Below are 72089 nucleotides of genomic sequence, written 5' to 3' on the forward strand. Positions count from 1 at the left end.
AGGGGGGCGGCGGCCAGCAGGCTTGTGGCCTCCCTAGCGCCCCCTGACCTAGCTCCTTCGCCTATATATTCCATAAAATACAGAAAAAAATAAAGGGATCCATGAAAATACTTTTCTGCCGCCTCAAGCTTCCGTTTCCGCGAAATCTCATCTGGAGACCCTTCCCGGTGCCCTGTCGGAGGGGAGTTTGGAGTTGGAGGGTTCTACATCAATATCATCGCCCCTCCAATGACTCGTGAGTAGTTCACTTCAGACCTACGGGCCCGTAGTTAGTAGCTAGATGGCTTCTTCTCTCTCTTGGATCTTCAATACAAAGATCTCCATGATCTTCATGGAGATCTATCCGATATAATCCTCTTTGGCGGTGTGTTTGTCGAGATCCAATGAATTGTGGATTTGTGATCAGATTATCTATGATATATTCGATTATTTGCTGATTTCTTTTATGCATGATTTGATATCCTTGTAAGTCTCTCTGAGTCTTGGGTTTTGTTTGGCCAACTAGATCTATGATTCTTGCAATGGGAGAAGTGCTTGGTTGTGGGTTCTTAACATGTGGTGAACTTTCCCAGTGACAGTAGGGGCAGCAAGGCACACATCGTGTTGTTGCCATCAAGGGTAACAAGGTGGGCTTTGTCGTAGATATGAGATTGTCCATCTACATCATGTCATCTTGCTTATAGCATTACTCTGTTGTTTTGGACTTAATACACTAGATGCATGCTGGATAGTGGTCGACGTGTGGAGTAATAGTAGTAGATGCAGAAAGTATCGGTCTACTTGTTTTGGACGTGATGCCTATAGATATAATCATTTCCATAGATGACGTCACGACTTCGCGCGGTTCTATCATTTGCTCGGCAGTAATTCATTCACCCACCGTCTACTTGCTTTCATGAGAGAAGCCACTAGTGAACACTACGGCCCCCGGGTTTATTCACATCTATCGTTTCCACTTTCGCTTTTACTTTGCTTTGTTACTTTGTTGCTTTCAATTCTCACTTGGCGAACAATCTATAAGGGATTGACAACCCCGTCATAGCGTTAGGAGCAAGCTTTTGTGTTTGTGCAGGCACTTGTGATACTCCTTCACTGGATCGATACCTTGGTTCTCAAACTGAGGGAAATACTTACCACCGCTACGCTACATCACCCTTTCCGCTTCGATGGAACACCAACGCAAGGCTCCAAGGCCACGGGGGAAATCCTTTGCATATTTGCCTAGGAAGTCCCTGAAGGCGTAGCCGTACCAAAAGGATTCCTGGTGCCATAGCACGTTTCTCGCGCCGTTGGAAGGTCTTTTGTTGCAGTAGCACGGTTCACGTGCACGCACTATGCAGAATTAGCAGTAGCGCTTTCTTTTAACACGCGCTACTCGTAAGATTCTATGTATAAGCTTTTCCCTATTAGTGGTGGTATATTTTCTTTTATAAATATTGTTTGAATTTAGCGTTTATGACAGTTGTGCCCATCAAGTTGACATCGATATTTCTATCTAGGAGTTATGTGAACCGGAAATTGCAACCGACCTTCTTGCCAAGAAGTTAAATTTAGTTGAAAAACAAAACGAGTATTGGAAAGAAAATTTGAAAAGAATTGAAGAATAGAAGATGAAATTGGAGTTGTATGTTGTCGATGTCGTCGATGATCACAAGATCAAGACGGATACAATGCGCTTGAAGAATATAAAGATTAGAAAATATGCTGTTAATAGAGAGGCTTGGTATCACTATGTTGTTGGATCAATTGTTACCTTAGTTGCGATCTTGATCGCATTTGTTGTTGCCTTTAAATGCTTTAGCTAGGTACTCTTGTATGTTGTTCTATGAGAATAAGTGTGTATTAACTTGTTCTAATTTGCTCTTTTCTGTCTTGTGTAATGAAGATGAACCGCCAATGGATGTACGAAGACCGACGCACTCCCCAGTTCATTAATGACGTGCAGCGTTTTGTGCGTCTGCACTACTGGAATCAGAGAATTTTCCATCTGCTGCTTCTTTGCCGTCTCCTGCCTGATGGCAAAGACACTCTTTGCCATCAGCTACCCAAAACCTGACGGCAAAGAGTGTCTTTGCCATCTGCTGCCTCTTTTCCGTCTGCCAGCTCACGGCAAAGCACATGCAGGCAGACGACAAAGAATCCACTCCACACCGCCCTCTAACCCATAACGGTCCACCTCTTTGCCGTCAGCCTGTTACCCCTTTGCCATCGGGGGCAGACGGCAAAGCGCCCACTAGACCTAACGTCGTCAACCCCCACCCCACCCCCTCTCTCCCCCCGTAACGGCTCACCACAGCCCCTGACTCTCTCCCTGCACTGCCGCCGGAGCTCATCCTCCCTCCTCCCTCCTCCCCGCGACCCGCCGCCGGAGCTCGCCCCTCCTCCTCCCTGCGACCCCCTCCTCCACTAGCGTGCCCTTGCTCCACCACCGCCCCCTCCTCTCCGTTCCCCTGCTCCACCACCGCCCCGACTCTCTCCCTGCACCGCTGCCGGAGCTCGTCCTCCCTCCTCCCTCCGCCCCCGCGACCCGCCGCCGGAGCTCGCCCCTCCTCCTCCCTGCGACCCCCTCCTCCACCATCATGCCCCTGCTCCACCACCCCCCCTCCTCTCCGTTCCCCTGCTCCACCAGCGCCCCCTCTTCCCTGCGACCCCTTGCTCCACCACCGCCCCCTCCTCTCCGTGCCCCTGGTCCACCTTGCCGCCGACATTTCCCCCAAGCTCCACCTCGTCGCTGACGTCTCCCCTAGCCCCTTGTAAGTCCTCCGACCCTACTTTCCTCTCTTTGCCTCTTTGCTAAGGGTAATTTAGTTAAGTTAAGTTACTTAGGTTAATTTAGTTAGGTTATTTTTATTAGGTTCTTGATGCTATTAGGTTCTTACTTTAAATTGTTTAGGTTAATTTAGTTAAGTTACTTAGGTTAATTTACTTAGGTTAATTTTTATTAGGTTCTTATATTAAGTTACTTAGGTTAATTTTTATTAGGTTGCAAATTTTTCTTCAAGTTTCATATAGGCTATTTAAAGAAAAAATAGAATTGATTAACACTAGTTCCAAATATTGCGAAGAAAAAAGACTCTTGCATTTTGCTTCAAGTTCTATATTGTTCTTCCTATTATATGAGAATTTGAAGTGGACATGTGATTTGGACACGTGATATTTGGAATTGGGACATGTCATGCCGAAATTTCCCGTGAAAGAAGAAGAAGAGGAGAGGAGGAGGAGAAAAGGAGATGAGGAGGAGGAGGAGAAGAGGAGAGGAGGAGGAGGAGGATGAGAAGAAGAAGAAGAAGAAGAAGAAGAAGAAGAAGAAAAATACCTTCTCCTTCTTCTCCTCCTTCTTCTCCTCCTCCTCCTTCTCCTTCTTCTTGATTTCTTGTTCTTCTTCCCCTCCTCCTCTTTCTTCTCCTCTTTCTTCTCCTCTTTATTATTCTCCTTACCTTATTTTCCCCAAGAATGAGATACTTATCCCATTTAGTTATGAAATGACATAATTAGAATATTTGTGTTGATCGGCTGGATTTACATGTAATAGTTGTCTCGTCGCTGTGAGGTCTGGTGTGCGAAGACCTGCCCGTGCGTTGTACGAGCTTCGCCCCTGCATTCGCGGGTCAGTACAAATTTCATCTCCTCCTCGCCCCTTCATTTACTATGGCTCGGTTTCCGGATGAAACTTTCTAGATTTAGGTAATTCAATTAATTTATCAGTATGCGTGACCAGTATGCATCTCCCGTTCAAAAGGGCGACATCTATAAATATGCATGTCTTTGCATATTTATAACCGCCATCCTTTCGAATTTTCCAACATTATCCATGGACAGCCCGAGTATGTGTAGATTGGGTTCGTTTTCCCGTATGCTGTGCTCTGGATCCGATGCGGAATTTCGTCAGTGCCTCCCTGTTGTTCTCCGGATGCACATCTTCTCTGTTTATTGCGGAGATGTGTATCGGGAGAACAGCGGGGAGGTGCTGCCGAAATTTTGTGTTGGATCCGGAGCAGAGCATGGGAAAACGAACCCAATCTACACATACTCGGGTGGGATTAGGACCTATCTTTACCTATTAGCGTGTAGGTTGCCTCGACGTAATAAAAATGGCGAACCTGATTAACCGATGAATATAAATGCTAAATTATATATAAATATATTTCTTCTGTCTTTAGTAGCTACGCAAGATGAGTGATCGTGCGTGGATGTATACCGGTCGCCCTAGTTAGAAAGAGATGACGAAATAATGGTTTGTAAAAACAAAGGAATTTGTGAAAGCCGCATTCACAAATGGCCAGGAAAGAAACTATTGCCCCTGTCCTGGATGCGCAACTATAAAAAGACGACAGAGGCTGTAATGATTAAACACCTGTAGAGGAGGGGTTTTAAGCCTAATTATACGGTGTGGACATTTCATGGTGAGTCTATACAACGCACAAGAGCTGAGGTGGTCCGTCGTCGCACGGACGAGCATGGTACCGGGATCGAAGACATGGTGCAAGACTTTGATGATGCTCGGGATTTGGAAGATGAGATGTAGGAATCTGCAAAGACCTTTTATGAAATGTTGGAGTCTTAAAAATGTCCTCTCCATGAGCACACTGAGCTCTGTCAGCTGGATGCAATTGCACAAGTAATGGCTCTGAAGGCCCAGTTCAACTCGGGAAGAGAATACTACGACGCGATGATGACACTATTTGGACGTTTCCTACCCAAAGGCCATGTCATGCCTGCAAACCTGTACCAGTCAGACAAAATACTTCGTGTACTTAAGATGCCCTATGAGAAGATAGATGCATGTGAGAAAGGATGTGTCTTATTTAGGAAGGAGTATGCACACTTGGACTATTGTCCCAATTGCGAGTCTTGCTGGTATCTTGTGGTATACAACGGTATGGGTGAGAAGAGGCAGACCAAGATCGCAGTTAGTGTTCTTCGGTATATGCCAATCATACCAAGACTTCAACGTCTTTTCATGGTCGAAGAGACAGCCAGACAGATGACATGCACAAATTGGGCAAAAGAACCGAACTAGATGCAGATGGGAATAAGATGATGGTACACTCATCGGATGGGGAAGCGTGGAAACATTTCGATGGATTGCATCAGGATAAAGCGACACATCCGAGGAATCCTCGAGTCTGCGCCGCAAGGGATGGTTTTAATCCCTTCGGCATAACAGCAACCCAATACAGTTGTTGGCCTGTATTTGTCATTCCACTCAATCTCCCCCCCGGGCAGATTATGCAAAGAAAGAACATATTTATGACGTTGATAATTCCAGGGCCCAATTATCTGGGGAATAATATGAATGTGTACCTGCAACTGCTTAAGGATGAATTGGAAGAAGCTTGGGATAATGGGGTCAAGACATACGATGCCGCTAGAAAAGTAAACTTCAAAATGCATGCGTGGTACATGTACTCTATGCATGACTTGCCAGCGTATGCGCTATTCGCTGGATGGTGTGTGCATGGAAGGTTCTCGTGCCCCCAATGCAAGGCAGCTCTTCAATTTCATTGGTTGCACGAGGGTCGGAAGTATTCTTGCTTTGACTTGCATAGACAGTTCCTGGATCTTGACCATCAGTTCAGAAAAGACAAGAAGAACTTTACGAAAGGTAAAGTTGTCAAAAACTTGGCACCACCTGCGTTCACAGGCCAACAGATCCTGGATCAGTTAAACGCCCTCGAGCCTGATCCAGAGCGTCCAGGGTATTTTAAGGGGTATAATTCAAAACACGCCTGGACTCACAAGCCATGCTTCTGGGATCTGCCATACTTCAAAGACCTCCTTCTTCCACACAATATCGACATGATGCACACTGAAAAGAATATCGGAGAGGCTATTTTTGGTACATTGTTCGACATAGATGGGAAGACAAAGGATAATATTAAGGCTAGAGTCGATCAAGAGACACTATGTCATAGACCGTTACAAAACATGCGAGAAGGCACAGGAAAGCAGAAGTGGTCGAAGCCAAAGGCCTGGTTCAATCTTGGAAGGCCACCTATGAGGGAAATTATCTTGTGGTTCAAAATGCACTTGATGTTCCTCAATGGGTATGCATTGAATCTAAAGAGGGGAGCGAGTCTTAAAAAATTAAAAATCTTTGGTCTCAAGAGTCATGATTGGCACATATGGCTAGAGCGGGTAATGCCGGTGATGTTACGTGGCTTTATTCCTGAGGATGAATGGCTAGTACTGGCGGAGCTGAGCTATTTCTTCCGTGTTCTTTGTGCGAAAGAATTGTCGCCTGGCGTGGTAAAAGACATGGAGGAGTTCGCACCGGAGTTGTTGTGCAAGTTAGAGAAGATCTTTCCACTGGGCTTCTTTAATCCATTGCAACATTTGATTTTACATCTACCGACCGAGGCAAGATTGGGTGGGCCCGTGCAAGATCGTTGCTGCTATGCAACTGAGAGGATGCAGAAGACCCTTCAAGCTAAATGTAAAAATAAGCGTAGAATTGAAGCATCGATGGCCGAGGCATTCATTACTGAGGAGGTGGCAAACTTTGTGAGAACACACTACGAAGCCAAAAATCATCATTTGCATAATCCGAAGCCTCGACACAATGATGCAGACCCTAAAAATGGTGGGTCCAACGTCAGCCTATTCAAAGGGAAGCTTGCACCAGCCGGTGCTTCGAAACCAATAACGTTGGATGTCGAAGAATGGCGGAACATTTCGTTGTATATCTTCAACAACCAAAAAGAAGTGCGGCCGTACATCCAGTGAGTTCTCGACACATTTTCCCGTAAATTCTAATTCATTTCAACTGCTCTTATTCCCGGATATTTCAAACAACCGTTACGTCGTCAAATTCTCAGATGGAGCGGTGATCGAAAATGATTCCGTCAAAGAGTATGAGCTTCTGTCAAAGACAGGAGGCGGCTATCCCGGTTACAACTCTTGGTTCAAACAAACGGTAATTATCAATAATGGACCATTTCATTCTTGGTCTAACTTGCGGTAATGCAACAACCGTTTCGTATTAAACTTGTAGGCTAATTCAGAGTCTATGGACGCTGAATTCAGACAAGTCTCTAATGGTTTTGACTATAAGGTCCGTTCATTTGAGAAATACAACATCAATGGGTATCTCTTTCGTACCTTTGGCAAAGAGCTATCTATGCCCGACCGGAAATCTTCAAATTGTGGTGTCTCTGCTATGGGCAAAGGTGTTATCGAGTATTATGGAAGAGTTGAAGCAATGTATGAACTTCAATTCTATGGTTAAAACCCACCGAACGTTGTAGTCTTCAAATGTTATTGGTTCCAGCCGAAAAATACTAGAAAGACTCATGAACACATAGGACTAGTCGAAATCAATCCAAACACCCATTTAGATGTTCCCGATGTCTATATTACGGCTCAACAGGCGACCCAAGTTTTCTATCTACCGTGGGCATGCCAAACGGATAAGAATCTGGAAGGTTGGTATTTTGTTTATGAAGTGCCGCCACATGTCAGACCACCAGTCCCAAATGAACAGGATTATGAACCTCAGATTAACCCAGACACATATGATGGAGAATTCTTCCAAGAAACACGTCTTTCCAAGAAACGTTTCAAGAACCGCCGTGCTTCACCCAAGAACATGGAAGTAGACAGCGACAATGATTCCGACTCCAGCCCTGAGCCGGAACCAGAAGACCTGGAACTCGTAGAGGTTACTGATGCGGATGACCTGTCAATGCTTCAACGATTAAAGGAAGGCCTTTCACAACTTCACGCCGTTGAACCCGACGAGCACGTCATTCATGAAGACATACGTGATAGTGATGATGATGAAACATTTATTGATGATGATTATTAGTTTGTAAGATTCACAACTTAAAATATATATATTTTAATCTTTATTATTCATGTACATATTATTATTCATGTCAGTTATTCATTTTTTTTATGTTGTACTAATTTCTTTTAATCTTTATCATGGCAGGTCACCAGGTGTGGAAAGATGGTGGGCGCTGGTCCAGATCGCTCGACGGGTTCTTCCCAGGCGCCCCGCACGAGGGGTGGTACTTCCCTTCCACCCCTATCTCTTCGTAGAGCATTGGCAGACAGTCTGTCGACACCACCCGTGGGTTCTTCTTCGTCGGCGGCATTGCCCACTTGGAGTGGTGCTGGTCAAGTAGGGAAGAAGGGGAAGGGTACAGGGAGAGGTGGTGGCCGCAGAAGATCCAGGAGGACTGTTGAGCCGTCCTCGCCACCACCACCAGCTCATTCACCCGAGCATAGGACTAGTATGGTCGACCCGTTTGCGGAGGAGGCTACGGGGACTCCGTTCCAGGAGCCTGTTGTTGACGGGCATTCGTCCCATGAGACTCCAGTCCAGGAGTAGCCTCGGGTCGAGGTACACTCGGCCCAGGAGCAGCCGGAGGAGACTACGGTTCCGGAGGCTTCACCCTACGTGGAGAGGCCCGGATGGGAGACCTGACCGGATCGTACCGAGTTGCCGGATTGGACCGAGGGTCCGGGTGGCTCAGGGGGTGGGGATGGCGGGGATGAGCTTACGGATAGTGAGGGCGATGTGCAGGTGGACGAGGCCACCGTGTACAAGCATGGTAGTACATGTCTCCCGGTCGCGTCGGCTACCCGCGAGCAGAGGCTCGTGATTAAACCTGAAGGAGATAGGTAAGTACATTTACTCGGTTTTTAGCTTTTACCTTCAAGTTTGTTCAAATATCTAATGCGTTGATGTTATCATACTGCAGGGGATGGGTACACCCTCTTGGAGTCCGCAGGCCGAACACCTTCCTTGGTGTGCTTTGCCGGACAAATTTCCCGGGGTTTGTTACGTTGCCTGGTGAGGGTCAGGTTCCTACACTAGGATTTTCCTGGGAGCACTACGAGGCTGCGCAGGCCCCGCCGGAGGAGATTATAGATGGTTTCTTGTGCCACACGAGGGCCGAGATGGTGATCAAGAGCTTTTGAGTAAATTATCCTTTTAGAGAATCTAAAATTAACAATATAGCTAATTATTGTACCAATCGGTGTTTTAACGTTTGATTGCAGACCTTCTATAGGTGTGAGAATGGATATGAGGAGGAGGCGGCCAGGGTTCTCGAGGCCGAGTGTAGGCGGTTACTACAGAACTTGCGCCACGAGGCTCGGCCTCAGGCTATTCGAGATTACTCCGCCACGCGTGGTATTAAGAAGCAGAAGAAGGATTGCCGCGGAAAGTTTCTGAAGAAGGAGCAATACATGAAGGTAATTACCTATTCTTAAGTTCTTCTACGTAGTTTTCTTGATTTCATTCATAGGCGTAGCACTGAAAATTCTTTCTAATAACTTATAGGTGCCCCTGAGATGGTGTGCGGATAAGATGGATTGTTGGGAGGCGTTGGTTGATGAGTGTTGCACACGCAGCTGGCGAGCTGTCCACGAGAATGCGAAGGATCGGCGTAGCCAAATGGTTGGTGTGCGACATCATCAAGGCAACGGCAACTTACTTCAGTTTGGACGAAATTGGGCATGTGATTTGCTTCATGATTCATGCAATTCATTCTTGATGCTAATATTTTGTTCCTCTCTTTTAGGCGCATCACAATAAGACGGAGATGCCACACTTGTACGACCTTTATGGCATGGCCCATACTGCCTCGTACAAGAAGGCGAAGGGATTCTCTGAGTCTGACCTGGATGATCCCAATAACTTCTCCAACATATCATCCCACCAGAAGCTTGTGGCATACAGGGACGCGGGGAAGGCTATGAAAGGGGATGACTTTAACCCTAGCCAGGAACCTTTGGATCCAGAGCTGGTGATGATATCTGGTGGCGGGAGGCCCCATGGCTCGATAGCCATTGGAGATGGGATAATACGTTGTCCACTCACTCTTCCGGAGATCAAGGCGTGCCAGTCGAGCAGCTGTCCTGAGATAACGCGTCGTCCACGGCCAGTCGAACTTGCCATTGAGGTTAGTTGTACGGACTAAGAACACTTTCATCCATTTCATTATGTGTGTCACCATAGATCATTACTGTGGTAACGAGGAATGGTGTTTCAGGCTGCTGTTCAGAAAGAGAGAGCGGCAAACCAGGCTGCTCTTGAGAAAGAGAGATTGGCAAGCCAAGCTGCTCTTCAGGCTGCTCTTGATGAGAGGGACCAGACCACGGCACGATTGATTGATGAGGAGAGGGCCCGGAATGAGGCGGGTCAACGGGCCCTGTACGAGCTTTTTGTGGTATGTTTTTTTTTCACATTAGCCAAATCATGTGTGTAATGTTCGTTTCATTACTAACTAATACGACCCACTCTTCAGGGTCTGTGCGAGAAGAGCGGTCAAGTCCCTCCGCCGATGCCCGTCTTCTCTTCGATTGGCACAGTGGGTTTCATTATAAACTAGTATTAATAATTAAGTGTCATCATGCTAACTGAGACATTGCAAAATATCTTTTGTGCAGAATAACTCCCGAGCGGCATCGCACAACCCTTCTCCAGGGCAACCGTCTCCAAACGAAGCCGCCGCGAGCAACCGTGGTGTTTCTCCTCCTTGATGACCACAACGGTAAGTTTCTCTTCTCCTCTTTCATATTATCCTTGCTTTAATTTCCCCAAAAAGACATAATTCGCCCATTTAGCTCCAAAATGCCATAATAACCTCACAATGGCATAAGAACCTTGGTTAGCTCATGAATATTATATACTTAGCTTGTTTTCCTCTAAAATGAGATAATTAGCCCATTTAGCTACAAAAAGACATAATTAGGTAATTTAGCTCCAAGAAGAGGAGAAGAGGAGAAGAGGAGAATAAATAGGAAAAATGAAAAGAAAGAAGAAGAAGAAGAAGAAGAGAAGAAGGAGAAGGAGGAGGAGGAGGAGGAGGAGGAGGAGAAGGAGGAGAAGGCCAAGGACCTTCTAGTCCTTCTCTTCCTCCTCCTTCTCCTCCTTCTCCTCCTACTTCTTGATTTCTTCTTCTTCTCCTCCTCCTCTTTCTTCTCCTCTTTCATATTATACTTGCTTTAATTTCCCCAAAAAGACATAATTAGCCCATTTAGCTCCAAAATGCCATAATAACCTCAAAATGGCATAAGAACCTTGGTTAGCTCATGAATATTATGTACTTAGCTTGTTTTCCTATAAAATGAGATAATTAGCCCATTTAGCTCCAAAAAGACATAATTAGGTAATTTAGCTCCAAGAAGAGGAGAAGAAATAGGAAAAATGAAAAGAAAGAAGAGTAAGAAGAAGAGAAGAAGGAGAAGGAGGAGAAGGAGGAGGAGGAGGAGGGGGGGGGAAGGAGGAGAAGGCCAAGGACCTTCTAGTCCTTCTCCTCCTCCTCCTTCTCCTCCTTCTCCTCCTTCTTCTTGATTTCTTCTTCTTCTCCTCCTCCTCCTCCTCTTTCTTCTCCTCTTTCATATTATACTTGCTTTAATTTCCCCAAAAATGACATAATTAGCCCTAGCTCCAAAATGCCATAATAAGCTCAAAATGGCATAAGAACCTTGGTTAGCTCATGAATATTATATACTTAGCTTGTTTTCCTCTAAAATGGGATAATTAGCCCATTTAGCTCCAAAAAGACATAGTTCGGTAATTTAGATCCAACAAGAGGAGAAGAGGAGAATAAATAGGAAAAATGAAAAGAAAGAAGAAGAAGAAGAAGAAGAAGAAGAAGAAGAGAAGAAGGAGAAGGAGGAGGAGGAGAAGGCCAAGGACCTTCTAGTCCTTCTCCTCCTCCTCCTTCTCCTCCTTCTCGATTTCTTCTTCTTCTCCTCTTCCTCCTCTTTCTTCTCCTCTTTCATATTATCCTTGCTTTAATTTCCCCAACAATGACATAATTAGCCCATTTAGCTCCAAAATACCATAATAAGCTCAAAATGGCATAAGAACCTTGGTTAGCTCATGAATATTATATACTTAGCTTGTTTACCTCTAAAATGGGATAATTAGCCCATTTAGCTCCAAAAAGACATAATTAGGTAATTTAGCTCCTACAAGAGGAGAAGAAATAGTAAAAATGAAAAGAAAGAAGAAGAAGAAGAAGAAGAAGAAGAGAAGGAGAAGGAGGAGGAGGAGGAGAAGGAGAAGGCCAAGGACCTTCAAGTCCTTGTCCTCCTCCTCCTTCTCCTCCTTCTTCTTGATTTCTTCTTCTTCTCCTCCTCCTCCTCTTTCTTCTCCTCTTTCATATTATCCTTGCTTTAATTTCCCCAACAATGACATAATTAGCCCATTTAGCTCCAAAATACCATAATAAGCTCAAAATGGCATAAGAACCTTGGTTAGCTCATGAATATTATATACTTAGCTTGTTTTCCTCTAAAATGGGATAATTAGCCCATTTAGCTCCAAAAAGACATAATTAGGTAATTTAGCTCCAACAAGAGGAGAGAGGATAATAAATAGGAAAAATGAAAAGAAAGAAGAAGAAGAAGAAGAGAAGAAGTAGAAGGAGGAGGAGGAGGAGAAGGAGAAGGCCAAGGACCTTCTGGTCCTTCTCCTCCTCCTCCTTCTCCTCCTTCTCCTCCTTCTTCTTGATGTCTTCTTCTTTTCCTCCTCCTCCTCTTTCATATTATCCTTTCTTTAATTTCCCCAACAATGACATAATTAGCCAATTTAGCTCCAAAATACCATAATAAGCTCCAAATGGCATAAGAACCTTGGTTAGCTCATGAATATTATATACATAGCTTGTTTTCCTCTAAAATGGGATAATTAACCCATTTAGCTCCAAAAAGACATAATTAGGTAATTTAGCTCCAACAAGAGGAGAAGAGGAGAAGGCATAGGAAAAATGAAAAGAAAGAAGAAGAAGAAGAAGAGGAAGAACAGAAGGAAGAGAAGGAGGAGGAGGAGGAGGAGAAGGAGAAGGCCAAGGACCTTCTAGTCCTTCTCCTCCTCCTCCTTCTCCTCCTTCTCCTTCTTCTTGATTTCTTCTTCTTCTCCTCCTCCTCCTCTTTCTTCTCCTATTTAATATTATCCTTGCTTTAATTTCCCCAACAATGACATAATTAACCCATTTAGCTCCAAAATACCATAATAAGCTCAAAATGGCACAAGAACCTTGGTTAGCTCATGATTTTTATATACTTAGCTTGTTTTCCTCTAAAATGGGACAATTAACCCATTTAGCTCGAAAAAGACATAATTAGGTAATTTAGATCCAACAAGAGGAGAAGAGGAGAATAAATAGGAAAAATGAAAAGAAAGAAGAAGAAGAAGAAGAAGAAGAAGAGAAGAAGGAGAAGGAGGAGGAGGAGGAGGAGGAGAAGGAGAAGGCCAAGGATCTTCTAATCCTTCTCCTCCTCCTCTTCCTCCTCCTTCTTCTTGATTTCTACTTCTTCTCCTCATACTCCTCTTTCTTCTCCTCTTTAATATTATCCTTGCTTTAATTTCTCCAACAATGGCATAATTAGCCCATTTAGCTCCAAAATACCATAATAAGCTCAAAATGGCATAAGAACCTTGATTAGCTCATGAATATTATATACTTAGCTTGTTTTCCTCTGAAATGGGATAATTAAGACTTTTATCTCCTAAAAGACATAATTTGGTAATTTAGCTCCAACAATAGGAGAAGAGGAGAAGAAATAGGCAAATTGAAAGAAGAAGAAGAAGAAGAAGAAGAAGAAGAGAAGGAGGAGGAGGAGGAGGAGGAGAAGGAGAAGGCCAAGGACCTTCTAGTCCTTCTCCTCCTCCTCCTTCTCCTCCTTCTCCTCCTTCTTCTTGATTTCTTCTTCTTCTCCTCCTCCTCCTCCTCTTTCTTCTCCTCTTTCATATTATCCTTGCTTTAATTTCCCCAACAATGACATAATTAGCCCATTTAGCTCCAAAATGCCATCATAAGCTCAAAATGGCATAAGAACCTTGGTTAGCTCATGAATATTATATAGATAGCTTGTTTTCCTCTAAAATGGGATAATTAACCCATTTAGCTCCAAAAAGACATAGTTAGGTAATTTAGCTCCAACAAGAGGAGAAGAGGAGAAGGAATAGGCAAAATGAAAAGAAAGAAGAAGAAGAAGAAGAGGAAGAACAGAAGGAAGAGAAGGAGGAGGAGGAGGAGGAGAAGGAGAAGGCCAAGGACCTTCTAGTCCTTCTCCTCCTCCTCCTTCTCCTCCTTCTCCTTCTTCTTGATTTCTTCTTCTTCTCCTCCTCCTCCTCTTTCTTCTCCTATTTCATATTATCCTTGCTTTAATTTCCCCAACAATGACATAATTAACCCATTTAGCTCCAAATTAACATAATAAGCTCAAAATGGCACAAGAACCTTGGTTAGCTCATGATTATTATATACTTAGCTTGTTTTCCTCTAAAATGGGACAATTAACCCATTTAGCTCGAAAAAGACATAATTAGGTAATTCAGATCCAACAAGAGGAGAAGAGGAGAATAAATAGGAAAAATGAAAAGAAAGAAGAAGAAGAAGAAGAAGAAGAGAAGAAGGAGAAGGAGGAGGAGGAGGAGGAGAAGGAGAAGGCCAAGGATCTTCTAGTCCTTCTCTTCCTCCTCTTCCTCCTCCTTCTTCTTGATTTCTACTTCTTCTCCTCATACTCCTCTTTCTTCTCCTCTTTAATATTATCCTTGCTTTAATTTCTCCAACAATGACATAATTAGCCCATTTAGCTCCAAAATACCATAATAAGCTCAAAATGGCATAAGAACCTTGATTAGCTCATGAATATTATATACTTAGCTTGTTTTCCTCTAAAATGGGATAATTAAGCCTTTATCTCCAAGAAGACATAATTAGGTAATTTAGCTCCAACAATAGGAGAAGAGGAGAAGAAATAGGCAAAATGAAAGAAGAAGAAGAAGAAGAAGAAGAAGAAGAGAAGGAGGAGGAGGAGGAGGAGGAGAAGGAGAAGGCCAAGGACCTTCTAGTCCTTCTCCTCCTCCTCCTTCTCCTCCTTCTCCTCCTTCTTCTTGATTTCTTCTTCTTCTCCTCCTCCTCCTCCTCTTTCTTCTCCTCTTTCATATTATCATTGCTTTAATTTCCCCAACAATGACATAATTAGCCCATTTAGCTCCAAAATGCCATCATAAGCTCAAAATGGCATAAGAACCTTGGTTAGCTCATGAATATTATATACTTAGCTTGTTTTCCTCTAAAATGGGATAATTAGCCCATTTAGCTGCAAAAAGACATAGTTAGGTAATTTAGATCCAACAAGAGGAGAAGAGGAGAATAAATAGGAAAAATGAAAAGAAAGAAGAAGAAGAAGAAGAAGAAGAAGAAGAGAAGAAGGAGAAGGAGGAGGAGGAGAAGGCCAAGGACCTTCTAGTCCTTCTCCTCCTCCTCCTTCTCCTCCTTCTCGATTTCTTCTTCTTCTCCTCCTCCTCCTCTTTCTTCTCCTATTTCATATTATCCTTGCTTTAATTTCCCCAACAATGACATAATTAGCCCATTTAGCTCCAAAATACCATAATAAGCTCAAAATGGCATAAGAACCTTCGTTAGCTCATGAATATTATATACTTAGCTTGTTTACCTCTAAAATGGGATAATTAGCCCATTTAGCTCCAAAAAGACATAATTAGGTAATTTAGCTCCTACAAGAGGAGAAGAAATAGTAAAAATGAAAAGAAAGAAGAAGAAGAAGAAGAAGAGAAGGAGAAGGAGGAGGAGGAGGAGGAGAAGGAGAAGGCCAAGGACCTTCAAGTCCTTCTCCTCCTCCTCCTTCTCTTCCTTCTTCTTGATTTCTTCTTCTTCTCCTCCTCCTCCTCTTTCTTCTCCTCTTTCATAATATCCTTGCTTTAATTTCCCCAACAATGACATAATTAGCCCATTTAGCTCCAAAACACCATAATAAGCTCAAAATGGCATAAGAACCTTGGTTAGCTCATGAATATTATATACTTAGCTTGTTTTCCTCTAAAATGGGATAATTAGCCCATTTAACTCCAAAAAGACATAATTAGGTAATTTAGCTCCAACAAGAGGAGAGAGGAGAATAAATAGGAAAAATGAAAAGAAAGAAGAAGAAGAAGAAGAGAAGAAGGAGAAGGAGGAGGAGGAGGAGAAGGAGAAGGCCAAGGACCTTCTGGTCCTTCTCCTCCTCCTCCTTCTCCTCCTTCTCCTCCTTCTTCTTGATGTCTTCTTCTTCTCCTCCTCCTCCTCTTTCATATTATCTTTGCTTTAATTTCCCCAACAATGACATAATTAGCCCATTTAGCTCCAAAATACCATAATAAGCTCAAAATGGCATAAGAACCTTGGTTAGCTCATGAATATTATATGCATAGCTTGTTTTCCTCTAAAATGGGATAATTGACCCATTTAGCTCCAAAAAGACATAATTAGGTAATTTAGCTCCAACAAGAGGAGAAGAAATAGGCAAAATGAAAAGAAAGAAGAAGAAGAAGAAGAGGAAGAACAGAAGATGGAGAAGGAGGAGGAGGAGGAGGAGGAGGAGGAGGAGAAGGAGAAGGCCAAGGACCTTCTAGTCCTTCTCCTCCTCCTCCTTCTCCTCCTTCTCCTTCTTCTTGATTTATTCTTCTTCTCCTCCTCCTCCTCTTCTTCTCCTCTTTCATATTATCCTTGCTTTAATTTCCCCAACAATGACATAATTAGCCCATTTAGCTCCAAAATACCATAATAAGCTCAAAATGGCATAAGAACCTTGGTTAGCTCATGATTATTATATACTTAGCTTGTTTTCCTCTAAAATGGGATAATTAACCCATTTAGGTCCAAAAAGACATAATTAGGTAATTTAGCTCCAACAAGAGGAGAAGATGAGACGAAATAGGCAAAATGAAAAGAAACAAGAAGAAGAAGAAGAAGGAGAAGAGAAGAAGGAGAAGGAGGAGGAGGAGGAGAAGGAGAAGGCCAAGGACCTTCTAGTCCTTCTCCTCCTCCTCCTTCTCCTCCTTCTCCTTCTTCTTGATTTCTTCTTCTTCTTCTCCTCCTCCTCTTTCTTCTCCTCTTTCATATTATCCTTGCTTTAATTTCCCCAACAATGACATAATTAGCCCATTTAGCTCCAAAATACCATAATAAGCTCAAAATGGCATAAGAACCTTGGTTAGCTCATGAATATTATATACTTAGCTTGTTTTCCTATAAAATGGGATAATTATCCCATTTAGCTCCAAAAAGACATAATTAGGTAATTTAGCTCCAACAAGAGGAAAAGAGGAGAAGAAATAGGCAAAATGAAAAGAAAGAACAAGAAGAAGAAGAAGAGAAGAAGGAGAAGGAGGAGGAGGAGGAGGAGGAGGAGAAGGCCAAGGACCTTCTAGTCCTTCTCCTCCTTCTCCTCCTTCTTTTGATTTCTTATTCTTCTCCTCCTCCTCCTCTTTCATATTATCCTTGCTTTAATTAACCCATTTAGCTGCAAAATGCCATAATAAGCTAAAAATGGCATAAGAACCTTGGTTAGCTCATGAATATTATATTCTTAGCTTGTTTTCCGCTAAAAATGAGATAATTAGCTGAAAAACATCATATTTTGTTCTTCTTCTGACTTTCTTATTCACATTTTTGCAGATTGGATATACTACATGCATGGAAGCTCGCATTCATGGAGTTGAACAATGTCGATGGATGAACTTTATATGTATATCATCTTGTTTTCATTTGAGTTGATGAACAATGTCGAACTATATGTATATGTATATATGGATAAACAGTGCAATACTGTGTATGTTGGTTCTTTCGATATATGGGGATGTACATTGATTTATATGTATATCATATATGTGTCGTGAATTATATATATGTGTTGGCAAGTATATGTGTGGTGAACTATATATCATATATGTGTGGTGAATGTGATGTCAAATATATATATATATATATATATACATATATATGCTGTGAAATAATATAAAACAAAAAAAACAGGTACTATATGGGCTCTTTGCCGTCTGCCAGCTGATGGCAAAGACCTGTGCCATTAGCTGGCAGATGGCAAAGGTGACACATGGCACCCAGCTGTGCATCCTGGGGTCTCTATATAGGCTCTTTGCCGTCTGCCTCCAGGGTGGGCAGACAGCAAAGAAGAGGGCACAAAGGAGGGGGGGAGGAGGAGGCAGACGGCAAAGAGTGGAGGTGGGGGGAGGAGGAGGCAGACGACAAAGAATAAGGGGGAGGCAGACGGCAAAGAGTGGAGGGGGGCGGGAGGAGGAAGCAGACGGCAAAGAATAAGGGGGAGGCAGACGACAAAGCCTCCGTTAACCCCTAACGGAGGCAACGCCTGTCGGCTGCCGACTCGAGCACTTTGCCGACTGCTCCTAAGGAAAGCTGACGGCAAAGAGCTTTGCCGTCCGCTTTGGGGGGACAGACGGCAAACAAGGTCCTATGCCGTCGTAGGCTGACGCAGAAATTTTGCCGGCCGTGAGATTCTTTGCCGTATGTTGTTTTGTCTTTGTCGTCCGGGATTTAGTCTTTGCCGTCTGTGATGGCAGACGGCAAAGAAGCTGATTCCTGTAGTGGCTGAGGCAAACCAGCGGGTGGTTTGATGTGTTGTCCATCTACTATTTCTAAGAATGATAACAGTTATTGTAAGTCAAGATTCATTCACGTCCACCTGTTTATGTCCTGTTTCATGTCCGACTATAACTGTTGGACCAAGCACGGAGAAAGTGGGGTTATAATGGAGGAGAATAAAGAAGAAGAGGATGATGATAGCTATCATGTGTTCCTTGAATACGATGGTACTACAATGGGGGAAGAAGCTGAAAAATAGGCACCAGATGAGCCTGCTGATGATCTTGGTCCGGCCATTGCTGATGCAAAGAGAAACTGCGCAAGTGAAAAGGAGAAGTTGAAGTTGGAGCGCATGTTAGAGGATCACAAGAAATTGTTGTACCCAAATTATAAAGATGACAAGAAGAAGCTGGGTACCACACTGGAATTGCTGCAATGGAAGGCACAAAATGGTGTATTTGACAAGGGGTTTTAAAAGTTTTTGAAACTGTTAAAGAAGATGCTTCCAAAGGACAATGAATTGCCCGACAGTATGTACGAAGCAAAGAAGGCTATCTGCCCTATAGGATTAGAGGTGTAGAAGATACATGCATGTTCCAATGACTGCGCCCTCTACCGCGGTGAGGAGTACGAGAATTTGAATGGATGCCCGGTATGCGGTGCGTTGTGCTATAAGATAATTCGTGATGACCATGGTGATGATGTTGAGGGCCAACGCGCCAGGAAGAGGATTCCCGCGAATGTGATGTAGTATGCTCCTATAATACTACGGTTGAAATGTTTGTTCCAAAACAAAGAGCATGTCAAGTTGATGTGATGGCACAAAGAAGACCGTAAGAAAGACGGGAAGTTGAGAGTACCCGCTGATGGGTCGAAGTGGAGGAAAATCGAGAGAAAGTGGGGGAATTTGTAGATGATGCAAGGAACGTTTGGTTTAAATGCGGATGGCATTAATACTTTTGGGGAGCAGAGCACCAATCATAACACCTGGCATCTGATTCTATGCATCTATAACCTTCATACTTCTGGGGAACTTTGCATGGGAAACAAAAAATTTCGTATGCACAGGAAAGACCTGTCATGGTGATGATCATCTACGAGAGGGGAGATCGGATCCACATACCCTTGTAGATTGCTAAGCAGGAAGCGTTAAGAAACGCGATTGATGTAGTGGAACGTCTTCACCATCCAAATCGTAGCCGTCCCACGATTCGTCCTGATCTAGCGCCAAACGGATGGCACCTCCACGTTCAGAACACGTACAGCTCGATGATTATCTCCGCCTTCTCGATCTAGAAAGAGGTGGCGGAGAGGTAGATGAGTTATCCAGCAGCGCAATGGCGTGACAGCGATGGTGGTGGAGCTATTCCAGTAGGGCTTCATCCAAGAACTGTTGAAACTAGACTAGAGGCGAAACAGACCTAGAGAGAGGGCATCACATGGCTGATTGTTGTGTCTCAAAAACCCTCAAAACCTCTAGTATATATAGGACGGGAGAAGAGGAGGCAGCCTTGGCCCCTACTCCAAGGAGAAGGAGTCGGCCGAACAAAGGAAGAGTCCACCTTTCCACAAGGGAGGTGGACTACTTTGGGAGGACTCGTCCTTCCCTTCCTTGTAAAGGACTTATGCCTTTTATCTCCTCCCCTAGCCACATGGCCATTTGGGAGAGGGTCCGGATAGCCCACCAGGGGATGGTCTACCTCTTCTCAAATCCCACAAGGCTCTTGGGTTGTCAGACCCCTCCCGGTGGTCCCCTGGCACCCTCCCGGCACTCCTGGTATACTACTGATGAGCCCAAAACTTTTCCGGTCACCAAAACAGGACTTTATATTATCAATCTTTACCTCCGTACTATTTCGGAGCTCCTCGTGTCATATAGGAACTCATCCGGGACTACTAACAACCTTCGGTCACACACCTATAACTCAACTATACCGAAGTCACCGGACCTTAAGTGTGCACACCCTGCGGGTTCGAGAACTATGTAGACATGTCTGAGACACTCTCTGGTCAATATCCAATAGCGGGACCTGGACGTCCATATTGGATCCTACATATTCTACGATGATCTTATCGGCTGAACCTCTATGTCAAGGATTCACACAATCCCGTATGTCATTTCCTTTGTCATTCGGTATGTTACTTCCCCAAGATTCGATCGTCGGTATCGCCATACATATTTGAATCTCGTTATCGGCAAGTCTCTTTACTTGTTCCGTAACACAAGATCCCGTGGCTAACCTTTTAGTCACATTGCTTTCAAGGCTTGCTTGTGATGTTGTATTACCGAGTGGGCCCCGAGATACCTCTCCGTCACACGGAGTGACAAATCCTAGTCTTGATCCATGCTCAGTCAACGGACACCTTCGGAGATACCTGTAGAGCACCTTTATAGTCACCCAGTAACGTTGCGATGTTTCATACACACAAGGCATTCCTCCGATGTCAGTGAGTTACATGATCTCATGGTCATAGGAATGTATACTTGACATGCAGAAAACAATAGCAACAAAATAACACGATCACATGCTACATTTATAGTTTGGGTCTTGTCCATCACATCATTCTCCTAATGATGTGATCCCGTCATGAAGTGACAACACTTGTCTATGGCTAGAAAACCTTAACCATCTTTGATCAACGAGCCAGTCAACTAGAGTCTTACTGCGGACAGTATTTTGTATATGTATCCACACATGTGTTTATGTTTGCATTAAATACAATTATAAAACGGATAATAAAATATTATCTTGAAATAAGCAATATAGTAATAACTATTTTATTATTACCCCTAGGGCATATTTCCAACAATCTCCCACTTGCACTAGAGTCAATAATCTAGTATCACATCTCTGCGATTTACAATGTAACAAATTTAACACCCATACAGTTCTAGTGTTGGTCATGTTTAGCTCGTGGAAGACGCTTAGTGAGCGGGTCTACCACATTCAGATCCGTGTGCACTTTGCAAATATTCATGTCTTCCTCCTTGATGTAATCGCAGATGGCATTGAAGCATTGTTTTATATGTCTGGTCCTCTTGTGAAACCTTGGTTCCTTCGCTAGAGCAATGGCATCATTGTTCTGACAAAACATATTTATTGGATCCAGTGCGCTCGGCATAACTCCAAGATCTGTCATGAACTGCTTCATCCAAACACGCTCCGTAGTCGTCTCTGAGGAACCTATGTACTCCGCTTCGCATGTAGAATCATCTACGACAATTTTCTTGGAACTCCACCAGCTTACCGCACCCCCATTAAGAATAAACACGTATCCGGTTTGTGACTTAGAGTCAGCCGGCTCAGTGTCGAAGCTTGCATCGACGTAGACCTTTACGACGAGATCTTCGTCACCTCTGTAAAGTAGAAACATTTCCTTAGTCCTTTTCACGTACTTTAGAATATTCTTGACCGCTGCCCAGTGCTCCACTCCTGGATCACTTTGAAACCTGCCTGCCATACTTATGGAAAGGCTAACATCCGATCTTGTGCCTAGCATTGGATACATGATAGACCCTATGGCTGAAGCATAGGGGACGACACTCATCTTTTCTCTATCTTCTGCAGTTACTGGGCATTGAGTCTTACTCAACTTTATACCTTGTAACACAGGCAAGAACCCATTCTTGGATTGTTCAATTTTGAACTCCTTCAACACTTTGTGAAGGTATGTTCTTTGTGAAAGTCCTATTAGGTGCCTTGATTTATCTCTTTAGATCTTTATGCCCAATATGTAAGCAGCTTCTCTGAGGTCCTTGATTGAATTTTTTTTATTCAAGTAATCCTTCGTGCTCCCCAAAAATTCTATAGTGTTTCCAGTTAGCAATATGTCATCCATATATAATATTAGAAACGCTATAGAGCTCCCACTCACTTTCTTGTAAATACAAGCTTCTCCAAAAACTTGTATAAACCCGAATGCTCGGATCACCTCATCAAAACGCTGATTCCAACTCCGAGATGCTTGCACCACTCCATAAATGGATCGATGGAGCTTGCATACTTTGTTAGCATTCTCTAGATGGACAAAACCTTCAGGTTGCATCATATACAACTCTTCCTTAAGAAACCCGTTAAGTAACGCCGTTTTGACATCCATCTACCAGATTTCATAATCGAAAAATGCACCTATTGCTAATATGATTCGGACGAACTTAAGCATCGCTACGGGTGATAATGTCTCATCGTAGTCAACTCCTTGAACTTGTGAAAAACCCTTTGCTGCAAGTCGAGCTTTATAGATGGTCACATTACCATCCGCGTTCGTCTTCTTCTTAAAGATCCATTTGTTCTAAATAGCCTTTCGTCCTTCAGGTAATACTTCCAAAGTCCATACTTTGTTTTCATACACAGATCCTATCTTAGATTTCATGGCTTCTAACCATCTATTGGAATCCGGGCCCACCATTGCTTCTACATAATTTGCAGGCTTATTGTTGTGTAACAACATGATTGACAAGACAGGATTCTCGTACCACCTAGGAGCGGTACGTGCCCTTCTCGACATGCAAGGTACGATAGCAACTTGATCTGAAACTTCATGATCACCATCATTAGCTTCCACTTCAACTAGTATTGCCTCGGTAGAAATTTCTTTCTACCCTGCGCCACCATCTTGTTGAAGTAGAGGTTGTACAATCTCATCAAGTTCTATCTTCCTCCCACTCAATTCATTCGAGAGAAACTCTTTCTCAAGAAAAGCTCCGTTCTTAGTGACAAACACTATGCCCTCGGATTTGAGATAGAAGGTATACCCAACTATCTCTTTTGGGTAACATATGAAGAAGCACATTTCCCTTTTGGGTTCCAGCTTTTCAGGCTGAAGCTTTTTGACATAAGCATCACATGCCCAAACTTTAAGAAACGACAACTTTGGCTTCTTGCCATACCACTGCTCATATGGTTACATCTCAACGGATTTCGATGGTGCCCAATTTAAAGTGAATGCAGCTGCCTCCAATGCATAACCCCAAAATGATAATGACAAATCGGTAAGAGACATCACAGAATGCACCATATCCAATAAAGTACGATTAGGACGTTCAGACACACCATTTCTCTCTGGTGTTCCACGCGGTGTCAAGTGTGAAACAATTCCACATTGTCTTAAGTGATCACCAAACTCGTAACTCAGATACTCACCTCCTCGATCAGATCGTAGGAACTTGATCTTCTTATTACGGTATTTTTCAACTCCACTCTGAAATTGCTTCAACTTTTCAAACATTTCAGACTTGTGCTTCGTCAAATAGATATAACTATACCTACTCAAATCGTGAGTGAAGGTGAGAAAATAATGATATCCACCGCGTGCCTCTATGCTCATCGGTCATCACACATTAGTATGTATGACCTCCAACAAGTCACTTGCATGCTCCACTGTTACGAAGAACGGAGTCTTAGTCATCTTGCCCATAAGACATGGTTCGCATGTGTCAAGTGATTTAAAATCAAGTGGCTCGAAAAGTCCATCAACATGGAGTTTATTCATGCGCTTTACACGAATATGACCTAAGCGGTAGTGCCACAAGAAAGTGGGGCTATCATTATTAACTCTACATCTTTTGGTCTCAACGTGATGGACATGAGTGTCATCACAATCGAGATTCAATATGAACAAATCCCTCACATTGGGTGCATGACCATAAAAGATATTACTCATATAAATAGAATAACCATTAGTCTTTGACTTAAATGAGTAACCGTCTCGCAATAAACAGGATCCAGATATAATATTCATGCTCAATGCAGGCACTAAATAACAATTATTTTAGATCATCACTAATCCCGATGGTAACTGAAGTGAGAGTGTGCCGACGGCGATCCCATCAACCTTGGAACCATTTCCCACGCGCATCATCACTTCATCCTTTGCCAGCCTTCATTTATTTCGCAGTTCCTATTTCAAGTTGCAAATGTGAGCAAGAGAACCGGTATCAAATACCCAGAGACTACTACAAGAGCTGCTGAGGTACACATCAATAGCATGTATATCAAATATACCTTGTTTGGCGTTGGCCGCCTTCTTATCGACCAAATACTTGGGGCGGTTCCACTTCCAGTGACCAGTCCCCTTTTAGTGGTAGCACTCAGTTTCCGGCTTGGGCCCAGACTTGGGTTTCTTCTTCCTAGGGCTGATACTTCTCCAACCTATCTATAATTTTTTATGGTTCCAGTCAACTCTGGATGTTTTCTATGCATGAATATGCTATTTTATATCTTTTTTGGGACTAACCTATTAACTCAGTGCCAAATGCCAGTTCCTGTTTTTTCCGTGTTTTTGACCTTTTTCAGTGGAGAATATTAAACAGAGTCCAAACGGAATAAAACCCGCGGAATGATTTTTTCCATAACAGAAGACACGCAGGAAACTTGAGAACCAAGGCAGGGGACCTCGGAGAAGGTCACAAGCCACCCAGGCCCGGCCTAGGGGGGGCGGCAAGCAGTCTTGTGGGCCCCCTGTGGCTCCCCTGCCCTACTTCTTCTGCCTATAAATTCTCCAAAAATCTGAAACCACCGAAGAGAGCCACGAAAATACTTTTCCGCCGCCGCAAGCTTCTGTCTCTGTAAGATCCCATCTGGGGCACATTCTGGTGCCCTGCCGGAGGGGGGATTCTGACACGGAGGGATTCTTCATCAACACCATTGCATCTCCGATGATGCGTGAGTAGTTCACCACAGACCTTCGGGTCCATAGCTAGTAGCTAGATGGCTTCTTCTCTCTCTTGGATCTTCAATACAAAGTTCTCCATGATCTTCATGGAGATCTATCTGATGTAATCTTCTTTTGCGGTGTGTTTGTCGAGATCCGATGAATTTTGGATTTATGATCAGATTATCTATGAATGTTATTTGAGTTTCCTCTGATCTCTTCTTTGCATGATTTCATATCCTTGTAATTCTCTTCGAGTTGTGGGTTTCGTTTGGCCAACTAGATCTATAATTCTTGCAATGGGAGAAGTTCTTGGTTTTGGGTTCATACCGTGCGGTGTCCTCACCCAGTGACAGAAGGGGTAGCGAGGCACGCATTGTGTTGTTGCCATCAAGGGTAAAAAGATGGGGTTTATATCTATTGCATGAATTTATCCCTCTACATCATGTCATCTTTCTTAAGGTGTTACTCCGTTTGTTATGAACTTAATACACTAGATGCATGCTGGATAGCGGTCGATGTGTGGAGTGAAAGGACGTGGATGTCGCCTAGAGGGGGGGGGTGAATAGGTGCTTTAAAATAATTATGGTTTAGGCTTGAACCAATGCGGAATAAAACTAAAGTTTAATTTGTCAAGCACAAAACCTACAACAACTAGGCTCACCTATGTGCACCAACAACTTATTCTAAGCAAAATAAAAAACTAAGTGATAGCAAGATATATGACAATAAACAATATGGTTATCACAAAGTAAAGTGCATAAGTAAAGGGTTCGAGTAAGAGATAACGGAGGCACGCGGAGACGATGATGTATCCCGAAGTTCACACCCTTGCGGATGCTAATCTCCGTTGGAGCGATGTGGAGGCACAATGCTCCCCAAGATGCCACTAAGGCCACCGTAATCTCCTCACGCCCTCGCACAATGCAAGATGCCGTGATTCCACTAAGGGACCCTTGAGGGCGGTCACCGAACCCATACAAATGGCAAACCTTGGGGGCGGTCACCGGTACCCGTACAAATTGCTCGGGGCCATCTCCACAACCTAATTGGTGACCCCGACGCTTTCTCTGAGATTTACACCACAATGACTGAGCTTAGAGACACCACCAAGCATCTAGGATGCCAAAGCATCCACGAAGAACAATATCTAGGGTACTAAGTACCAAAGGTAATAAGCATCTCAAACTTCATTTCCACGTATCACCGTGGAGAACTCAAACCGATGCAACTAATGCAATGGCAAGGGCACACAGAGTTCCCAAGTCCTTCTCTCCCAAATCCCACCAAAGCAACTAATGCTAGGGAGAAAAATGAGAGAAAGAACGAAGAAGAACACGAAGAACTCCAAGATCTAGACCCAAGGGGTTCCCCTCACTTAGAGGAGAAAGTGATTGGTGGAAATGTGGATCTAGATCTCCTCTCTCTTTTCCCTCAAGAACTAGCAAGAATCATTGGAGGGATTGAGAGTTAGAAAGCTCGAAGAAGGTCAACAATGGGGGAAGAACACGAGCTAAAGAGATAAGGTTCAATGGGGAAGAAGACCCCCTTTTATAGGTGGGGAAAAATACAACCGTTAAGCCTCACAGCCCGCACAGAGCGGTACTACCGCTCGGTAGGTTCACCTACCATGCCGAGGATGCCAAAAACAGCCCGACAAAGCGGTACAACCGCTAGGGAGCGGTAGTAAAAAATTACTACCGCTCCGGGGGCAGTACTACCGCTACAGGAGCGGTACTACCGCTCGCACCAGGAGCGGTACTACTGCTGGATACTGAAGCTGCTCTAACTTTCGCATACGGACTCTGAATTCAACGAAACCAAGTTTGTTGGAAAGCTAACGACATGGGCTAACAAAATATTGATAGAAATATAAATAATAATAAAGTGAGAAAATTCACATAAGAAAATGGTGAGAACCTTTGTTCGAATAAGACCGGTAAAAACTCCCAACATCGTAAACATCATAGAAGATGCATATGGACTCCGTTTTTGATGAACTCAAGCTTGTCCTGAAGATGACCATAAGCTCTAAAACTCACAAAGAGAAACACCAAACAAGAACCAAGAAGTATGATGCAAGGATGCAAATGGTTTGAGCTCTCAACGAACGATACGATCAAGCTACTCACTTGAGAGCCCCCCTTGACAGTACGACAATCTATCCTAAAGCAGAAAACCTATCAAGGGCAAACCAATACCTTGCACCTCGTCCTCTTGAGCTAGATGACAATGATCTTGGCTTCCTCAAGATGGACCACCTTTCTTGATTGCGTTAGCTTGATTAAGACTAGTTTATTCCTCCCCCATACACACTATGGGTGAGCCGCTCTTCAACATCCCTTCACAAGTCCATTGCCACCATCCTCAACCACTTGACGTCATCCTCCATGGGTTGTATGAGATCTTCCTCTTGACACAAGCCCATGGAAACACACCTAACCCCACATAGAACTCTCACGAAGACCATGGGTTAGTACACAAATACGTAATGGACAATGCTTACCATACCATGGGATCACTAGATCCCTCTCGGTACATGTTGTACGCTTTGTGTGTTGATAATCTTGATTTACTCTTTGTCTGACGATCTTGATCAACCTTGTGTCTCTATGACCATTCTTTGGATAATACCTTGAATACCACCTTGGTCATCATATAAACTCCTTGAACCCAACAGATGGACTTCAAGAAGTGCCTATGGACAAATCCTACAAATATAACTTAAGGCAACCATTAGTCCATAGGAATTGTCATCAATTACCAAAACCACATATGGAGATATATGCTCTAACAATCTCCCCCATTTTGGTAATTGATGACAACCACTTCAAGAGAGTTTATATAAGGAAATAAGCATAACCCAGCGCACACATACAAAGCAATAATGCATGCGTGCAAGATGTAAATGCTTACGCAATAAAACCAAAACCCTCTAAACATATCCAAAGTAAACTCTCTAAACTTCTCTCCCATTGGCATCGAATGCCAAAATGGACGAAAAGTTTAGAAAGCCAATATAGTAGGTGGTCCTCCAAAAAGCGTGTACTTCTCAGCAAATGAGTGCAAAGAAATACACAAATACAATGATAAGTAGTTGGAGGAAAACAAACTATATTGAGGACCCAATGTTTGCAAATAAAAGGATCGTATGCCACAAAGACATACAAAAATAGATGCAAGCAATCAAAAGATACCAGATGGAACAAACAACCATATGGTCCTTCGAACCACATGAATAAAAGATATTATGATAAAGGCAACAGAGTGTTTTATCAAAACTAGAGAAGCTCCCCATGATTTGTGCACTAATAAGAGATTTTTCTATTTGATACAAGTGCACAAAATAGGATCGTTGCTCCCCCAAAATTAATAAAAACACACAACGAGTGCAAGAAGATAAATGAGACAATAAGCATATCACTTGCACAAAACAAATGGTTGAGCAACATGTAAAAGACGCAACTTAAGAATAGGCTCAACCAAAATAATGGGTGTGAGTCATGGCAAAGCACTTGAGAAGACTAAGATAAGGATGAGCATTACTCATCAACATAGTCTTGATGAAATGAGACACAAAGTGCAAGACATATCATTCCCACACACACATACTAGAAAATGGGTTCACAAGCTTACTAATAAACTAAATAAGAACCAACGCTTGTGACAACCCATGGTGAAGATAGGAAATAAGAACCTTGTCAAGAGGAGGGATACCAATCGAAATGGCAAAACCCTCATCATGACAAGCATGAGGAAAAATAATCTTCACGGCCAAAGAGTGTATCAAGATGTAGGAAAATAAGATACACACTCAAGACAAATCCTTTCACGAACCAAAAACTGAAAAAGGAAATGCAACACTGGACGTGAAAGAAAAGGCGATTTGAATTAGAGATGTAACCTCTCTCATGTGCAAAAGATTCTAAGTAGAAGACAATCATGATGATATATATCCACAAAGAAGGATGTACATACGAAATGGTTACAAGAAGGAACAAACAAGATATCCAAAAGGAAGTCATAAATATATCAATAAGATCTTTGCTTGGAAGCATAGCAAATGGCCTAATATATTCTTATTGTACAATATGAACTTCCAACTTACGAGCATCAAATACATCCCAACTAGTAATAAGACATCATCGTTCGGATGCTTTGAGAAAGGAAACAAGTACTACAAGAATGAATCAAGAGATTCATGCCATGATGCAACCTGGAAAAGAAAAGACAAGTTTGGGCCTTTGCAAGAAATGAATGCATGAAGTAGATACTTGTTACCGAGACAACATTGGATTGATATAGTAGATAGTTCTTCGTTGATCATCCTAACTTGGCTCCAATAACCACATGGTCTCAACACCTTCCTTATAGGTGAGCCGAGCATCCAACGCATCTCCAATTGTTCCTAGAACAACAAAACACACAAAATGGTGCCCAAGCTCATTGGGACCAAAGAGTTAGAAAACCAACAATACATAGGACAAAATCCACATACATATGTACACATATATATGAATTTGAATTTCATGCACACTTTAGACAATTTATGACAAGGTGGAGTTTCCCCTATATATTGGGTCAAAGAAAGAAAGCAAGCAAAAGAAGCTATATATAGTAAATATGCATGCTCAAGGCTTTCAAGAATCAACTCAACACAAAGTTGATAATACACCAAAGGACAAGGTATCAAGTGATAATAAGATACCAAACGAAAAAATATCACTTGAAGGATATGAATTAAAAGATACCTCAAGGAATGAGATATCCATTTACACATGCCAAATAAAAGGAAACAAGATACCAATTGAAGGAAAACAAACACGAGGTATCTAGTTTCCAAAAGAGAGCTAGGTTCCAACAAAACAAACCCTCGACAAATTTTCATGATGGCACAAAGCATCATAAAGAGCAAGACTTGCCTCCCATCAACACATACTTGATGGGGATCAAAAGATTTTATGATGGGCGAATAAAGAGAGTGTTCTAAAGAAAATAGGATAGCTCCCCCAAGGGATGTGCATTATATAGAATTTGCATTTAAATACAAAATGCACAAGATGGGATCATCACTTTATATATATCTATAAAAACACTAGACATGTTAAAATAGATCCAAAAGAGGCAAGGAAGACAAACGAAACACAAAATCCAATGTAAAGACGATTAGCGATTCCTACCACATGATGGGAATACCGATTGTCAAGGACAAGAAGTATTTTGGAAATGATACTCATTGGTAGATCGCAAATATATACAAGATCATATTTACCCATAAAACGCAAGCAAATGACACTTGTAGAGCAAACATGCCACCTAGGAACAAGATAATTTACAATATCAACACTAAGTGGCAATACCTCAAATGTACACATTCTCTAGGCTTGTAATATGCACATAGCATATTACTCCCCCATAATGTGATAACCCAACAATATTAACAAGTGGAAAATTAAAACCAACAAGAGATAATTAATGGACCATATAGAATTTGAATTTCTCATGAGTAAGACATACCACATAGAAACTAGATAATCTTGAAATATCAATCCTAAGAGGTATTCCCCATGTATACACATTTATAGGATTGTGAGGTGTGCAAAGAACATCACTCACCCACAATGGGATAATCCATTAATCTCTCACAAGAGCCAACAAAGATACAAAAAAGATGCAAAAAGGCTCAATACAAGACTCACATGTACATGATATGCAAACCAACATACACATACTCGATTACTCAACATAAGCAAGTTGGAAGCACAACATGTACAAACACATGCAAGGCACAAAACCACAACATGCAAAGGGGCAAGCAACTAACAATGTAAACAATTTAAGTACAAGTTACCATAAGGAGGCACATTGGATATAAGATAGAAACTCGGTAATCCAAATGACTTGGCTTGAGAAAATATGAATGATGAAGACCCCTTAATTCTTCATATGTATCCAAGTCTAAAATGTCCTCCACAAATACCTATTGATCAAGTTTGAGCTTGTTGGTCCCCAACCACGTTAGGTCCTAAGAGGTTAGTCACAATAGGCTTGTCAACCCAAATGGTACTTTTCTTGACACCACTTTGAATACCAACAAACTTGGCAAACACATTGCCAACCTTATCCTTCTCATTTGAATAGATATCATCAATAATGATTGGGTTGGATAAATTACCTCTCGTGCAAGAAGAAGTGAAGTGACCCTTCTCACGGCATAAGTAGAAACATCTACCCTTTAATTTCTTCACTATTGATTTATCAACATGAGGAGTGTTGGCTTGGGTCTTCTTGGGAAGGGGCCTTTCTTCAACTTGTAGTTGAGTATGTGAGTGCACTTGTGGCTTCTTCCCTTGTTGCTTGTGACTTTGGGGCTTCTTCTTTAGTGGGCAAGATCTAACATGGTGCCCTTCAATTTTGCACTTGAAGCAAATAATCTTGGACGAATTCTTGACTTGTTCTTGGCCCTTCTTCTTGAAGCTTTTGGACTTATTATTCTTGTTGGAGTTGAATCCAAGTCCATATTTGTCATTTGGGGATTTTTGCCCACACAAGACATTGTTGAGTGTGGACATTCCTTCATGACTCTTTTCCAAGTATTTCTTCAAGGAAGTGACTTGGGCCTTGAGCTCTTTGATTTCCTCTACATGGTTAGTATCAACACAAGTACTAGAGGAAGTATAAGCTTCATCGTTAGAGCAACAAGGCATGGAAAGTAATTCATCACAAGATGTAGCAACATTGTGAGTAGATGAATTACGAGGACTAGCACATGGCAATATAGCTTTTTGACTAGAAGTAGTGGTAATGTCCACATGAGGCTCACTCGATGTTACCTTGGTAGTAATAGCCTCATGAGATAATTTTAGCACATTATGGGATACTAGAAGATCATCATGAGAGCTTGTGAGCATTACATGTCTTTCTTCCAATTTCCCATAATTGCTAGATAGCAACTCGAGTTGAGCCGTTAGCTCAACATTCTCCTTTAAAATGGATGCTTCACAAGAAGTAGAATTAGTAGCACAAGCATCATTATTAACAATAAGAGGAGAAGGCAACTTGGCAAGCTCTTTAGCATATGAAGCTTCAAGTTGAGCATGAGACTCGGTGAGTTCGATAAGGGAACTCTTAATAGCATTTGAGCCATTTTCGAGGTGCTCATAGTCCTCAATGAGTTTAGCATGTGCAACTTCAAGCTTATCGTTTTTAGTTCTAAAATCATTAGCCACCTCAAGAGCTCTATCATGGGATTCCTTTAATCTAGATAATTCTATAGCAAGGGTTTCCTCAAGAGATTCCTTGGTGGTTTGTTCATTTTCAAGAGCTTGAGATAGCTCTGCAATCTCGTCAGCGTATTCACGCTCATGACCTTATATTGTATCAATGGTGGCCTCATGCTCCTCGAGATGAGCTTCCAACTCCTCAATGTATTTCTTGCCCTCAGTGGCAATAGACATGATTTCCAAGAAGTTGGAACAAGCAAGTTTATTCTTATAAAGAGATTTAAAAATCATTTCACCCTTAATTTTTAAGGATGCAATATTATGACTCTCTTCATCATTATTCTCATCCCCATTATCATCAACATCATCATCATGAGACATATTTGGATTCAAAGTAGGAGATACCTTTGAAGCCTTAGCCCTAAGGAAAAAGTGAGTCAAAATAGATGATGATGTAGGATCCCTTGAAGCATCATTCAAGTCCACATATTGTTCCATGGAGTGCTGAATTTCCTCTACATTGTTAGCACAACAACTCGAGGAAATATATACATTTTTATCATGGCAACAAGATATAGGAAGCATATCATCATGAGATTTAGTCAAGCATTTTTTACATGATATGCAAGGACTATCAACACAAGCATGTAAAACGTTTAGAGTGCTCAAAGTGTTAATGCCCAAATATGAAGCATTGCAATAATATAGGGATGAAGGATCATCAACAATAAACCCACTATCATCGTTGCAATGATCACCACTACTCACCATATCATTACCTTGTGGCAATCCACATGTAGGTGAAGTAGATGAAGTTGAGAAGACCACACGACCGGAGGTGGAGGGAGAACAATCATTCCCACAAATCTTGGACATTCCATACTTATCTTGAAGCTTTGTCCACAACTCATGAGCATCCCAGAATGGCATGAGTTGAAATATAACTACATTTCTCAAAGCATCAAAAAGCACATTAGATGCTTGAGCATTGAGATAAGAGTTTTTCTCATCCTCTAAAGATATATTTTGATAATCCTTTGGAGGAGAAAAACCCATATCTACAATTCGCTCTAAATTTGGGTCCAAGACCCAAAAGTGATTAAGCATGCGAATTACCCAAACATCAAATTTTGTGCCATCGAAACTAAGAGTATCAGTGAATCCTAAACCCCTAGTCGACATCCTTACCCTCTCGGTGGTTAAACCTAATAAAGAGAGACCTAGCTGTGATACCAATTAAAAGGACGTGGATGTTGCCTAGAGGGGGGGTGAATAGGCGCTTTAAAATAATTACGGTTTAGGCTTGAACAAATGCGGAATAAAACTAAAGTTTAATTTTTCAAGCACAAAACCTACAACAACTAGGCTCACCTATGTGCACCAACAACTTATGCTAAGCAACATAAACAACTAAGTGATAGCAAGAGATATAACAATTAACAATATGGATATCACAAAGTAAAGTGCATAAGTAAAGGGTTCGAGGAAGAGATAACCGAGCCATGCGGAGACGATGATGTATCCCGAAGTTCACACCCTTGCAGATGCTAATCTTCGTTGGAGCGGTGTGGAGGCACAATGCTCCCCAAGATACCACTAAGGCCACCGTAATCTCCTCACGCCCTCGCACAATGCAAGATGCCGTGATTCCACTAAGGGACCCTTGAGGGCAGTCACCGAACCCGTACAAATGGAAAACCTTGGGGGCGGTCACCGGCACCCGCACAAATTGCTCGGGCAATCTCCACAACCTAATTGGAGACCCCGACGCTTGCTCGGAGCTTTACACCACAATGATTGAGCTTCGAGACACCACCAAGCTTCTAGGACGCCAAAGCATCCACGAAGAACAATATCTAGGGTAATAAGTACCAAAGGTAATAATCTTATCAAACTTCACTTCCACGTATCACCGTGGAGAACTCAAGCAGATGCAACTAATGCAATGGCAAGGGCACACGGAGTGCCCAATTCCTTTTCTCCCAAATCCCACCAAAGCAACTAATGCTAGGGAGAAAAATGAGAGGAAGAACGAAGAAGAACACGAAGAACTCCAAGATCTAGACCCAAGGGGTTCCCTTCACTTAGAGGAGAAAGTCATTGGTGGAAATGTGGATCTAGATCTCCTCTCTCTTTTCCCTCAAGAACTAGCAAGAATCATTGGAGGGATTGAGAGTTAACAAGCTCGAAGATGGTCAACAATGGGGGAAGAACACGAGCTAAAGATATAAGGTTCAATGGTGAAGAAGACCCCCTTTTATAGGTGGGAAAAAATCCAACTGTTAAGCCTCACAACCCACACACAGCGGTACTACCACTTATGGGAGCGGTACTACCGCTCGGTAGGTTCACCTACCATGCTGAGGATGCGAAAAACAGTCCGACAGAGCAGTACTACCGCTCCTGGAGCGGTACTACCGCTAGGGAGCGGTAGTAAAAAATTAGTACCGCTCCGGGGGTGGTACTACCGCTATAGGAGCGGTACTACCGCTACACGAGCGGTACTACCGCTGGCACGAGGAGCGGTATTACCGCTGGATACTGAAACTGCTCTAACTTTCGCATACGGACTTCGAATTCAACGAAACAAAGTTTGTTGGAAAGCTAACGACATGGGCTAACATAATATTGATAGAAATATCAATAAGATGCAAGTGAGAAAAGTCCCATAAGATAATGGTGTGAATCCTTCTTCGAATAAGACGTGTAAAAACTCCCAACATCGAAAACATCATAGAAGATGCATATGGACTCCGTTTTTGATGAACTTGACCTTGTCATGAAGATGAACATAAGATCTAAAACTCACAAAGTGAAACACCAAACAAGAACCAATAAGTATGATGCAAGTATGCAAATGGTTTGAGCTCTCAACGAACGATACGATCAAGCTACTCACTTGAGAGCCCCCCTTGACAGTACGTCAATCTATCCTAAAGCAGAAAAACTATCAAGGGAAACCCTATACCTTGCACCTCGTCCTCTTGAGCTAGATGACGATGATCTTGGCTTCCTCAAGATGGACCACCTTTCTTTATTGCGTTGGCTTGATGAAGACTAGTTGATTGCTCCCCATACACACTATGGGTGAGCCGCTCTTCAGCATATCTTCACAAGTCCATTGCCACCATCCTCCACCACTTGACGTCATCCTCCATGGATTGTATGAGATCTTCCTTTTGATGAAAGCCCATGGAAACACACCTAACCCCACATAGAACTCTCACTAAGACCATGGGTTAGTACACAAATACGTAATGGACAATGCTTACCATACCATGGGATCACTTGATCCCTCTCGGTACATCTTGTACGCTTTGTGTGTTGATCATCTTGATTTACTCTTTGTCTGACGATCTTGATCAACCTTGTGTCTCTATGACCATTCTTTGGATAATACCTTGAATACCACCTTGGTCATCATATAAACTCCTTGAACCCAACAGATGGACTTCAAGAAGTGCCTATGGACAAATCCTATAAATATAACTTAAGGCAACCATTAGTCCATACGAATTGTCATCAATTACCAAAACCACATATGGAGATATATGCTCTAACAATCTCCCCCATTTTGGTAATTGATGACAACCACTTCAAGAGAGTTTATATAAGGAAATAAGCATAACCCAGCGCACACATACAAAGCAATAATGCATGCGTGCAAGATGTAAATGCTTCCGCAATAAAACCAAAACCCTCTAAATATATCCAAAGTAAACTCTCTAAACTTCTCCCCCATTGGCATCGATTACCAAAATGGACGAAAAGTTTAGAAAGCCAATATAGTAGGTGGTCCTCCAAAATTCGTGTACTTCTCAGCAAATGGGTGCAAAGAAATACACAAATACAATGATAAGTAGTTGGAGGAAAACAAACTATATTGAGGACCCAATGTTTTCAAATAAAAGGATCGTATGCCACAAAGACATACAAAAATAGATGCAAGCAATCAAAAGATACCAGATGGAACAAACAACCATATGGTCCTTCGAACCACATGAATAAAAGATATTATGATAAAGGCAATAGAGTGTTTTATCAAAACTAGAGAAGCTCCCCATGATTTGTGCACTAATATCAAGTCAAGAATAGTCTTCCTCCAACGTGTCAATTTCTGGCACCGGGGACTATTCTAATTGAAGCTTATCCAAGTAACCGTCGCAAACTCATCTCTTACAATTACCTTTTTGCCTCTCGTTTTCCTCTCCCCCACTTCTGAAAAACAAAAAAATTACAAAACTATTTTCCTTTTTCGTTCGCCCTTTTCTTTCGCTTGCTTTCTGTTCGCTTGTGTGCTTGTGTGCTTGCTGAAGTCACCATGAGTGAAAACACCAAACTTTGTGACTTCTCGAATATTACTAATAATGATTTTATTAGTACTCCGATTGCTCCCGCCACTAGTGCGGAATCATATGAAATCAATGCTGCTTTGCTGAATCTTGTTATGAAAGAGCAATTTTCCGGCCTTCCTAGTGAAGATGGCGCATCCCATCTTAATACCTTCATTGAGTTACGCGATATGCAAAATAAGAAAGATGTGGATAATGATGTGATTAGATTGAAGCTATTTCCTATCTCATTGCGAGATCGAGCAAAAACTTGGTTTTCATCTTTACCCAAAAATAGCATTGGTTCTTGGAACAAGTGTAAAGATATTTATATATCCAAGTATTTTCCACCGGCTAAGATTATCTCTCTTCGTAATGATATCATGAATTTTAAGCAACTAGATCATGAACATGTTGCACAATCTTGGGAGAGAATGAAATCGATGATTAGAAATTGTCCCGCTCATGGCTTGAGTCTGTGGATGATTATACAAATCTTCTATGCTGGTTTGAATTTTGCTTCTAGAAATATCCTGGATTCCGCCTCCGATGGAACCTTCATGGAAATCACACTAGGAGAAGCCACAAAACTCCTAGACAATATCATGACAAACTATTCCCAGTGGCACACTGAAAGGTAACCTACTAGTAAAAAAGTGCATGCTATAGAAGAAATTAACTCTTTGAGTGTTAAGATGGTTGAGTTAATGGAATTGTTTGCTAGTAAAGGTGCTCCTTTAGATCCAATTGATATTCCATTGTCTTCCTTGATTGAGAGTAGCTATGAGAGCTTGGATGTTAAATTTTTTGGTAGGAATAATTTTGGCAATAACAATGCTTATAGAGGAAACTTTATTCCTAGGCCTTTTCCTAGTAATCCCTCTAATAACTTTGGCAATTCCTACAACAATGCTCATGGAAATTACAATACATTACCCTCTGATCTTGAGAGTAATATTAAGGAGTTTATCAACTCGCAAAAGATTTTCAATGCGTCCATAGAAGAAAAACTGCTCAAAATTGATGACATGGCTAGGACCGTTGATAGAATGTCTCTTGATGTTGATGCTTTGAAATTTATATGTGCTCCTCCCAAGATTAATATGGATGAAACTTTGAAATCTATGCGTGTTTCCATGAATGAGAGTAAAGAAAGAACCGCCCAAATTGATGCTAGACATGAATGGCTTAAAAAGGCGTTTTCTCGTGATGAGAATCACGAAGATCTCAAAGTGCTTGGTGTGACTCCTATTGAATCCTTGTTTTCTAATGTCAAACCTAATGATGATGGGGCTGGATATGAATCCACTTTGGTTGAGAAACGCCCCAATGATTCGGAGTCTATCTATCTTGATGCTAAAAGCATTGAAAGTGGAGTAGAGGATATCAAAACTTTGACTAGTAATGAAATTACTACCGTGGATTTCCAGGAATTCAATTATGATAACTGCTCTTCGATTGAATGTATTTCCTTGATGCAATCCATGCTAAACTCTCCACACGCTTATAGCCAAAACAAGGCCTTTACCGATCATATCGTCGATGCTATGATGGAATCTCTTGAAGAGAAACTTGAGTTGGAAGTTTCTGTTCCTAGAAAACTTCATGATGAGTGGGAACCTACTATCAAAATCAAGATAAAAAACTATGAATGCAATGCTTTGTGTGATTTGAGTGCTAGTGTTTCCGCTATTCCAAAGTCATTATGCGTTGTTCTAGGCTTCAATGAGATGGATGAGTGCTCTCTTAATTTGCATATTGCAGATTCTACTGTTAAGAAACCCATGGGAAGGATGAATGATGCTCTTATTATTGCAAATAGGAACTATGTACCCGTGGATTTCATTGTGCTTGATATTGATTGCCATCCGACATGTCCCATCATTCTTGGTAGACCTTTCCTAAGGACTATTGGTGCTGTCATCGATATGAAGGAAGGGAATATTAGATTTCAATTTCCATTAATGAAGGGCATGAAACATTTTCCTAGAAAGAAAATAAGATTGCCTTATAATTCCATGATGAGGGCTACTTATGGTTTGAGCACCAAAGACGACGATACGTGATTCTATCGCCTTATACCTAGCTAAGGGCGTTAAACAGTAGCGCTTGTTGGGAGGCAACCCAATGAATTTATCTTTGATTTTTTGCTTTATGTTTTGTTGTGTCCACATCATCATAATTCTTTTATGATTGTGTTATTTGTGTTTCATTTTGTGTTTGTGCCAAGCAAAACCTTTATGATCAGATTTGGTGATGGTTGACTGATCGTGCTGAAAAAAACAGAAACTTTGCGCTCACGAAATTATTTTAATTCCTATCCAGAAAGATATTTGGAGTTGATTCTTTTTTCTGCTGGTTTATATGCCAATTTCCCTAATGATCGTAAATTTCCGGAATTTTTAAGATAACAAAAGTATACTAAGTATACAGATTGCTATATAGACTGGTCTGTTTTTGACAGATTCTGTTTTTGTTGTGTTGATTGCTTATTTTGATGAAACTATGGATAGTATCGAGGGGTACTAGCAATGGAAAAGTGAGAATAAAGTAATCTAACATCAATCTAAATAGAAATCAAGTTTACTACAGTACCTAAAGAGGTGGTGGTTTGTTTTCTTGTGCTAATGATATCACGAGTTTCTGTTTAAGTTTTGTGTTGTGAAGTTTTCAAGTTTTGGGTGATGTTCTCATGGACAATGGGATAAAGTGTGGAAAGAGCTCAAGCTTGGGGATGCCCAAGGCATACCAAGCCAAATTCAAGGACACCAAAAAGCCTAAGCTTGGGGATGCCCCGGGAAGGTATCCCCTCTTTCGTCTTCAATCCATGGGTAACGTTACTTGGAGCTATATTTTTATTCACCACATGATATGTGTTTTGCTTGGAGGTCGTGTATTATAGGAGTATTTTCTTTTTTTTGTGTCACAATCATCCTTGCTGCAAACCTTTTTGAGAGAGACACGTACTCATCGTGATTTTTCTAGAATACTCATTGAGGTTCGCTTATATCTTTTGAGTTTGGCAATTTAACTCGCATGTGCTTCACTTATATCTTTTGAGCTAGATAACTCTGCTCTTGTGCTTCATTTAAATCTTTGTAGAGCACGGCGGTGTCATATTTTGGAGAAATAAGAACTCTTGATCTTCACTTATATCTTTTTGAGAGTGCTCTCTTTGAGCAACTTGGTAATTGGCTTGTGCTATGAAAGTAGTCCAAAAGATGATAGGCATCCAAAGAGCATATAATAAAAACTTCCATATTGATGTGCAGATTATAAAGAGAAGTTTCATTCCTCTCAATTAGTTTTGAGACATGGATTTGGTAATATTAGAGTTATGTTAGTAGGGTGTTGTGAATCTAGAAATACTTGTGTTGAAGTTAGTGATTCCCGTAGCATGCACGTATGGTGAACCACTATGTTAGGAAGTCCGAGCATAATTGATTTATTGATTGCCATCCTTTGTGTTGTGGTCGGGATCGCGCGATGGTTAATACCCACCAACCCTTCCCCTAGAAGTATGCGTTTAGCACTTTGTTTCGATTACTAATAAAACTTTCGCAAAAAGTATATGAGTTCTTCATGACTAATGTGAGTCCATGGTATAGATGCACTTTCACCTTCCACCATGGCTAGCCTCTCTAGTGCCGCGCAACTTTTTCCAGTGCACAAACCCACCATATACCTTCCTCAAAACAGCCACCATACCTACCTATTATGGCATTTTCATAGCCATTCCGAGATATATTGCCATGCAACTCCCACCGTTCCGTCTCATGACTTGTGCCGTCACTTTCATATTGCCATTGCATGATCGTAAGATAGATAGCGAGATGTTTCAATGTCATACGCTAAGCTAGATCGTTGCACATCCCGGTACATTGCCGGAGGCATTTCATATAGAGGCATCATTGCTCAAAGTGTTGAGTAGTGAGTAAGTAAAAGTGTGATGATCATCATTATTAGAGCATTGTCCCATGTGAGGAAATAAAATAAGAGGCCAAAGATGCCCACCAAAAAAAATAAAAAATGAAAAGAGGCCAAAGAGCCCAAACAAAAAAAGGAGAAAAAAGAGAGAAAAAAAGAGAAGGGACAATGCTACTATCTTTTTCCACACTTGTGCTTCAAAATAGACCATGTTCTTCATGATAGAAAGTCTCTTGTTTTGACACTTCCATATACTAGTGGGAATCTTCATGATATAACTTGGCTTGTATATTCCAATGATGGGCTTCCTCAAAATTTCCCTAGGACTTCGTGAGCAAGCAAGTTGGGTGCACACCCACTAGTTCTCCTTTTTGAGCTTTCACACAATTATAGCTCTCGTGCATCCGTTGCATGGTAATCCCTACTCATTCACATTGATATCTATTAATGGGCATCTCCATAGCTCATTAATACGCCAAGTCAATGTGACCATCTCCTCCTTTTTGCCTCACAACCTCCACCACACTCTATTCCACCAATAGTGCTATATCCATAGCTCACGCTCATGTATTGCGTGAGAGTTGAATTTTTTTTGAGAAAGTAAGAGTGCGAAAACAATTACTTGGCCAATACTGGGGTTGTCCATGATTTAAATTCGTTGTGTTGGGATTATGGAGCATAGCCAGACTATATGATTTTGTAGGGATAACTTTCTTTGGCCTTGTTATTTCAAAAGTTCATGATCACTTTGCTAGTTTGCTTGAAGTATTATTGTTTTCATGTCAATAGCAAACTATTGTTTTTAATCTTACGGATCTGAACATTCATGCCACAAGAAAGAAGTTACAAAGGACAAATATCTTAGGTAGCATTCCACATCAAAAATTCGGTCTTTATCACTTCCCTACTCGAGGACGAGCATGAATTAAGCTTGGGGATGCTTGATACGTCTCCAACGTATCTATAATTTTTGATGGTTCCATGCTATTATCTAATCAACTTTGGATGTTTTGTATGCATGAATATGCTATTTTATATCTTTTTTGGGACTAACCTATTAACTCAGTGCCAAGTGACATTTCCTATTTTTTCTGTGTTTTTGACCTTTTTCACAGGAGAATACTAAACGGAGTCCAAACGGAATAAAACCCACATAATGATTTTTTCATAACAGAAGACACGCAAGAAACTTGAGAACCAAGGCAGGGGACCTCGGAGGAGGTCACAAGCCACCCAGGCCCGGCCTAGGGGGGCGCGCCTAGCAGGCTTATGGGCCCCCTGTGGCTCTTCTAACCTACTTCTTCCGCCTATAAAATCTCCAAAAATCTGAAACCACGGAAGAGAGCCACGAAAATACTTTTTCGCCACCGCAAGCTTCTGTCTCCGCAAGATCCCATCTGGGGCACATTCTGGTGCCCTGCCGGAGGGGGGGGGGTTCGGACACGGAGGGCTTCTTCATCAACACCATTGCCTCTCCGATGATGCGTGAGTAGTTCACCACAGACCCTTTGGTCCGTAGCTAGTAGCTAGATGGCTTCTTCTCTCTCTTGGATCTTCAATACAAAGTTCTCCATGATATTCATGGATATCTATTCGATGTAATATTCTTTTGTGGTGTGTTTGTCGAGATCCGATGAATTTTGGATTTATGATGAGATTATCTATGAATGTTATTTGAGTTTCCTCTGATCTCTTATATGCATGATTTCGTATCCTTGTAATTCTCTTTGAGTTGTGGGTTTTGTTTGGCCAACTTGATCTATAATTCTTGAAATGGCAGAAGTTCTTGGTTTTGGGTTCATATCGTGCGGTGTCCTCACCCAGTGACAGAAGGGGTAGCGAGGCACACATCGTGTTGTTTCCATCAAGGGTAAAAAGATGGGGTTTATATCTATTGCATGAATTTATCCCTCTACATCATGTCATCTTTCTTAAGGCGTTACTAAGTTTGTTATGAACTTAATACACTAGATTCATGCTGGATAGCGGTTGATGTGTGGAGTAATAGTAGTAGATGCAGAAAGTATTGGTCTACTTGTCTTGGACGTGATGCCTATATGTATGATCATTGCCTTAGATATCATCATGACTTTGCGCGGTTCTATCAATTGCTCGACAGTAATTCGTTCACCCACCGTAATATTTTCTATCATGAGGAAGCCTCTAGTGAACACTGTGGCCCCCGGGTCTACTTCACATCATATTTTCAGCTCCACACTTTTACTTTGTTGCACTTTCCACCTTCAGAGCTTACCTTGCAATCAATCGTGAAAGGGATTGACAACCCCTTTATAGCGTTGGGTGCAAGTTTGTTTGTTTTTGCGCAGGTACTTTGGAGACTTGGCTTGATATTCCTACTGGATTGATACCTTGGTTCTAAAACTGAGGGAAATACTTACTGCTACTGTGCTGCATCACCCATTCCTCTTCAAGGGAAAAACCAATGCAAGCTCACGAGGTAGCAAGAAGAATTTCTACACAACGACTAGTTTTGGTGTGGGACAAGGGAACATGCTTCCCATGTCAAAGGTGGTCTTCGCCTGCAAAGTAGCTGCCAGCGCCGCATAGGTGAGCGCAGGGATAATGCTCGTCCTGCCGGCGGGCGGCCGTGGTGTTTTTGCACCAGAAGGGAAACCTTTGGAAGATGCCTTTGAAGCCCTGCTACGCTCCCACCTCCTTTGCACTAAAGGGTAAACTGTCCCGTCCTGCCATCTTCTGCTCGCCTGTCCTACCTTAGCATCACCCTTGCCTCGAAATATTCGTCGCTCCGAGGGGGGGGTGTGCTCGGGAGTCCCCGTGCGGGTCTAGATGTCGCTCTTCCTCGCGAGGCTCGGCCTCTCGCGAGGGCCTTGTCCTGGGTGGTGTTGTGCTAGGTGATGTGTTGATGAAGTGGGCCTGCCCTGGGACGTAGGCAGGCAGATCTGGGTACCCCCATTCCCAGGACACTGACAGTAGCCCCTAGGCCCAAGGCATGTCTGGGTTAGCTTCTCGCGAAGCCTTGAGGACGTCCCGGAGCGTCGCGGGCCCCAGTTCCCTGCGGGTCATGCGACCTATGTGTCCTGTAGCTGCGCGACGACGCTCTCGCTCCTCGAGACGATCGGGTGATGCTAGGGCACGATGGTGCAATCCCCAAGAGTCGTGCAGGCCATCATGTTGCTCATTGAATGGCATGGTTGTGGCCTGACCACACCGAAAGGCCCTCGCGGATGTGACCGATCGGTGGACAGGTGAGGCGACGTGGGCGGCAGCGCTTCCGTCGGCCCACCTCGCGGCCCTCGTGGGGCGTGCACGCCCATGTTCCCGTGACGGTTGGTGGCTAGGGCTTGCCTATAAATTCGCCCAGCCCCTTCGGGGGGGGGCACTGCAACCTCGAGCTTCTTCTATCCTTTATCCGTGTGCCGCGATAAAACCATTTCTCTCCTTTGCCCTTCGTCTTCATGGCGTCTCACGGAGACGGTTCTTGCCAAGGGAAGGGTGCGGCACCTCCTGCGCCTTTGTCCGCCCCCGGGGGCATCGGCGGAGGGCCCTCAGGGCCTCCGCGCGTTCGCCACCGTTGGGTTATGGGTGATGAGTAAGTCCTTCGTATCGTCTGCTTTGCTTATTGCTCCATCTGTTGTCTTGTGGTTGATCTTCCTTCTTTTTTAGCGAGCCCTCCCCTGAGAGGCCAGAGATTCTAGAGCTTCAGGAGGAGGCGGAGGTGCTGTGGGCCCGTCTCACGAGTACCGAGGCCGCCCTCTGAGCCGCCTGTGGGGATGAGGTGGAGGCTGTGGCGGAGTTGGCGTCGCTACAGAAGCAGGTCCAGGAGGCGATCGGTGCCATCCTGGATGCTAAGGTTGAGGCATCGAACACCCGAACGATGGCACACCAGCGCACCAAGAGGTTCGCCAACATTGCTATCCGGGCGGTCGATGCGACACGCCGATTTGTGGCGGAGGACCCAACACTGCCCAGCTTGACGAGCGACAGGGGCTACGTCACCTTCTTCGATAGGGTGGTGGAGACGCTGGTGACCAGCGTCACCCGCATGGAGGAGGACACCGAGGCCTATGTGTGCGAGCTCCTGGGCCTTTCCTTGACGCTTGTCCTCTCCAACCTGCGCCGCCTTGCTCCAGAGCTCGACCTCTGGCGCGTCGTCGAGCCGGCGCTTGCTGAGTCCAATCGTCTTCCCTAGGGAGAAGTCCGCCCTCACGTGGCCGCTCTGGTGGAGCGGTGCGCCCAGGTGGCCGTCTCCAGCGAGGAGGAGGATTCCGATGCCGAACTCGTGGTCATCAAAGGCGATGCCGGTGGTTCCTCCCCATAGGCGTCCCCCATCTTCTGTTTACCTGTTCCTGCGATGTCAAAAAAGAGCCTACCCCGTCGGTCATTGAACCTTTGTTGTTATCCTTTTTCCTTTTTGCTCCGGAGCTGATGACTTGCATGTTGGTGGTTGTTGTGGCCGGGCTGCAAAGCTTAGGGCCCATTGCCGCACCTGCCGTGGCTCGGGGCGTTGTGGGGGGCGCGACCTTCTGCTGGTCCTACCCTCCCGAGGCACCTCTCATACCGCCGCATGCTTAAGCGTATAATTCGCTCCTTGCTACCGTAGAATCCTTAGGTTGTGCATCCCTATGTTAGTACGCATGTTTTTAATTCACCGTTAGTTCGTCATAAAGCGACAGCGTCCCGGTCAGGGCCTGCGAGGTACTTAGCTTGTGGGTTTGTGTCGGTCCCTTGTGTAGTTCCTCCTGTGTATTTCCTGTTTCATAAGTGGGGCGAGTTGAAGACCCTTTCGACACTCTGTGTGTGCAGGTCTTGGTCCCGCACATTTCGCTGCCGCCGTGAGGCACAACTCGTTACCAAGGTTGCTCCTCACGGGGCAAAGCCCCGGCACCCTCGGTGCCGAGTGGCTTTGCAACCAGTAAGGCTCCTGAGGTGTTGATGCCCGGAATTGTTGAGCAGTTTTCGGGGCCGCTTGTTCTTCATGGTACTGCCCCTCCGGCAGCACCACCTGCGCCTGCGCTGGAGACTCTTTAGGAAGAGGTACAGAAGACCTCGGTGCTCACCCAAAATGAGGAAGGTCGAGAGGGAGGGCGAGGCCGCCTGCGCTGCATGGGAGAAGGCGCTGAAGGAAGCCAAGGCGGCTGTCGAGCGCCGTGAAGAGGTGGAAGGCCGCCTGAACATCCTCCAAGGAGAAGAAGCCAAGCTGGCCGAGCGGCGTCGCCTGCAGGGGGACGAACTTAAGTCCCGCGAGACCAAGCTCGCCGCCCGGGAGGGAGAGCTATCCCAGAAGGCGAGCCGCCTGAGCACGAAGTTGGTGCGCTTGGAAGAGCAGGAGAAAGAGGCCGCCTCGAGGAAGGCCCTCCTTGACGCCCGGGAGAAAGCTCTCGCTGCGGCCGAGGAGAGGAAGACCGCGAAGCTGTCCTGCTTCCTTGACGTTGAGCTCAGGCTTCGCACGGCGCTCCGCTCCCTCTGTCGGGATGAGTTTGATGAGCCTCTAGCGACCCTAGAGGGCGGGTTTGCCGCGCTCGCGAAGAGGCTTGTCATGGTGTTGGATATCGCCGTCGTGCAGGTGGACAAGATCTTGGACAGCGAGTGCCGCGACCTCTTCTTCACGGCTGCAACTCGCGTACTTAGCCATCTTCATATCCACGAGACGGAATTCGATCTCAACTCCGTGATCGTGCCGGTCCCTGCCGAGGCCCGCGACCACGCCGCGGAGGTGGTGAAGGGCCCTGTGGAGGCGTTGGTGAGGACGTTCGCCTGCGTTGCAGCTCCTTCATCTCCAGGTGTCGCCGAAGCCGATGATGGGGAAGACGATGGTGTGGCGTCGACGACCATTCACCTGCGGTGGGGGTGACCGGCGGCGGCTCCTCCTGGTTTCCTATCCCTGTTATTTTCTTTCAATGCACATTATGCCTCGTGGACGCGTTAAACTTATTTGCGTTTTTATGAACTTGTTCACGGTTCGTAATACCTGAATGCTTGAAAGTATTCCTCGCATTGTTCCTGTCATGTTTGCTGTGTTACTCTACGTCGGCAGGGCCCGCCCCGCGCGTACATTCCTCGGATTGAATGAACCGGAAACCAAGTACAGCCCAAAGGGGGAAGGGCCTACGAGCGCAGTTAGGCTCCTGAATCGCGATGCTCACGAGCCCCCCTTGACACGCGAGCTGCCTTCATGAGGAGAAAACGGCGAAGGTTTCGAAACTTGGGACATCTTCAGCACTCTGCGTCGGTATGGCCCGCCCAGCTCATACCTCCCCGCGATTGAACCAACTGGAAACCAAGGACGTCCCAAAGGGGGAAGGGGCTACGAGCGGAGTTAGGCCCCTAAGTCGCGATGCTCAGGGGTCCCCCTTGACGTATGAGTGACTCCAATGTTCCTCCTAAGAAGCCGATAATTTGAGACTCTCGAACTCCTTCAGCATTCTGCATCTGTAGGGTCCACCCTGCGCGTACATCCCCGCGGTTGAACCGACCGGAAAGGGTGGCTCAAAAGTGAAAGGGGCTACGTGTGCAGTCGAGGCTCCTGAGTTGTGATGCTCAGGAGTCCCCCCACCCTTGACGTATGAGTGACTTCAGTGTTCTTCCTAAATGATCTAAAGTGATTTGTCGAGCGCACTGGGCTGTACGTCGACAAGGCCCATCCCGCGCGTACCTTCCCGCGATTGAACTGTCCAAGGACGGCCCAAAGGGGGAAGGGGCTACGGGCATAGTTAGGCCCCTGAGTCGCGATGCTCAGGGGTCCCCCTTGACGTGCGAGCGGCTCCGTACCTTCAGTTGTTTGCCCCTGAAAGTGCGTTATATCGACTAGAGGGGGGGGGTGAATAGGAGAATTTTAGAATTTCATCGCTGAGGAAATTCCTCACTGATGAATAACTTGCAGCGGAAACAACAAAGGATCAGGAGTGCAAAGTATTACAATAACATTTTTCTCGATGAGGATTATGAAAAATAGTTTGCACAGTATGCAGGCATAGAGTAAGCAGGTGAGGATTAACTAGTCTGAAGAATTTGAGGTTGAGGAAATTATGAGAAAGTCTTCAACAAATTCTTCCAACAGAGACAATGAAAATCTTCAACATACAATATTGAGGAATTGAAAGAGTTGAAGAAATAGAACCCGTATCAACGTGACAGTCGTACGTCTGGTTTGGAGCGGCTTGGTATTGAAACCAAAGGACACACAGTCCCGGGACACACAGTCCCTACCGTATTCCCCTTGAGCTAAGGACACACAGTCCTCGCCCAACACTCGTGGTAAGTCTTCAGGGCAGACTTCAAAACCCTCCCAAACTCGGTCACCCGGCGATCCACAATTGACTGCTGGATTGCTCTAGACCATGACGCCTAACCGTTTGGAGGATGCACAGTCCTCAAAGGTAAAAGGCTTCAGTTCCACAGAGGAACAAATTCTTCAGTGATGCTCAATCACTTAGTTTTTAGTTTGTGGTTTGGTGTTTGGGGTATTTCCTCACCGATGATTTACTCTTCAAGACACTGAGGAATTTGGGTTGCTCTAAATGACAAGTGTTAGTTTCTTGCGGAGCAGCCAACCAGCTAATGGTTGTGGGGGCGGCTATTTATAGCCTGGGAGCATCCCAACATGATTTGACATTGAAGCCCTTAAATATTATGACATTAGGTGTGGATAAGATCGGTGAGGCGGTGCGAATCGCGACAACGGTCAGGACTCTCAATTATGAGAGTCCTCATGTCTCTCATTTTCCTCACTTGAGGCTTTAGTAGGTTTAGGCTTGGGTTGAGCATCATGAGGAAATTCATTCCGTAGTGTTACCTTGACCCCCTTTCACAGTACGGTGGTCCTATGACTCAACACTGAAGAAAATGAAACAGAAGGAATAAATCTTCACGCTTCAAAGTCTTCAGACTGATTTTCCTCAGGACACACCGAGTTCCTCATATTGAGTATCTTCTTGAGGAATATCAATTTCATCGCAATTACTTCGCAATCCAAATCTTCAGCATAAGACCAATTTCTTCAGCCGAAGATATACATTTTTAGGGGTCGATATTCATCGTATAACTCAAACTCCTCAGCGACTTATAGATTATGTGTACACTCGTGAACACATTAGATACTTAACCTATAAGTCTTCAAACCACGAAAATCACTAAGGGCACTAGATGCACTTACAATCTCCCCCTTTTTGGTGGTTGATGAAAAATATGAAGTGCAAATACTCAATTTGAGGAATTTGAAAACAAGATACTGAGAGACTCCCCCTGAAGATATGCATGCTTTGAGGAATTTGATTTTCACAGCAACTGCACATCGATGATTTATATCATGGAGATCTCCCCCTGTATCTTGTAAATCCTGCATACATTTGACATATAATATGAGGAATTTGAGAATGCATGATGACAAATGGTATCTGACAAATTTCAGCATGCGTGCATTAATATTTTGAGGAATAAGCATGCGAATAAAAACGTTCAAAAGCGTCAGAGTACCATCGGGCTTAAGTTACAACTCTTTACATAAAACAATTTAGTAGAACCAAGAGTTTATAACTTAATAAAGTTCATAAGCCCCAAAATATATCCCGCGTGAAGACTAACTCAGATTTCTCCCCCTTTGTCATCAAGTGACGGAAAGGGACAAAACTGAGGACTAACGCCCCATGAAGACTTCCACTTCTTGGCTGATGAAGAGGCGTGAGGATTCTTGGCGACGGGGTTCTTCCTTGGGCCAGTAGCAGTATCTTCTGGTTCTTCATCAGATTTTGCAGTGTAGAATGAAGAAAAGGAACTGACCTCAAGGTCTGGAACTGGAATTGGCTTGAATTTCTTCTTGGGAGGCCACGACCAGTCAAAGTCCTGAGTAAACTCCAATTCATCAAGTTCTTCTTGAGACTTCAGATGAGCCAGGGTGGCCCAGGTTTCATCAAACACCTCATCAAGATAGTAGTGATTTTTCTTCACTGCATTCTGAATCTTGTTGAGGGTTTTCACAATGGCACCGAATTGACGTTTTACCCTTTTTTGATTGCGATCAACCTTCTGATGAAGACTGAGGAGTAGTTCTTTGTTAGTCATTATCCTTCGGGCAACAGGGCTAGGCGGATCCTAAGTAGCAGTGTCATCATATGAGGAATATGATTCTGCTTCGCGAAACTGGCCATCAAGGGGTCGATTTCCTTCATCGATGACATATTTTACTTTTCCTTCAACAAGATCAAATGTCTTCTAGATGACTCTGATCGGAGGCAGATATCCAATGTGATTGTTGAAATCGGCATGATAGTTGATGCCTGACCTGCGTCTGATGAATCTCATGATCCACGGAGCATAAATCGTCATGTCAAATGGCGACATTGCATTATCAGCCAAAGTCCTCAGGAAGATATCATGAAGGTTTATAGGTATGAAATGGACGATGTTGAAGAGGACATTCTTCATGATGCCTACTACATCTTCCTCATCATCATGGCCTCTAATAGGTGCAAGGGTATTGGCCAAGATTCTATAAACGGTTCATGGTTCATACTTCAAGTCTTGAACCAGAAAGCGAGTCCTTGGAGGTTGATTCTTGGCCAAAGGCTTCATGAGGACTTCCATCAGTTTATTGGACACCTCCCGTTCATAGTACATCAACATTGCTTGTTCTCAGGGAATTGAGACTGGAAGCACTCGCAACATTTCAGTGGCAGGAGCTTTGTAGTGAGTGTGCTGAGTCATCCAGTCCAGCACCCAAGTGTTGATATCCTTCGTGTTTCGAGAGATGTGCAAAGTTTCATAGAACTGAAGAATTATATCACTGTTCCAATCACCTATATCAGTGCACAGAGGCAGCAGTCCAGCTTCATGAAGAACATTGAGGACTGGGGCGAAGCAAGGAATTTCTTCCATATCAACACGAGGAATATGCTTTTGCTGAAATATTTTGTTCCTCCCAAAGTGCACAGAGGCTTAGTAGTTGAGTGAGTCCTTGTCCAAAACTTCCTGTGCCTGATGCGAAGCTTTTCATATGGATTGTCGTCGATGAAATACATCCATTCTTCATAGAGCGCTTCCTTTTGAAACTTTGGCCTCTTCAAAAAAGGCTGATTTTGCTTTGGTTGAAGATTATGCTGCTGTTCTTGAGGAGATACTATCATTGTTGTTTCGGTGTTGACCACAACAATAGCAGTTTCGGTATTGGGTGCAGGAGCATTTTCTTCAGCCTTTTCCTCAGGTTGAGGATTTTCTTCAGGTTGAGGATTTTCCTCAGCTTGAGGAATTTGCTTGGTGGAGGAGGCAAAGTCTTCAGCTGTTGCAGCCGATCCTTGAGCAGTTTCATCATATGTCTTGTGAGGAATGAAAGACTGACGAATATCATCAATTTGTATTTCCTCATCCATGGTTTCTTCAGATTCAACATCTTTCATTTCGTCATCTTCTTCAGGAATGACATAGTCAATTCCGAAGGGAATAAGTGCATATGATGGAGCTACCTTCAGAGGCATAGCATCCACGTGAGAAGTTGAAGGCTCTATCTGAGTTAACTTGGGGCGCTTGGCCTCTGATGATTCTGAGGTCATTGAAGCTTTTCTTTACTTTGCTTCTTTCTCAGAAGCCTTGGTTTTCTTCACGTCTGGTGTAGACGGAACCATCTTCTTCACCTTTGACGCTTGAGGTGAAGGAATTCTCTCTTCACGAGCTGGTGCAGTATCAGTCCTGGCAGTTTCTCAGCTGGAGCAGATTAATCAGCTGGAGTATCTTGAGGTATTTCCTCAACAACAAGTTCATCAACAGGAGTATCTTCTTCGGTCAGCTGAACTGAATATCTAGACTCAGGCAGCTTTTGTTTCACTGGAGGTGCAGCCTTCTTGTTATATTCATCAACTAAATCAGTTGCAAACTTGATGAAATTTACCTTGAGACTTTGACGATCAGATAGATTCGGGTACTTGTGAGTCAAAGTCTTCAGTTCAGCCTGGGTCGGCACAAGATCTTCATGCGCCAAATTGAAGAGATTCTGCATGAGGAATTTCTCCTTCTTCTGTTTTGCAGCCTTTGCTTGCTTGGCTTGCGTCTCTTTCCATTTAGCCTCATTGATGAATGTGGCAACCATATGACTGAGACCTGGGGGAAGCTTCAAGTTATCAATGGGGGTGCTTGGATCTTCATACCAGACATTGATGAAGTCCACCAGAACCTTGGGGTCCATGGCAAGAGGAATAGAGCTGCTTGAGGCTTGTGCAACTCGTTCCTGCTTGTTTCTGATGATGGCTTGAAGATTTTCATCATCGAATTCCTCACTCCCTTCTGATGTTGAAGGGATGTTGATGACTTTGCTTGGGCTAGGCCTGATGCCCCTTCCAGTAGTCATTTTAGTCTTCAAGGGTGTTGGTGAAGACTTTGTCGCTGAGCTCGTGGCAGCTGGTACACAGGAGCTGGTGAGCAGGCTTAGAGTTGACAAGCTGCTTTTGTTCAGGCTTTGAGGCCTCTCTTGCTGATGAAGGTTTCTGCGCAGGTGCAGCCTTCTGAGGCAATTGCTCTTTAGGCTTTGAGGCCTTTGGTTTCTTTGGCACAATCTTCAATTGAGGAATACCTATACCAGAAGCTTCAGCAGCAGAAGAGGTGGCTGCAGTGGCAGCAGCAGATTCCTCATTGAATTTCTTCACTGTAGCTTCTGCTTTCTTCTGAAGTTTATACAAGTGTTTGTCTTTCTCCTCAGGGTAATCCTCAACTGTTTTGATGCTTGAGGGATGTGCAATATATAGATCACCAAGAGGACGCCTTTTGCAAGGTGGCTTGGGAGCGAAGTTCTTCGCATACTTTGGAGTGACGAAGCGATATTCCTTCCACTCCTTAGTCCACATGCGTTCCATTTTCTGAAGCCTAATTTTCCGCTTCGCCTTAGGTTCTTTTCCATGCGTTTCCTCATCTGGCGTGCAGTAATCAGTGTATATATCCTCAGGGATATCAACTGAAGTGTTCTGTTCAAGTTTCTTTCCACCCTTTTGCTTTCTGTCATATTCCATTTTCTTCAACTGATGTTTTTGGTGAAGAATTTTCACTCTTGAAGATTCTGATGACACCGGCAAAGTTTATTCGAGGAACGCTGCAAATGAGTTAAGTTGATGAGAACCTAGAGATTCATCAACTGACATTTTGTACCTGTGAACAGAGTATAGGTGCGAGGAATTTGGAGAGGTCATATGCATTCTCAGATTTGAAGAAATTGAAATTTTAAAAGTTGAGGAATTTGACCAATAGGTTGAGGAATTTGACTAGTGGGTTTGAGGAATTTGACTAAGCATTCTGATCTTGGGTTCAAGAGTTGTGCAGATTCGAAAATTTCCACAATTGAGGAATCACATGAAGAATTTTAGTGGCTTAGTGAAATTCATCAAGTGTTTGAGGAATTGAGTGTGCAAAGCTGATAGACACTGAGGAAAAACAGATTTTTCGTATCTAAGATGAAATAGTAGATCAAAAGGGAGCAGTAAAATAAGATTATAATTACCATGTCTGGCGAACACGAAGAACAGAGGCAGTAACAGTAAGAAGCTCTTCGGTTCGAGTCTGCGCCGCCCTAACTTGGTGGCAGAAGACAGCTAAGGCGGCGGCGGATGTAGATGTTCCGCTTCCGACGTGAGTTCGGCGACGGAGACGTCGATGTAGTGTAGCTGTTCCTCACCGGCGACGAGATTGCTAGTGGTGGCGCTAGGTTTGAGCTCGAGCAGAGAGAAAGACGAGAGGATGAAGAGTTTTGATAGAAGGGGGTAAGGACCTATTTATAGCTCAGGTGAAAACGGTCCGGCCGAAACTTTCGGACCGAACAACCCTTGCCCATTCGTCTCCACACGACACATGTAGCCCACAATAGAAGTGGTGGAGATCGTGCTGATCCTAGCGTGGGAAGTGGGATTAGTTACTGTGTAACATCATAAAATTCATTTTTGAAGATTTGAGCATTTCGTTGCAAAATCCTCAGCTCACAAGGACAAAGTGAGGATTTTGAACAAAGTTTCAAGTAGAACGCATATGAAGAATTGAATAGACTAGGTTGAGTATAGCATAGAGGGGAGTACGGTCCGATCAGATTCACTTAGATGAAACATCAAATTGAAGAAGTAGCCATAAGTGAATGCTCTTGAGGACTTTGAAATCTCAGTCTATGTATATATATATCTAGGCAAATGAAAATCATCAAGTGTTTTGAAGATTTTGAAAAACTTGATGATTTTGTGACAAAGCGTCAGGTCGATGAATTTCAACTTTGAAGAAAAAAGCAGCTTGAAGGTTTTCAAATTTGGGTGGTGGCATGACCCACCATATAAGGATGATGATTTCAAGCGCCGCGTACAATTGTCGTAGGGCCTTGAGAACCAAATTCTTCATTAATTTCCTCACACTAAGAGTGATATTCTTCATTAGTTGAAGAAAATCGATTCTTCACGTGTTGCACATCTAAGTCATCAATTTTGCATAAGTGTTAGGATGTATGCATGTTTTTACAAAACATTTGAAGACTCTAAGATATTTAGCTCACACCTCAACTTGCAAAACCTTTTCTCGTCCAAGGCCTTAGTGAAAATATCTGCTTGTTGATCGTCAGTCTTCAAATGGCCGATGAGGATATTGCCCTGGAGGACATGGTCCCAAAGAAAATGATGACGAATCTGGATGTGCTAAGTCTTCGAATTTTGTACTGGGTTGTATGCAATCTTGATTGCACTCTCATTATCGGAGTAGAGAGGCACATTCTTCATCTTGACGCCGTAGTCCTTGAGGGTTTCCTTCATCCATAGCAATTGAGCACAACACGATCCGGCAGCAATGTACTCAGCTTCGGCAGTGGAGAGAGAAACACAATTCTGCTTCTTTGAGGACGAGCAGACTAATGATCTTCCGAGGAAATGACAAGTGCCAGAAGTTGACTTGTGAGCCACACGGTCACCAGCATAGTCAGAATCAGAATATCCCACGAGATGAAGATTTGAGCCCTTGGGGTACCATAATCCTAGTGTTGATGTGTGAGCTAAGTATCGAAGAATATGTTTAACAGCCTTATGGTGTGATTCCTTCGGTTTTGCTTGAGAATGAGCACACATGCAAACACTAAGCATTATATCTGGCCCATATGCACACAAATACAGTAAATATCCTATCGTCGAGCGATATACCTGCTGATCGAATTATTTACCATTTTCTTCAGTGCAGAGGTGGCCGTTGGTAGGCATGGGAGTCTTGGCGCCTTTGCATTCATGCATGAGGTATTTCTCCTGTGATATGAAGATGCCATTGTGTTGTTGACGAATTTGAAGACCTAAGAAGAATTTCAGCTCCCCGATCATAGATAGCTGATATTCTTCACTCATCATGTAGGAAAATTCATCACTGTAAGTTTTGTCAGTACAGCCAAATATGATGTCATTGACATATATTTGGCACACAAATAGTTCATTGTCATAGGATTTTGTGAAAAGAGTTGAATCAAGTGAACCAGGGTTGAAGCTTTCTTCAAGAGTAATTCCTTCAATGTATCATACCACGCCCGAGGGGACTGCTTGAGGCCATAGAGTGCCTTTTTGAGTTTGAAGACTTTGTCTGGATTCTTCGTATCCTCAAAACCTGGGGGCTGAGCAACATATACTTCTTACTCAAGCTTACCATTGAGGAATGCACTTTTCACATCCATTTGATATAAAGTAATGTTATGATGATTAACATAAGCAATTAGTATTCGAATAGCTTCAAGTCTAGCAACAGGTGCAAAAGTTTCATCGAAATCAATTCCTTCAACATGTGTGTAGCCTTGGGCTATGAGTCATGACTTATTCCTCACCACTTGACCATACCCATCTTGCTTGTTTCGGAAAATCCACTTGGTGTCGATGATATTGTGCTTGTGAGGATGAGGTCGTTTGACGAGCTCCCACACATCATTTAGCTTGAATTGAAGAAGTTCATCTTGCATGGCTTGAATCCACTCAGGTTCCATGAAAGCCTCGACAACTTTTCAAGGTTCCCTGATAGACACAAAAGAAGAATGCCCATAGAAGTTAACTAAGTGTGAAGATTTTGAGCGAGTGAGAGGACCTGGCGCGTTGATTTCATCGAGGATTTTGTCAAGTTCTACTTCATTTGCAATCCTCGGATGAGCTGGTTGAGGATTTCGTCTGGGTTGAGGAATTTGTTCTCGAGCAATTTCCTCGGGAGCATCTTCTTGATTTTAATCATTGATGGGAATGATTTCTTCAACAATTTCCTTAGTAGGAACAATGTCTTCAGTAGCTTTGAACTTGATTGCCTCCTCAGGAGATAATTTATCTGGATCAGGTGGCAATTGATCTCTTTGAGAGCCATTAGTTTCATCGAATCGCACATCTGCAGTTTAAACAAACTTGTTGTGATAGTTGTTGAAGACTCTATAGGTGTGCGAGTCTTTTCCGTAACTGAGCATAAATCCCTCATGTGCTTTAGGTGCAAATTTTGAGCTAGGGTGAGGATCTCTAATCCAGTATTTTGCACCGAAGACCGTGAATTATCTTACATTGGGTTTCTTGTGAGTGAGGAGTTCATATGAAGTTTTCTTGAGGAATTTGTGAAAATATACCCTGTTGATGATATGGCAAGCAGTGTTGATTGCTTCAGTCCAGAAATGACGAGGAGTCTAATATTCTTCAAGCATGGTTCATGCCATCTCAACCAGAGTCCTGTTCTTTCTTTCAACGACGCCATTCTGTTGAGGAGTGTAAGGAGCACACAATTCATGAGTAATACCAAGTTCATCAAGATAATCATCAAGACCACTGTTTTTGAATTCTATCCCATTATCACTCCTAATGGGTTTGATCTTGACGCCGAAGTTATTCGAGGCCCTTGAGGAAAATCGGTGGAAGATATCCTGCACTTTAGTTTTATACAGAATGATATGGACCCAATTATATCCAGAATAATCATCAACTATGACAAAGCCGTATAAAGATGTTGCATTTGTTAGAGTGGCATAATGAGTAGGTCCAAATAGATCCATGTGAAGCAATTCAAATGGACGAGTGCTAGTCATGATAGTCTTCGAGGGGTGTTTGGAGCTGGTCATCTTTCTAGACTCACAAGCACCGCAGAGGTGGTCCTTGAGGAATTTGAATGATTCGATGCCAATTACATGCTTCTTCTTCGGAAGTGTGTGCATATTCCTCATGCCTGTATGACCAAGTCTTCGATACCATGGCCAACCTTCTGAGGTTTTTGCTAACAAGCATGTGGCTTGTTGAGGACCTGTGGAAAAATCAACAATGTAAAAATTTCCTCTCCTAACACTTTTGAAGACTTTGGATCTGTCAGATTCCATGATGACAACACATCTATATTTTCCAAAGATAACAACCATATCAAGATCACAAATCATTGAGACTGACATGAGGTTAAACCCAAGGGATTCAACAAGCATCACTTTGTCCATGTGCCTGTCCTTGGAAATAGCCACTTTGCCAAGTCCCAATACCTTGCTTTTACCTTTGTCAGCATTAGTGATTTGCTTCAGTGGTGATGGAGTCAGTGGCATATTCATCAGCAAGCTTTTGTCACCAGTCATGTGGTGTCTGCAGCCACTACCAAGAGTCCACTCAGTACTCTTGGGTTTGTCATCCTATAGATGAATTAGTATAGCTTACCATCTCATATGCTTCAGACTTTAAAGAATATGATATCAATTTTATCAGATAGGAATTTCATCATAAACAGTAAGTTTGAGGACGTGTCAAATGTTATCATTTCATCAATGTTTAGCTTGCGTCCAATCAAGCATTTTCCTTAGGTCTACAGCAAATTCTTCAGATGATTTTCATTTGGATACCTGACCTTCAAAAGTGATTAGTTCAATTTCTTCACCACCCACATCTGAAGGGGTGGTAAAGAGTTCATCATCCTGCGAGCACCATATGAGAAAGGGGGCATTGAAGTTAATGCACTTCTCTTCACAGTAGGGGGGTTAGAGTACTCAAATGAATAGGCAGAGAAGTTCTTTGAGGATTTATGAACATAGTAATTCGAGGAGTAATGCTCATATCCATATCCCTTATAATTTCCCTACATATCAGAAGAATTAGCACGAGTACGAGCATAGTTTTGACCAGTTGAGGATTTTGATCCTCTTGAAGACTTTGGTCCACCTGAGGAATTTGATCTATGGTTCAGATTCTTCACGGGTGGTGTCATGAGGACCTTCTCCTGAATATTTTCCAAATAGCTTGTGGGGACCCAGATTTTCCTCAGGGGTGGTCCATCCTTGCATTTAGTTCCAACATATCGAGAAAATACTTCACCAGATTAATTTTTGAATAGTTTATAGTTGGAGTCAAATGACTCATCTGAAGAATAGGATAATTCACATGCGAAGCCTATTAGATTGGATGGATCAACATGAGGTCCTTTAGCAACCCATGAGGTTTTGGGATACTACTCAGGTCTCCAGTATGATCCATCAACATTCAGTTTCCTTTCAAAAGAAATTCCTTCTTTCCTCGGGTTCCTGTTCAAAATCTGCTTTATGAGCACATCACAAAGGGTTTGATTCCCTTTGAGACTTTTGTACATGCCTGTCACATACAATTTCTTCAACCCTCATTTTTGTCTGTAACATTTGTGGTTTTATCAAGTGACGAATTTGATACCACATGAGCAGTTGAAGAATTTGTAGCAATAGAAGCATTTGATGATTCTGGTGAAGAATTGGCAGTTTCACGTTCTATGCATTTAAGAAATGGTGGCATGAATTTAACCTGAGCGGCACTGATCTGTTGAGGAAGTAATGAATCATTTTCCATTCGAAGATCATCATGAGACATCCTCAACTCCTCAAGATCAAGTTTCCATTGAAGAAACTCGTAGGAAAGTTTCTCATGATCAGCCAAGAGTGTTCCATGACGATCTTGAAGATTATCAAATCTAGACTGAAGACTTTTAATATCTTAAGTGAGGATTTGGGTAAGATTCATTTCATCATTCAACAGGTCATCACTTTTGTCCAGTAGTTTTTGAAGCTTTTGAAGGGCAGTTTGTTGTTTAGTTGCAATGTTGGCAAGTTTACTGTAACTGGGTTTTTTATAATCATCAGGTTCACAGTCACTTGAATCAGAGGAGGAAGTATCATTAGGTACCTTTGAACCTTTTTCCATGAAGCAATAGGTTGGAGCGAAGTCATCAGCATAGTCATCAGTATAGATGGCGTTGTCGTTTTCTTGAAGGTTGAAGATTGACTTGCTCGCGTATGTGGTAGCCACTGCAAAACTAGCCACACTAGACTCTGAGTCTTCTTCAGAACCTTCCTCTTCATCACATTCCTCAGATTCTTCCTCAAAATCCATTTCCTTGCCAATAAGTGCCAGAGCCTTTTTGAAACTAGTCTTCTTGTGCAACGAGGACTTTGAGGATGCGGATTTTCAAGATTTCTAATTTTTCTTTGTGTCATCAGAACTTTCATCCTTGTATTTCTACTTCTTTGATTCCTTCACCCAACAAGGACAATCAGCAATATAGTGACCTGATTTCTTGCATTTTTGGCAGGTTCTTTTCTTGTAGTCCTCAGATGAAGATTCTGATTTCCTCATATCTCTTCTTAAAGATTTACCAAACTGGCCACGTCTTGTAAAATTCTGGAATTTCCTCACTAGCATTGCAAGCTCTTGTCCAATTTCTTCAGGATCACCAATGCTGCAATCTAGTCTTCTTCTTCAGATGAGGAAATTGCTTTGGCCTTCAGTGCACGAGGCCTAGAGATGCTTGGTCCATACAGATCTCTCTTTTCTTCCTGTTTGAATTCGTGAGTATTGAGTCTTTTGAGTATATCAGCAGGATCAAACATCTTGTAGTTTGATCTTTCTTGAATCATCAGAACTAGTGTATCAAATGATGAATCCAAAGATCTTAGCAGTTTCTTCACAACTTCATGGTCAGTAATGGCTCGAGCTCCCAGTGCTTGTAGTTCATTTGAGATATCAGTGAGGGGATCAATGGTATCTTGGCAGCTTTCATTGTCAAGCCTCTTGAAGCTATTGAAGAGATTGCGAAGAACATCAACACGAGAATCACGCTGAGTTGATATCCCTTCGTTGACTTTGGAGAGCCTATCCCAGATTTGTTTTGCTAAGCCCAAATCATTCGCTCTGCCATACTGACCTTAGCTCAGATGGCCACAAATGATATTCTTCGCTTGAGAATCAAGTTGCTTGAATTTCTTCATATCAGCGGCAGAGGCAGTAGCAGCGATAGAGGGAACGCCATGTTCCACAATATACTAGAGAGCATTGTCAATAGCTTGAAGATGCATCTGCATCTGGGTCTTGCTGTAGGGAATTCCTTTCCTTCGAAGGCAGGACATCCTGCAGTAACTTTTATCATGCCTGGAGTCGACATAGCTAAAACTCCACGTGGTTAAACCAAAATCATACAGAACAAGGGAGTACCTTGCTCTGATACCAATTGAAAGTGCGTTATATCGACTAGAGGGGGGTGAATAGGAGATTTTTAGAATTTCATCGCTGAGGAAATTCCTTTTGAGGAAATTCCTCACTGATGAATAACTTGCAGCAGAAACAACAAAGGATGAGGAGTGCAAAGTATTACAACAACAATTTTCTCGATGAGGATTTTGAAAAACAGTTTACACAGTACGCAGGCACAGAGTAAGTAGGTGAGGATTAACTAGTGTGAAGAATTTGAGGTTGAGGAAATTCATAGAAAGTCTTTAACAAATTGTTCAAACAGAGACAATGAAAATCTTCAACATACAATATTGAGGAATTGAAAGAGTTGAAGAAATAGAACCTGTATCACAGTGAAGATAGTTGTTGATGACCCATTTCCAACTGCTGTGACAGTTGTACGTCTGGTTTGGAGTGGCTTGGTATTGAAACCAAAGGACACAGTCCCGGGACACACAGTCCCTACCGTATTTTCCTTGAGCTAAGGACACACAGTCCTCGCCCAACACTCGTGGTAAGTCTTCAAGGCAGACTTTCAAACCCTCACAAACTCGGTCACCCGGCGATCCACAATTGACTGCTGGATTGCTCTAGACCATGACGCCTAACCGTCTTGAGGATGCACAGTCCTCAAAGGTAAAAGACTTCAGTTCCACAAAAGAAAAAATTCTTCAGTGATGCTGAATCACTTGGTTTTTGGTTTGTGGTTTGGTGTTTGGGGTATTTCCTCACTGATGATTTACTCCTGAAGACACTAAGGAATTCGGGTTGCACTAAATGACAAGTGTTAGTTTCTTGCTGAGCAGCCAACCAGCTAATGGTTGTGGGGGGAGGCTGTTTATAGCCTGGGAGAATCCCGACATGATTTGACATTAATGCCCTTAAATATTATGACCGTTGGTGTGGATAAGATCAGTGAGGTGGCGCGAATCGCGGCAACGGTTGGGACTCTCAACTGTGAGAGTCCTCATGTCTCTCATATTCCTCACTTAAGGCTTTAGTAGGTTTAGGCTTGGGTTGAGCATCATGAGGAAATTCATTCCGTAGTGTTACCTTGACCCCTTTTCAAAGTACGGTGTTCCTATGACTCAAGGGTGAAGAAAATGAAACAGAAGGAATAAATCTTCACGCTTCAAAGTCTTCATATTGATATACTTCAGGACACACCGAGTTCCTCATGTTCAGTATCTTCATGAGGAATATCAATTTCATCGCAATTTCTTCGCGATCCAAATCTTTAGCATAAGACCAATTTCTTCAGCCCAAGATATACATTTTTAGGGGTCGATATTCATCGTATAACTCAAACTCCTCACCGACTTATAGATCCTCTGTACACTCAAGAACACATTAGATACTTAATATATAAGTCCTCAAAACACCAAAATCACTAAGGGCACTAGATGCACTTACATCCCCACATACTGGGCTGGGCAAAGTCGCAGGTGGACTGTGTTGATCTCCTTGCCGGCCGAGGGTGTAGCCGCTGATGGGTTGTGTTGGTGCCAGGTGTCGGCACAGTCATTGGCGGACTGCATTGGTGCGAGCTGAGGGCGTAGTCATTGGCGGACTACATTGGTGCCAGTTGAGGCCGTAGTCATTGGCGAACTATGTTGATTTCCCCTATCTGTACGCAGGCGGAGCATAGGGCTTCTACTAGGCGTGGGGTGGACCCCTCCACATCCTCGGGGGGCCCTGGGTGTATACAACCTCGGCTCGTTATTAGGTGAGAGTGTCACGGTGGGGGTGTATATGGGAGGTCGCGAGGACGCTATGGCCTCGCGAGTGTCCCTACCCTCGAGTCATTGGTGGACGAAGTTGATTTTTTTTGGGTCATTGGCGAACCCTACCGACTTCTTCTTCTTCGGGAGTGAGGCTACGTATCTGTATGGAAAATATAAGCAAGGCAGAACGTTAGGATTCTGAACGTGTGAAACTGAACAACCAAACGATGCATAAATGAAAGTAGCAGCCGGAGGAGTGTCCTAAGATCGGGGGCGGGGCGCATGGCCCTGGGGGTGCCTGATACGTCCATTTTGCATCATGTTTTCATGTTGATATTTATCGCTTCTTGGGCTGTTATTTCACTTCACGGTACAATACTTATGTCTTTTCTCTCTTATTATGCAAGGTTTACATGAAGAGGGAGAATGCCGGCAGCTGGAATTCTGGCCTGAAAGTGGAGCAAGTTTGAGATACCTATTCTGCGCAACTCCAAACGCCGTAAAAATCAACGATGATTTTTTTCCGGATTTATAAAAAATACTGGGCCGAAGAAGTGCCAGAGGGGCGCCAACAGGTGGCCACAAGCCTGCTAGGCGCGGCACCCCCTGGCCGCCCCTAGGGGGTTTGTGGGCACCGTGCTGGCCCACTGGCCCCCCTCTTCTGCTATATGAAGGGTTTCGTCCAGGAAAAAAAATCAGGAGGAGGCTTTTTCATGGATTCGCCGCCACCACGAGGCGGAACTTGAGCAGAACCAATCTAGAGCTCCGGCAGGACGATCCTGCCGGGGAAACTTCCCTCGTGGAGGGGGAAATCGTCGGCATCGTCATCACCAACACTCCTCTCATCGGAGGGGACTCATCACCATCAACATCTTCATCATCACCATCTCATCTCCAAACCCTAGTTTCAACACTTGTAACCGATCTCCGTCTCGCGACTCCGATTGGTACTTGTAAGGGTGCTAGTAGTCTTAATTACTCCTTGTAGTTGATGCTAGTTGGATTACTTGGTGGAAGCGTTTATGTTCAGATCCTTGATGCTACTCATTACCTCTCTGGTCATGAATATGATTAAGCTTTGTGAGTAGTTACTTTTGTTCCTGAGGACATGGGATAAGTCATGCTATAAGTAGTCATGTGAATTTGGTATTCGTTCGATATTTTGATGTGTTGTATGTTGTTTTTCCTCTAGTCGTGTTATGTGAACGTCGACTACATAACACTTCAGCATTATTTGGGCCTAGAGGAAGGCATTGGGAAGTAGTAAGTAGATGATGGGTTTCTAGAGTGACAGAAACTTAAACCCTAGTTTATGCATTGCTTCGTAAGGGGCTGATTTGGATCCACTAGTTTAATGCTATGGTTAGACTTTGTCTTATTTCTTCTTTTGTAGTTGCGGATGCTTGCGAGAGGGTTTAATCATAAGTGGGATGCTTTTCCATGTAAGGGCAGTACCCAAGCGCCGGTCCACCCACATATCAAACTATCAAAGTAACGAACACGAATCATATGAACATGATGAAAACTAGCATGACAAAAATTCCCATGTGTCCTCGGGAGCGTTTTTCCTCCTATAAGACTTTGTCCAGGCTTGTCCCTTGCTACAAAAGGGATTGGGACAGTTTGCTGCACCGTTGCTACTTTTGTTACTTGTTTCTTGCTACCAATCATCTCAACACACAACCACTTGTTACCGACAATTTTAGTGCTTGCATATTTTACCTTGCTGAAAACCACTTGTCAGATCCTTCTGCTCCTCGTTGGGTTCGACACTCTTACTTATCGAAAGGACTACGATTGATCCCCTATACTTGTGGGTCATCAGTGCCCTCAGACGGGGTTACCAAAAAGTTACCTGGCAGCAGCCAACAAAAAGTCAATTGGGGTTGTGCCGCAGAAGTACCGAAGGCGCCATCGTCGCTTGATCTCCTGTCTCTGCAGTTGCGACCCTCATTGGTCCAGCGCCTACCGAGGCTCGGGGCTTTCGCTTGACTGGAGTATCTCCTTATCTTCCTCGCGGCACCCCAGCAGGCGGGGTACGAGCATGGCCCGTTGGAGCCTCTGGTAGGTGGCAACCGTGTTCCCCAACCCGAAGGGTATGGAGGCACTGGCGTCCGAGTACTCCCACCGGTAGCCAGCCAGCGTAGGCCGGAAGGGGCTGTATGCCGTGGCTATGTTGGTTAGGGGCGCATTGATGCAGATGCGGGGCCATTCAACCGTGCCGACGATAGCGACTGCGATTGGTGGTGCACGGCAGTCTCTACGTCGCATGGTCTCGGCCTCTCGAAGTTCTTGGATTGCTCTGATGACGGATTCACGGGATCTGGGTGGACGTGCTCTGGAGCGCGTCCCTGGGATGTGCTCGAACACCGCCCCCGCCTCACTGGTCAGACCAGGAACCTCGTCGGTGGGATCCCCCAGCCTTGACCCAAGGGGGGCGCCGAGCGTGTATTCCTATGTGATGGGGGGCATGGCCCCGTCCCTCGACGCGGAGCTAGAAGCCCCAGGGTGCTCCGTGGGGAGGAGCTCCTTCTTCTTCTTGCGTGGGTCCTCGTGAGCTAGCTCGTCTTCTTCGTCGTCCGAGCGTTCTGCCGCTGCCGCACGGTAGGGGCGCTCTAGTGTACAGATGACATCCTTCTCATCGCAGGGGATGGTGACGACGCCACCGCTCCCTGGCATCTTGAGGTCATTGTAACCATGGTGGATCACTTCCATGAACTTGGCGAGTGCCGGGTACCCGAGGATTACGTTGTATGGCAGGTGAAGGTGCACGACGTCGAAGACGATGATCTCAGTGTCGTAGTTCTTGCACTCACCGAAGGTGACGGGCATATGCACTTGCCCAATGGGCACGGTGGACCACTCTGTTACTCCTGAGAAGGGCTTGGTCGGCATGAGCTTCTCGTACGACAACTGGAGTTTCTTGAAGGTCTCGACTGAGAGGACGTTGAGCCCCGCTCCACTGTCAATGATTGTCTTGGTGACGAGGACGTTGCTGATGGTTGGGGTGCACATCATTTAGAGCTTACCAGCCATGAACGAGCACCTAAGCTGGTCGCTTGGGTCGAAGGCGATGATGGTCTGGGACCAATTGAGGGGACGCATTGCTTCGAGCCTCGGGAGGGCGACATTCACCTCCCGCGCAAACTGCATGAAGGCGCGGTTGGAGGCTGGGGTCTGGGCGCCGCCTAGGATGGAGGCCATCACACTGGCCTCCGAGATCCCCCCAGCCCCGTTGTCCTACCTGTCTTCATCCTCCTCCTGGGTGGCGGAGGCAACGGGGGCAGCCTGAACTCCCGAGGGCGAGCCTCACGAGGCTGACCACGTCGTTGCCCCTCTAGAGGGTTATCACGCCAGCGGTCCTCCTGAGGCTGGCCACGCCAGGGGTCCTCCTGAGGCTAGTCACGCCATCCGTGTGCGGCTCATGGTCATCCCAGCGGCCCCCATTGCGGCCTCCTCCGCGTGCGAGGCTTCTCTCGAACCGTCCGGGGTGCGTGTTGAAGTGCTCGACACGAACCAAACAAAGTTCTTGACACTCGGAGGTATCATGGCCACTGGTGCCATGGAAGATGCACGTCGTCCCCCTCCGGACGGGCGCTCTCCCCCTCGGACATGATTTGCCTCGGGCTCGGCGGCGAGCACCACCGGGGCCTTGCGCTTCACCTCCTTGGCTTTGGCTTTCTTCTCTTCTGGGTATGCCGCCTGGGGCGTGAGGAGCGACATACGACCTTCTTCAGCCTTGGCGCATTTCCTTGCCAAGTTGAACATTGCCAGTGCGGTGCTCATTTCATCGTTCATGGTGAACTCTTTCTTCATTTGAGGTTGGTGACTCCGTCTGAAAAAGCTGAGATGACGGCTTCGTCCGACGCCTTGGGGATCTTGAGGCGCATAACCGTGAAGCGTTGTATGAACTTGTGCAGGGTCTCTCCCTCCTGCTGGTTGACGCGCCGCATGTTGTTCATGGTGGGGGCGCGGTCGTGGGTGCCTTGGAAGTTGGCGATGAAGCGCTCGCGCAGGCCGTCCCAGGAGGGGATGGACGCCTTCGGGAGGTTGGGGAGCCTAGAGAGTGTGCTCGCCTCCTCCCGCCGCCCTGATGCTCAGCGTGTTGAGTTGTAGGAACTCAGCTGTGTCTTGGGTCCCATCGTAATGCGCGGGCAGGTCGGGCTCGAACTTGCAGGTCCACGCAACGGGTTAGAGCTCGGGGGAGATAGCGAGGCACCCCATTGGGCCAACAGGTACGGTACGTGCGGAGGCCGCCAGGTCTTGTTGATCCACGGGGTCTGCTTCGAGCGGGGTGTGCTCACGACGCAGGATTTGCAGCGTCGGGGGCGCACATACATTGGCGTGGGGCCGGGGAATCATCTCGCAGCTTGCTTCATCTACAGGTCCTGCCCTGGGTTCACGAGGTGGGGCAGGGGGTCGTGCTGCCTGCCTGGGCTCAGGGTCCGCGACAAACCGCGCGGGTGGGGGCGGCGCATCTTATTCCTCGTTGTTCACCAGGGACAACAGGGGTCGGAGCGAGTAGGAGAGCGCCACTGAGTCACCGGCGAGAGTGATGATCTCCTCGATGCGCTGGAGCCAGTCGTGTTGGTGGTCAGGAGCAGGCCGGTAACAGATTAGCTCGATGGCCATGGCAAGAGCGCGCCGGTCGTGGGGCATCTCTAGCCACGCGTGCGATGCCGAAACCGAAGGCCTGTCGAGCGACGGAGTGGCGGTGCAGCCGTCGACCGGCTCGGTCACCGGTTGGGAGAAGCCTTGTTACTCTTGAACTTCGGGGCCGGTGGCAGCGTTCACCACGGGTGACGGAGACCGCCGGGCGCCGGCGGCACTGACGGACGCGATCTGGGCGATGCAGGTGGTGCGGCGCTCCACGCGAACCCGGCGAGCGTCTGCCATTGGAGCCGTGAAGCTTGGTGAAGACGGATCTTTGGAGGGAACCTCGACACGCCCCTACCTGGCGCGCCAAATGTCGGATTTCGGTCTCCGCAAAACCCTAAGGATTTGAACAAAGGGGCGTGCGCGGCGATCTCTCCCGGCTCGACCTTACCTACCTCGCTACTCGATGGAAACGGCAAAGGACTCACTCGATGGTGAGGGGAAGACAGAACACAACAGTTTTCCCAGGTTCGGGCCGGTGCGAAGCGTAAAAACCTACTCCTTCGTTTGGTGGATTGCCTCTCGTGGAGGTTGGTGGATGAACTAGTACAATGCTCTTGAGCCTCCGGAGGCCAGGTGGCTAGGCGTTTTGCCCTACGATTGGGATGAACTCTCTTCGGTCTGAATCTCGTCCGACCGCCATCTGGTCTCATTCAACTCCCCCTCTCAAGTATCCTACTCTCTCTATTTATAGCGGAGGCCCGGGTCCTCTTCCCTCATAGCTTCGGCGGGAAGGGATTCCACAATGGTCAGTATTGGTGGGGGACAAGGGAACATGCTTCCCCTGTCAAAAGTGGTCTTCGCCTGCAAAGTAGCTGCCAGCGCCGCACAGGTGAGCGCAGAGATGACGCTTGTCCTGCAAGCGAGCGGCCGTGGTCTTGTCGCACTGGAAGGGAAATCTTTGGAACATGCCTTTGAAGTCATGGTACGCTCCCACCTCCTTTGCACTAATGGAGAAATTGTCTCATCGTTCCATCTTCCTCTCGCCTGTCCTTCCCTAGCGTCACCCTTGACTCCTGAGGCCGAACATTGCGTCAAAATATCCACCGCTCCGGGGGGTCCTGAGGAGGCCCCCTGCGGGTCATGACGTCGCTCTTCCTCGTGAGGCTCGGCCCCTCGCGAGGGCCTTGTCCCGGGTGGTGTTGTTCCATATTATCTTGTGTTGATGAAGTGGGCCCGCTCTGAGCCGCAGGCAGGCAGGTCTGGGTACCCCCATTCCAGAACACCGACAGAAGGGGTTGGTCGAACCAAGGAAGAGTCCACCTTCTCACAAGGGAGGTGGACTACTTTGGGAGGACTCCTCCTTCCCTTCCATTTGAAGTACTTATACCTCTAATCTCCCCTCCTAGCCACATGGGCCTTTGAGAGAGGGTTCGGCGAGCCCACCAGTGGCTGGTCTACTTCCTATCACAGGCCACAAGGCTCTTGGGTCGTCACACCCCTCCCGGTGGTCCCCCGACACCCTCCCAGCACTCCGGGTACACTACGATGAGCCCAAAACTTTTCCGGTGACCAAAGCAGGACTTCCTATATATCAGTCTTTACCTCGGTACCATTTCGGAGCTCCTCGTGTCGTCCATGATCTCATCCGGGACTCCGAGCAATCTTCGGTCAGCAACACCTATATATCAACTATACCAAAACGTCACCAAACCTTAAGTGTGCAGACCCTGCGGGTTCGAGAACTATTTAGACATGATCGAGACACTCTCCGGTCAATATCCTATAACGGGACCTCGACGTCCATATTGGATCGTACATATTCTACGATGATCTTATCAGTTGAACCTCTATGTCAAGGATTCACACAATCCCGTATGGCATTCCCTTTGTCATTCGGTATGTTACTTGCCCAAGATTCGATTGTCGGTATCACCATACATATTTCAACCTCGTTACCGGCAAGTCTCTTTACTCGTTCTGTAACACAAGATCCCGTGGCTAACCTTTTAGTCACATTGCTTGCAAGGCTTGTTTGTGATGTTGTATTACCGAGTGGGTCCCGAGATACCTCTCCATCACACGGAGTGACAAATCCTAGTCTTGATCCATGCTAACTCAACGGACACCTTCGGAGATACCTGTAGAGCACTTTTATAGTCACCCAGTAATGTTGCGAAGTTTGATACACACAAGGCATTCCTCCGGTGTCAGTGAGTTACAAGATCTCATGGTCATAGGAATGTATACTTGAGATGCAGAAAACAATAGCAACAAAATAACACGATCACATGCCACGTTTATAGTTTGTGTCTTGTCCATCACATCATTCTCCTATTGATTTGATCCCGTCATCAAGTGACAACACTTGTCTATGGCTAGGAAACCTTAACCATCTTTGATCAACAAGCAAGTCAACTAGAGGCCTACTGGGGATAGTATTATGTCTATGTATCCAGACATGTATTTTATGTTTCCATTCAATACAATTATAGCACGGATAATAAATGATTATCTTGAAACAAGAAATATTATAATAACTATTTTTTTATTGTGTCTCAGGCATATTTCGAACTCCTCCTTGGTTGTGCATAAAGGGGAAGTTCATTATGATGCTAGTGCTCATCCCAGGCCCCAAGCAACCCGGCAACGACAATTATGTGTACCTAAGGCCATTAGTTGAAGAACTTTTACAGCCGTGGGATAAAAAAGGTGTATGTGTGTGGGATGAGCACAACCAATGGGAATTTGACCTACGAGCGTTGTTGTTTGTAACCATCAATGATTGGCCTGCTCTTAGTAACCTTTCAGGATAGACAAACAAGGAATACCACGCGTGCACACACTATTTAGATGATACCAAAAGTATATATTTGGATAAGTGTAAGACGAATGTGTACCTGGGACATCGTCAATTTCTTCCAATCAAGCATCTCTTAAGAAAACAAGGCACGCATTTCAAAAGTGATGCAGGTCACGGGAAGAAGCCTGACCACCATACTCGTGATCATATACTTCATATGGCCAAAGATTAAAAAGTAATCTTTATAAAGCATCCTGACGAACAATCTGTTTCGAATGACACTCACAGACACGCACCCATATGGAAGAAGAAATCTATATCTTGGGACCTAACTTATTGGATAGACCTAGAGGTCCGCTCTGCAATCGACGTGATACACGTGATGAAAAATGTTTGCATGAACCTGCTAGGCTTGTTGGGCATCAATGGGAAGACAAAAGATACACCGGAGGCACGGGAGGACCATCAACATATGCACGAAAAATACGGCATGCATCCAAAGCAGTATGAAGGTCCCGCCAGCTATGCTCTTACCAAAGAAGAGAATGAAATCTTCTTTGCATGCGTGCTCAGTATGAAGGTCCCGTCTGGCTACTCATCGAATATTAAGGGAATGATAAATATGGAAGAGAAAAAATTCCAGAACCTAAAGTCTCATAACTTCCATGTGATTATGATGCAATTGCTTTGAGTTGCATTGAGGGGGCTTCTACGGGAAAACGTCCAATTAGCCATTGTGAAGCTATGTGCATTCCTCAATGCAATCTCTCAGAAGGTAATCGATCTAGAAATCCGACCAAGGTTACAAAATTATTGGGTGCAATGTCTTGTCAGTTTCGAGTTGGTGTTCTCACCATCCTTATTCATTATCATGTCGCACCTCCTCGTTCACCTAGTCGAAGAGATTGCAATTTCGGGCCCAGCATTTCTACACAATATGTTCCCCTTTGAGAGGTTCATGGGAGTCGTAAAGAAATATTTTCATAATCGTACTAGGCTAGAAGGAAGCATCTCCAAGGGCCATGAAATAGAGGAGGTCATTGAGTTTTTTGTTGAGTTTATTCTTGATCTTAAGCTGATTGGTGTTCCTGAATCAAAGCATGAGGGCAGGCTGGGTGGAAAAGGCACACTAAGAAAGGATTTAGTAATATGTAGGGACATGCATTCTTGGGTGCAAGAACACTACATAGTTCTACAAAATTCCATTTTGGTGGCTCCGTATATCAAGGAACACGTGGATATTGTACGCTCCAAGAACCCGGAGCAGTCTGAGCCCTAGATCAAACGTACACACAGGGCGTCATTCGGGGGTTGGTTGCACACACGTCTCATGCATGATAACGATGCTGGAGATGACTTGTACTTGCTAGCCAAGTCACCATCTTCGTCTATATAGACTTTCAAAGGGTACGAGATAAACGGGAATACATTTTACACGATCTCCCAAGATAAAGATGAGCACCAACCAAAATAGTGGTGTCCGCTTTGATGCAACAAACACCAATAAGCCAAAGGACACATATTATGGTTACATAGAAGAGATATGTGAACTTGACTATGAAAGAAAATTGAAGCTCCCTTTGTTTCAGTGCAAATGGGTCAATTTTAAAGGAGCTGGGGTAAAGGAAGACCTGCGGTACGGAATGACAACAATGGATCTCAACAATCTTGGGTACACAAACGAACCATTCGTCCAAGCCAATGATGTGGCCAGGTTGTCTATGTGATGGGCATGCCTACCAAGCCGAGAAAAAGAAAGGATAAGGAAGTGAATACATCATACGATGAGCGAAAGTGCTACATAGTTTGTTGAGGGGAAAGAAACATCGTGGGAGTGGAGGACAAGACAGACATGTCAGAAGATTATGAAAAGTTTTATGAAATTCTTCCCTTCACAATGAAGACTGACCCAAGCATGCTGTTAAATGATGAATATTGTCCATGGTTACAGCGCAAAGGGACACATGCAAAGAAATAGTTTTATACCCTAGGATCCCACTTTGGGATGTAACCGGCTTCACCGTCATCACTTTCTTCTGTAGTGAGTTTCTGGACTTATCTCGAAAGTCCCACTTCGGACAAACTACATGCAATCTTTGTCTAAGAGCTAGGGTATATATATGTTTGTTTTGGCATTTGAAACACGAAGAAAGATTATGTAGGAGTTAATCGATGTAATTATGTGCAAAGAAAACATTTTTCATTTCACCCACATAGCATGTGCTAAAAAGTTGAGAGGGGTACTGCAAAAACTAGATGCTTTTCGTGTACAAATTGGACGATCTCTTTCGAAGTATGAGGGTTTGTGAAAAAACTCATGTGTTGCAAAGGCATTTCATTTTTTATAACGTATTTTAACTCCAGACTTTTTGTGCATCCGATATGCACCATTCAAGGCCACGTCATCAATTTTCAATCCTTTCTAACTTCATTTGCTATTTTTGATGCATTTAATGATTTTTGTTGAGCTAAATGACCTTGTAATTGAAAAACACTACAAAGGAACTCTAAAAAGGCTGAAACTTGGCATGGTATCAACATTTCACCCACATAGAATGTGATGAAAGTTGAGAGGGTTATGGAAAAAAATGGATGCGTTTCGTGTACAAACTAGACAATCCCTTTTGAAGTATCAGGGTTTCGGACGAAACTCACGTGTTACAAAGGCATTTCATTTAAAAACTATAAATATTCTAACAGTTATTCCAAATCTGAAAACAGAAAGTGTCATGTTTAGAAAAACAAAACAAACCAAAAAAAACACAAAATAGACCTTTAGTCCTGGTTGGAGCCACCAACCGGGACTAAAGGTCCCTTCCTACGGAATTTGGGCCGCCAAATAGGAGACCCTTAGTCCTGGTTGGTGGCTCCAACCGGGACTAAAGGTTAGTGCCACCTTTAGTCTCGACTGGTGGCTAGAGCTGGGACTAAAGACCCTTTAGTCTTGGGTCGTGGTTTCCAACCGAGACCAGAAGGTCTATGGTATATAAATATAACCCCCTCGCCTTCGTGTCCTAGTGCCAACCACCATCCGAGACACAT

The sequence above is a fragment of the Hordeum vulgare genome, chromosome 7H (genome assembly GCF_904849725.1).
Source record: "Hordeum vulgare subsp. vulgare chromosome 7H, MorexV3_pseudomolecules_assembly, whole genome shotgun sequence".
In the NCBI taxonomy this organism is placed as follows: Eukaryota; Viridiplantae; Streptophyta; class Magnoliopsida; order Poales; family Poaceae; genus Hordeum; species Hordeum vulgare.